Source organism: Nicotiana tomentosiformis, chromosome 10, assembly GCF_000390325.3.
Source record: "Nicotiana tomentosiformis chromosome 10, ASM39032v3, whole genome shotgun sequence".
NCBI lineage: Eukaryota > Viridiplantae > Streptophyta > Magnoliopsida > Solanales > Solanaceae > Nicotiana > Nicotiana tomentosiformis.
Genome location: NC_090821.1, coordinates 7,477,622 through 7,549,710, shown reverse-complemented (window position 1 = coordinate 7,549,710; position 72,089 = coordinate 7,477,622). Strand labels below are relative to the sequence as shown.

The following is a 72,089-nucleotide window of genomic DNA, read 5'->3' as shown; positions in this document are numbered from 1 at the left end:
ATAAATTTTATTTGTGATAAGCAATAAGCTCAAAAAGATCAAAGAAAGCCTAAAATCATTTTTCAAACCGAGCATCACCTCAAATTTCGCTTCAACTCACATACCGGGCAAGTTCTAGACACAAGTACAATACATGGACAACACAAAACCTCACCACACATGGCACATGACTCACTAAAGACGATCACATTCCGACTCTCAAGCAATGCAAGTATTCACGGAGCCACGAGATATTAAGTATTAAACACAAGGTGAACCTAAGTCATGTAAACGAGACATAGGCGCCACAAAACATGCTATCCAATTTAACAAGGCATCATCAATAAATTCAAATCATACAGAAGATACTACACATGCCAAAGCATAAATATGTTACTATCAAACAAGTCAAGGGCGCCTAGGTTCATCATTCTTGCTCCTTTTATTCCCTAAATTCCTAATCTACTCGGAAAGAAAAAAGCTACCCGGTTCAAACTACATCCCATGGAAAAGAACCGAGGCACAAAGAAAAACCACAGGGGATTATTACTACCTAAGGAAAGCTAAAAGACATATTTTTGGATTTTTGTTTAGACTTTAATCCCTCAAGAAAACTGTCTAGGAGATCAATCGTCGGGAAAAGTCCAATTTTTCTACTTTTTCTTTTTTTTCCACAAAAGCTACTACACTTAAGAATGAGTACTACAACTAAGCTAAAATAGCACAGAAACTCATCCAAACGATCTCCTCACCCCACACTTAAAATTTTGCAATGTCCTCAATGCACACTATAAATAATAAGAGGGTAAACGAGACTCCCTGGTAGGCCAAAGGCCGAAGCAATAGCGGCTCATGAGGTACTCAGACTTTTCCCAGGCATCGTCCTTTGTGTGGGAACCCCACACTTAGTCCTCACCATCTAGCTCGCTTTTGCACTCTTCTAATGGCTTTGCTTCCTATGCTCATAATCCTACAAAACAAAAATAAATACTACAAAATAATAAAAATAAAATAAAATAAAATGTAAACAAAAATAAAAGAAAGCAGTAAAGCTGGGTTGCCTCCCAACAAGCGCCTGATTTAACGTAGCGGCACGACGTGAACCACTTTTTGCCTCCACCTCGCACTTATGAATTGAGACCCTAACATGGCATCCAGTTTGCGGCTATGCTCCAGTGGTGGGGCTACAAAGATAACCAGGCCAAGTAATAAATTTTTCACTCTACACTTCTCGGCCTTTAGATGAGGAATGTAATTTTTTCTTTTTGGCACAACAAATTCAAAAATATAGGCACTCTCATCCTCACTCTTTGACCCCCTCATTGGCTCAGATGGCTCGATTGCTATCTTACTATCTAAACACAATGTGGAAAAATGATTGGAATGAGGTCTAATACGCCTTAACTCATGAATTGTACTACTATTTACATCCCCATATATACACACACTCAAGTCTCCCAAAGTAATGTTATCTATTCCCTCATATGACTCTAGAGCATTCTTCTCAACATTGGATTCCTCAAGAAAAACATGGTCTAATGATTGGTATTCTCGTTTTAGCTTCTCAATTTGGTCTAGAAGATTTTTTTCAGCTTCACACAACTCATCATTAAATTGTTGGCCATTACACGCATCAACCTTTTCATTCAAATTTGCATCCAAGTTATGCACAGCCAAGCCAAAATTATCAATTTTATGTGCAAGATCATCTCTCTCCTTAGACCAATCATTCATCGACGTTGTCAGAAGACAACGTCATTCCGCATATTCCCTTAATCGAGAATATTCATCCCAATACCAACCCTTACTCCCATATTCAAATTCAGCTTTCCAAGAGTTCAGGTCATGACAAGCCCAAAATGACGGGCCATATAAGTCTTCCGTCAACCAAGAGTCTTCATCAATAACCTTACCTCTATATATTTCATCCCCAGATGTCATGGTGAAAGAACTAGAAACACACTAAGAGAAAAATCAAATAGTTATAAAAATAAAATATTTACAAAAAGAGAAGAAAAAAAAACTTGTAAAGATAAAAGTAAAAGCCTAATGTAGAAAAATAGTTAATTTCTAAGTCCCCGGCAACGGCGCCAAAAACTTGTTGCGACCAAACACACTCACGCAAGTATACGCGGTCGTCAAGTAATAAAGTGACTAAAAGTCGGATGTCGAACCCACGAGGACTTATGATTAACTATTAACTAAATTAGACTATCCTAATTATCTAAACAAGAATTAAATCTAAAAATATTTTATTCTAAACTAATTAAATAAGAAAAATATAAATAATAAACTTTGAACAGAGAAAGAGCAGATTTTAATGATATCAATGTAATGAAAATGATCTAGGGTTATGGGCTATCTAACAATCCTATTGTATTCTTCAATTGAATTGACCGACTAATTTATCTAGCTTATTGGTTGACAGGGTTAATGCTCATAAGAATCTGTCGAGTTCTTACTCGCCTATTCAAGCTAACCTAACGCCTATATGTCTATGGAGTTAGAATCAACAAGAACGCATTTATAATTCCTGTAAATCAACCAAGCAAGGCAATTAGGTATATGTCTATCCTAACTACGAATCCGTTCCCCGATGCCCGAGTTCAAGAACTTGCCCTACTCAATCCTATATGCAATATAGAATTCCCACTTTCGAGTTCAATTCTAGATTCGTAGATAGTATTCAATTGGTGATCAAGCAATTAAATAATTAAGCGCAAGATTGAATAAATAAACTAATATGATAAATCAAGAAGTCAAAATCAATATCCGAATAACAATAGTCATGAAAGAACCACAACCCTAGAACGTGAAGTTTAGCTCCACATAGACATGGTAGCCAAACAACAAATCATATAAAGAAACATAAAAATTACTAAGTTTGGTGGGAGAAAGAAGAAACTTGATGAATTCCGGCCTCCACAGCTTTGTCGTGGCTTTTTCCCTCTTCCCAATATGTTAGATGACCTAAAAGAGGCGTTTTTGGCTTATATATTGCGTACCAAAGTCGTGGGCCAAAGTTCTCCTAAACCTAGTCCAAATCGGCTTCAGGGGTTGATGCTAAGGTGGATGCGACGCATCCACCTCGTCCTCCATTTCTTAACTTTGCATGTGAGGGTGGACGCGATGCATCCACCTTCTCTTCTACTTCCCAGTTTTGCATGCGAGGGTGGACGCGACGCATCCACCCTTCTCTTCTACTTCCCAGTCTCGGATGCTATGGCGGACGCTATGGGCCGACTTCACTGCTAAGGGTGCACGAAATCTGATTTTTTTCTAGATTGGATGCGACGCATCCAACCCCTCTTCCTCTAGCTAGAGCACCTTTTCTTCATATTTTTGCACTCCAAACACCCTAATTCACCACACACAACTCAATTAGTCATAAAACCAATAATTAAACCATGTTGGGCATTTTAAAGATCAAATAGCATCAAAAAGCGGTTAAAATATGGGTAAAGTAACATCAACACATATCGAAATATGCCAAACATCAGCGCGGCTCCGAAGCCGATCCCTAAGAAATTCTGCATGCCCGAGATTGCTAAGTATAACGGAACGACCGACCCAAATAAGCATGCAACTTCTTACACATGTGCCATCAAAGGGAATGACTTGGAGGATGATGAGATCGAGTCTGTCCTATTGAAGTTCGGAGAGACCCTGTCAAAAGGGGCTATGATATGGCATCACAACTTACCTCCTAATTCTATTGATTCATTTCCTATGCTTGCAGATTCTTTCATAAAAGCACACGCCGGAGCCATCAAGGTCGAAACCAGGAAACCAGACCTTTTCAAAGTAAAACAGAAGGATAACGAGATGCTCATAGAGTTTATGTCTTGGTTTCAAATGGAACGAATAAACCTGCCACCTGTCGCTGATGATTGGGCCGTTCATGCTTTCACCCAAGGGATCAATGTTTGAAGATCAGTGGCTTCACATCAGTTGAAACAAAACCTGATAGAATATCCGGCTGTTACTTGGGCCGACATGCATAATCGGTATCAATCGAAGATCAGAGTGGAAGAGGATCAACTCGAGGCCCCTTCGGAGTTTGTTTATACCGTCAGAAACATCGAAAAAGTCAAGAGAGACATCGATCGTGAACCGAGACCAAACAGGGATCCGTACCAGTCGTATAATAGAGACCGAAAAAGCAGTGGGTCCGGGCGGAACTCTATAAGAAACGAAAGGATAAGTGATCGAGGTCAGAACAACCGGGGACTCATGAGCAAAAACAGCTTCGACAGGCCCATCGGGCCTAAAGAAGCACCGAGGTTATCGGAATACAACTTTAATGTCGATGCTGCCGCCATTGTATCAGCTATCGGATGCATCAAAGATACCAAATGGCCTCGACCTCTACAATCCGATCCAACCCAAAGGGATCCTAACCAGATGTGTAAATATCACGGCACTCACGGCCACAAAATGGAGGATTGCCGACAGTTGAGAGAGGAAGTAGCCGACTATTCAACAATGGGCATCTTCGAGAATTCCTGAGCGACCGAGGCAAGAATCATTTCAGGAATAGGGATTCTAACAAACAAACCGAACAAGAAGAACCTCAATATGTCATTAATATGATCATTAGTGGGGTCGATGTCCCTTAGGAGCCGATGTTGAAATGCACCAAAGTGTCCATCACAAGGGAGAAATGAACTCGAGATTACATGCCGGATGGAACCTTGTCTTTCAATGACAAGGACACGGAAGGGATCGTGCAGCCCCACAATGATGCACTGGTAATATCTGTACTCGTAAATAAAATTCAGGTTAAACGTGTATTAATTGATCCAGGTCGCTCGGCTAACATCATCCGATTGAGGGTCGTGGAGCAGCTCGGTCTACAAGATCAAATCGTGCCTGCAGTCCGAGTTCTAAACATATTCAACATGGCATGTGAAACCGCTAAGGTTGAGATAACGTTACCGGTGAACACCGCAGGGACCATCTAGGAAGCTAAGTTTTATGTGATCGAAGGAGACATGAGGTACAACGCTTTGCTTAGTAGGCCATGGATCCACAACATGAGGGTAGTACCCTCAACTCTGCATCAAGTGTTAAAATTCCTAACACCAGGCGAAATTAAAACAATCTTCGAAGAACAACCAACCGCAAAGGAGATATTTGCGGTCGAAGAGGCGATTCCGATATCTGCACTTGCAACGACAAAGGAGTCGAGTTCGTTCACAAAGCCAGAAACTAAATAGCAAATACCGACACCAGCTCCGACCTAACCGGAGAAACAGGGGACTGATGAAGATGATTATTATGATTACGGGGTACCCAGGTCCTTTATAGCCCCCGATGATTCCGATGCCATAAATCAACGATGGAGGAGCTGGAACAGGTCATATTGGTCGAGCACCTACCCGATCGAAAGGTATACCTGGGCACGGGGTTAAATCCGGAGCTCAGGAAAAAACTCATTCAGTTTCTTATAGCTAACATAGATTGTTTCGCTTGGTCCCACCTTGACATAACAGGGATCCCGCCAGATATAACCACTCGTAGATAAGCCTGGACCTGAAATCCCATCCGGTAAAGCAGAAGAGGAGACCCAGTCTGAGATCAAACATGCTTTCATCAAGGACGAGGTATCTAAACTCCTTAAAATAGGTTCCATTCGGGAGGTTAAATACCCGTATTGGTTAGCGAACGTAGTGGTAGTCCCTAAAAAAGAGGAATAAATTAAGAATGTGTGTAGATTATTAGGATGTGAATAAGGCATGTCCCAAGGACTCTTTCCCTTTGCCTAACATCGATCGCATGATCGACGCCACGGCCGACCACGAGATCCTCAGTTTTCTCGATGCCTACTCCGGGTACAACCAAATACGGATGAACTCGGGTGACCAAAAAAAAACCTCCTTCATTACTAAATACGACACCCACTGCTATAACGTGATGCCATTCGGGTTAAAAAATGTCGGTGCCACTTACCAACGCCTAGTAAATCAGATGTTCGTAAAACAAATAGAAAAATCAATGGAGGTTTGTATTGATGATATGTTGGTTAAGTCCCTGCGAGCAGAAGACCATTTGAAACATTTGCAGGAAACCTTCAGCATATCGAAGATATACAATATGAAGCTGAACCCGGAGAAATGTGCGTTTGGAGTTGGGTCAGGTAAATTCCTCGAATTCATGGTATCCAACCAGGGAATCGAGATCAACCCCGACAAGATCAAAGCAATCGAAGATATCACGGTTGTGGACAACGTGAAGGCCGTGCAAAGATTAACCGGGCGCATAGCCGCCCTTGGGCGATTCATCTCGAGGTCCTCCGACAAGAGCCACCGGTTCTTCACACTATTGAAGACGAAGAATAACTTCTCATGGACCCCAGAGTGCCAACGAGCCTTGGAGGAACTCTAGCGGCATCTATCGAGCCCACCGCTTCTCCACACTGATAAGTGGGGATTTTGACTATTTATTAGCGCCTTTTAGCTTTCGTTTTAGTCCAAAAATTGTGTTCCCAAAAACTAATAAAATGTGCTTAATTGCAGGAATATTGGAAGATGAACTCCCGATATGAAATCCAACTCAAGAAGGAGTAATCTGAACTTAAAGACACAAAAGGCACATAAACTTAGAAGTGTAGACCGCTGAATTTCATCTGCGGCCGCATGTTATAAAGGAAATTCCATGAGAGATTGGTGCAAAGTGCGGTTCGCACATGAAATGTGCGGCCGCAAAAGCTGAGCCAGAAGAAAAGTTTAGAGAAGATGCATTCCAAGTCTCCCAGAAGTGCGGACCACACAACAATTGTGTGGCCGCAGAAAAAGAGCTATGCAGCCGCAGATACAACTGTGCGGACCGTAGAAGAGCAAGGTGCGGCTGCAGTTACAATTGTGCGGACCGAAGAAGGATTGCATTGCGGCCGCGGTTCAGAATTATGCGGCCGCAGTGTCCAATCCTGTCAAGCAGAAGAAAAGTGTGAACCGTACATGGAATTGTGCGGCCGTAGAACCTCCGAAAGGGCATTTTTTCCCCGAAATATCCAGCCATGTATAAATAGACAAGTTTCATATTTTTAGGTCAACTTTTGACATCAGCTACTACAGTAGTCGTTTCCTTTTACTCTTTTTAGTAGTTTATCATATTTTGAGCTATTTGAACATAGATTTTATCATTTTAATTAGCAATATGAGTTTAATTATCATTTCTTTTTCTTTTTCTTCCATTTCAAGCATGGGTAGCTAGATTTTCACTAGGGTTGTCACTAGGGTTGTGACCCAACCCTAGTGTGTAAACTTAATGGGTGTTTAATTTAATGCTTGTTTATGATTGGGTGCTTATTATTTATCCTTGTTCTTGCTTTTAATTTTGGAATTAATGGTTGCAAACATTAGTTCATGCCTATTTGACTTGGTCTCTACTTGAGAAAGAGAGACTTAGTATAGGAAAACTTGGCTAACAAAAAATTGGGTTAATCGAGAGATTGACAATCCCAATTAAAGGGTGTAACCTAGAGATAGTAACAACCCGACTTGAGCTTTTTGTCAACCGTTTTGTTCAATACCTATTTGGACTTGAGAAAGCCAAATTGGGCAAAATCATTCTCTGACCGAGAGGTATTGAGTGGGTAATTGACTGTTGATAGCTATAATATACCCCGATCAATAAATCAAGCATTAAGATTTATATCCCATTAGGAAAACACCTAGGTGATGGTTATAGTCCTAGGCTTTTTATAACATTTCAAAAACAACAAAAATAATTTCCCAGTTTTATTTCTTAAATTGCAATCGTAGTTTAATTTAGACTTTAAAACAATCCAATTTTGTGGAAGTGCAAATTTAGATATACAAACTCACGCGCTACGATATATACTACTAACTCCCATACATATAGCTCCCTGCGAAATTCGACCCCGACTCTTGTTGTGTATTATTATTGCATCGACCGTTTTCATAACCTCGAATTGAGGTGTGAACTTGGACGAGATCAATTTTTGGCACTGTTGCCGGGGAGCTAAAAAACAGTGTTAGCTATATATTTAGGTGTGTTTTGGAGATATCTTCTTTTACTTCCTTGTTACTAACGTGTTGAGAAATTGTAGGTGCAATTATGGCAAACAATAAGCTCGAAAACTTACCTTTGGGGATGTGGACGTTGAGGATGATTAAATGGATGTGGTCTCTCTTGAACCTCAAGCCAATAGACGAGGCCGACCGCTACACACCGGGTGTTGCCGAATGAAGGGTATGCAAGTGCTATAGTCCCTCCCCATATTAGGGCGAGAAACTTCCAAACAACTAACGCGATGCTCACTTTGCTCGAGCAACGAGGGTTCTTCACCGGTGCACCAGGTCAAAATGCATATAAACACTTGAAGGGGTTCGTCGATACGTGTTGGGGGAGCAAACAAACTAATGTCTCCGAGGATGCTTTGAGGCTAAGGCTTTTTTCCTTCTCTCTACGGGGAAAGCTTTAGATTGGTTGGAACGTTTGCCAAATCATTCCATTCATACATGTGATGAACTAGCGGAGAAATTTATTTCTAAGTACTTCTCTCTCGGGCACATGGCTATTCTTCGGGATGAAATTCTAGCATTCAACTAAGAGCCCAATGAACCACTACACGAGATATGGGAAAGGTATAGAACAATGGTGAAAGAGTGCCCTAACAACGATATGACGGAGAACATGATTCAACAAACTTTATATCGGGGGATAAATACCACCAACTAATGTGTAGTGAATCAACTTGCCGGTGGGAACTTCATGACTACGCCTTATACGGAGGCGTGTGATATCTTGGATGAGATGGCAGATACTTTCGGCGTGGAAATCTCGAGCTAATGTTCCACAAGGTGACCCCAATGTGATTCACCTTCACAAAGAGTTGCATGATCATGGATAAGTCATAGCCTAGTTTACTACCACCATGAACCAATTGGCAAAGGCTCAACTTTAACAAGTGCAAAACCCGAGGCAAGTCAATGTAATGAAGGGAGTAAATATGATGGTGAACAATCGAAGAACAAGAAGTCCATAAGTGCAACAAAGAGTGGACAATTTTGTGCAAGATGATAGTGAATTTTATCAAGATGTTTCTTATAATGACCAAGAGGAAGAGGTATAATATGTGAACAACTTTCAGGGGCAAAAAATAACTTCCAAGGCCCTAGTCAACAACAATGGAGACCTTCAAATAATCAAGGCAATTGGAATTCTAACAACCAAGGTAATTAGAATAGTGGAAACAATCAAGGCAATTAGAGTGGAAGAAATAATCAAAGTAATTGGCATAACAACAATAACCAAGGAAATTGGGGAGGCAACAATCAAGATGGGTAGAATAACAATCAAGAAAATCAGGGGTCGGGTATTCAAAGGTCCCCGATGTATCAACAACCGAGCAAACCACCTCCTTATCCTTCCCATGGTCCTAGTTCATCCAAAAATAAAATGGGCCATATTGAGATCATGTTCAAACAAATGATGGAGAAGAATGCCGATTCTGATGCCCAACTTGCTTCACACAACATATCGATCCGCAATCTAGAAGTGCAAGTGGGTCAAATATCTCAAGCTTTAAATGCTCATCCTAATGGGGCACTACCAAGTGACACGGTGGTGAACCCGAAGGGTGGGAACAATACAGGGCATGCCATGGCCATTACTACAAGAAGTAGAAGAGGTGAGAATGCACCCACCTCAAGTAAAAGGCAACTTGTGGATGATGAGCAAGTGGTAGAAGAAGAGGAGATCCCAACCAATATAGTGCAAGCTAATGATGAAGTGCGGATTTATATTGATGACACAGTGGAAGAGACTCAAGAGGAAGTGAACCCGTCTCGGGAGCATGTGATTGACATACCGGAACCGGTAGTGCAAAAGGCTAACGCACCATTGCCTAAGCCACGTCCTCCATATCCTCAAAGGCTCTCCAAGTAAAATGGCGAGAATAAATTCAAAAATTTCATTGATATGATGAAGAGTATCTCGATAAATGTGCCATTAGTTTAAGTCTTGGAGAAAATGCCCGGATACACAATGTTTATAAAGGATTTGGTGACAACGAAGCGGTCGATGAATTTTGAAACTATCAAAGTCACTCACCAAGTGAGTATAATTGTGCATTCGATGGCTCCTAAGTTGGAAGATCCCGGTCCTTTCACAATCCCTTGCACCATTGGAAGTGCCGAGTTTGCCAAAGCTCTTTGTGATCTTGGGGCGAGTATCAATTTGATGCTCTATTTGGTTTTCAAGACCTTGAGAATTGGGCAACCAAGACCCACATCTATGCGATTATAAATGGCCAATCATACAATGAATAGACCGTTGGGGGTGATTAAAGATGTATTGGTTCGTGTCGATAAGTTCATTATCCCGGCGCATTTTGTTATTTTTGATTATGAAGTGGACTATGAGGTACCGATTATTCTTGAAAGACCTTTCCTTGCTATGGGGAATGCTCTTGTTGATGTGGAAGCCGGAGAACTCACTTTCTGGGTGGGTGATAAAAAGGTGGTGTTCCATGTGTGCAAATCTATGAGGCAACCAAATAGCAATGAAGTGTGTTCATTCGTGGACTTGGTGACCGATTTGATTATTGATGATACAAGTTCCACGATTAATGTAAGTTATATGTTGGAGGCCGTCTTGCTTAATTTTGATGATGACAAGATGGATGGCTTCATGGAATGTGTTAATTCTTTGCAAGGAATGGGGTCGTACAACTATGTACCCCAAAAACTTTCCTTGGATCTTGAGAATAGGAAAACTCCTCCTACAAAGCCTTCAATTGAAGAGCCTCCGATCTTGGAGTTGAAGCCGTTGCCTCCACATCTCAGGTATGAATTCCTTGGCCCTTGTTCTACTTTACCGGTTATTCTTTCCTCTTGCTTGACTAATGTGCAGGTTGACTCTACATTGGCGGTGCTCCACAAGAGGAAGAAAGCTATTGGGTGGACTTTGGTGAATATTCGGGGAATAAGCCCCACATTTTGCATGCACAAGATTAAGTTGGAGAAAGATGCCAAACCCTCCATTGAACACCAAAGGAGACTCAATGAAGCCATGCAAGACGTGGTCAAAAAGGAGATTATCAAATAGTCGGATGCCGGGGTGGTCTACCCTATTTTTGACAGTTCGTGGACTTCTCCGGTGCAATGTGTCACAAAAAAGGGGGGCATAACAGTGGTCACCAATGATAAGAACGAGTTGATTCCCACAAGATCGGTGACCGAGTGGAGAGTGTGTATGGACTATCGGAAGCTAAACAAAATCACGAGGAAAGACCATTTTCCACTTCCCTTCCTTGACCAAATACTTGATAGGTTGGCCGGACGTGCTTTCTATTACTTTCTAGATGGATATTCGGGCTACAACCAAATCCTTATAGCCCCGGGAGATCAATAGAAAACAACTTTCACTTGTCTCTATGGCACTTTCGCTTTCAAGCAGATGCCATTTGGCTTATGCAATGCACCAGCGACTTTTCAACGGTGTATGATAGCGATCTTTACGTATATGGTAGAAGACTACATTGAAGTCTTCATGGATGATTTCTCGGTAGTCGGGGATTCCATTGACGATTGCTTGGCAAATTTGGATAAAGTATTGGCAAGGTGTGAAGAAACGAACTTAGTGCTAAATGCCATTTCATGGCCAAGGAAGGCATTGTCCTTGGCCACAAAATTTCAAAGAATGGCATAGAGGTCAACAAGGCGAAGATAGAGATGATTTCTAAACTTTCACCTCCAACTTCAGTGAAAGGCGTGAGAAGTTTCTTGGATCACGCGAGGTTCTACCGATGCTTCATAAAGGATTTTTCTAAAGTGGTGAACCCATTGTGAAAGCTCTTAGAGAAAGATGCTAAATTTCACTTCAATGATGATTGCATGAGAGCCTTTGAATTGCTAAAGTTCAAGTTGACAACTACTCCCATTATCACCGCTCCTAATTGGAGTATTCCTTTTGAGCTCATGTGTGATGCTAGTAATGTAGCGGTTGGAGAAGTTTTGGGGCAACATATCAACAAGATCTTTCATCCGGTCTACTATGCTAGTAAGACCATGAACGATGCCTAAGTTAATTACACCGTTACTAAAAAGGAGATCCTTGCCATTGTGTTTGCAATTGAGAAGTTCTGCCCATACTTGATGGGTGCAAAGGTTATTGTTCATACGGATCATGCAGCACTTTGCTATCTTATGAGCAAGAAAGATTCAAAAGATAGGTTGATGAGATGGGTGCTATTGTTGTAAGAGTTTGATATTGACATCCAAGATCAAAAAGGGAGTGAAAATCAAGTGGCGGACCACTTGTCTCGTTTGGCGGAGGAAGGGAGGCCGTATGATGGCCATGAAATCAATGAGTTTTTCCCCGACGAGCAACTCTTGGCTATTTTAATGAAGGAGGTTCCATGGTTCGCGGATCTAGCAAACTTCCTTGTGTGTGGAATCATCCCGGATGAGCTCTCTTCAAATCAAAGGAAGAATCTCAAACGAGATTGTCAAGATTATTATTGGGACGAGCCATACCTTTTCCGGATTTGCACGGATGGGGTAATTAGAAGATGTGTACCGGATGAAGAGCAAAACATTATTCTTGAGGCTTGCCATTCTTTGCCTTATGGTGGTCACCATGACGGAGCAAGAACGACGGCTAAAGTGCTAAGTTGCGGTTTCTATTGGCCCACTCTCTACAAAGATGCAAGTGATATGGTGAAAAGATGTGATGAATGCCAACGGGTTGGTGGAATCTTGAAGAAGAATGAAATGCCTCTCAGTACCATTTTGGAGATTGATATTTCTAATGTGTGGGGTATTGACTTCATGGGTCCTTTTGTGAGTTCTTGTGGAAACACCTATATCTTGGTCGCGGTTGATTATGTGTCTAAATGGGTGGAGGTCATTTCTCTACCCAACAATGAAGCGAGAAGTGTGGTGGCATTATTGAAGAAGAATATTTTCACAAGATTTGGTACCCCGTAGGCTATCATAACCGATGGGGGGTCGCATTTTTGCAACAAGTCTTTTGACACTTTGCTCAGCAAGTATGGTGTCACTCATAAAGTTACGACTCCCTATCATCCACAAGCTAGCGGTCAAGTGGGAGTCTCCAACCGGGAGATAAAGAGCATCTTGTCCAAAATGGTGAATGCTAACCGGACGGATTGGTCAAAGAAGCTTGATGATGCACTATGGGCTTATCGGACTGCTTTCAAAAATCCTATCGGGATGTCTCCATACCGGTTGGTGTTTGGAAAAGCTTGTCATCTTCCGGTAGAACTTGAGCACAAAGCCATGTGGGATTTAAAGAAGTTAAATCTTGATTGGGATGCAACCGCTAACTTGCGGGTTGTACATTTGAATGAATTGGATGAGTTCCGGTACCATGCCTATGCAAGTTCGTCCTTGTACAAAGAGAATATGAAGTACATTCATGACAAATACATCCAAAACAAGGAGTTCAAGGTGGGCGATCTTGTGTTATTGTTCAACTCACGATTGAAGATGTTTCCCGAAAAGCTGAAATCTAAATGGAGTGGTCCCTTTGAAATTATGTGTGTGACACCTTTTGGTGCATTGGACTTGAATAACGAAAATGGTGAGGTATTCTGAGTCAATGGTCACCGGGTGAAGAATTATTTGGGTCAAGCTGATGATGGCCACGTGGTGGCAGTTATTCATTTGAAGTGATGGTCATATGCGTCGTGCCGCGACGTTAAATTAGACGTTTCTTAGGAGGCAACTAATGTTTTCTTTTTTTTTTCTTTTCTTCTTTTGTAGATAGGTGTTATTTGTGCTAACTGGAGTTGAAGTGTGTTGCAAGAATGAGCGTGCTTTATAGGAACTGTGCTCAAAAAATTGGTTGAGTGTGAAAAAAGTGCGGACCGCACAATTACAAGTGCGGCCGCAGGCTGCCAACTTCGACGGCACAATTTCAGTGCAGACCGCATAACTTGGAAATGTAAAATGCAAACTCTCTGAAGTTTGATCTGTCAGAGAAATGGCCAATCTGCGGCCGCACATCAAATTCTATGGTCCGCAGCCAAAATCTGCGGTCGCACCCCAAATTGTGCAGACTGCAAATCATCAAGGGCATTTGAGCCCCAGGTAACAGAGTGCGGACCGCAGAAGGAATTCTGCGGCCGCACTCCTCATTTGTTCCTCAAGCCAGCCTGTCAGTATAAATAGTAGCCTTAAGGCTACTGTATATGTTTTTCCCTCTCTGAGCACTCTAAACTCTAACACTTTGAAATCATCTGTTCAATCATCTGCCGCACTCTATCCACATATGTTATCACTTAGTTGCACTTCTTCATATCTGAAAATGGTAAGATCTCGAGGCCTTGGAGATACGTCAAAGGAGAGGGGTGAACTTTCCAAAGGCCGATGCAAAAGTACTTTACCCCTTTCCCTCCAAATATAATCGCAAAGAAGGCTACAGTCGGTCTGAGGAAGAAATCCAGAGCCTTCCGAATCTAGTTCATATGCCCCATCCCGGGAAGCATCGAAGGGCAACTCAGTGCAAGAGCAGCCTGGTGTCCAATCACAACCACAGGGAAGGTATCAACTCTGGGACGAGCCTTCCACCTCACATAGCACCTCCGAGGGTTCGGAGGGTGCCAGTCAGGCTTTAGAGCCCTCTTCTACACCTGTCCCTGAGGCAGCAGCGGCTACTGTTGACGATATTTTGGATAATGGCTGAGGGGGTGATACGACAATTGTCAGCCTTGAGGGGTCGAAAAAGAAAGAGGTCTGGGAGGACTGTTTTGTAAGTCTAGCTGCCTTCACCAGCTTCCGTGGGTGGTGGCCTGTGGGATCACTCACTCTTGAGAGACAATTCCAACTCAAAGATCTTGACAAGTATAATCCAGCAGTATTGAGATAGTTCTGAGAGCGGAAGGGGTCGATGTGGTTTACCCAGACTATTGTGGACGCTAAGGAGTATCTGGTCAGGGAGTTCTACGCCAATGTGGCGCACATAAAGAAAGGGACCAAAGTGACAAAAGTGAGGAATCCGAAGGTAAGATTTGACCAACACACACTGAACACCTATTTGGGTTTTGAGGATGTTGAGCCGACACAGTACTTGGAGAAGCTGGCGATGGGCGATGCAGCTCGCCCATGGCTAGCTGAGATTCTTGCAACCCCGGGGCCACCTTTACCATGGATCGCAGCAGGGGTTCCTATTCAGTGGAACACCCTAAACTTTGAGGCGAAGGGATAGCAGACCTTCGTATGCAACAGACTAGACCCGTGCCAAAATAAAACCAACATACCTATTCCACGGGTAGTTCTAGTTGCCTCTATTATGGCTGGGTACCCGATCAATGTGGGTGTTGTGATATAGGCCAACATGTCAGTGGTCGCTAAGCAAGTTGATACCTCATACCCGTATCCCAACACCATCACTGAGTACCTTACGGATGCACGGGTAGAGCCTAGAGATTTTGACATGAAGGTTAGGTCTAAGAAGCCCTTCTCATTGTATTCTCTGATGGATGCACACCACCCGAAGAGAAAGGGTCAGGCGACTACTACCGTAGGCCAGTCTAACAAGCCATCGGTGGTAGCTGTAGAGACAGCCAGTATGCCATCCACTTTAGCAGAGCCTTTAGCCAGTGCAGCTGCCATGCCTCCACCTTCAGCCTCAGTGCCTTCCACCTCGGCTTTAAAGCCGATGCCTATGCCCTCTGCACCACTCTCTGTACTGCGAGTCTCCCAGACATTGGCGAGCCTCAACAACTGGATGCAGATAGCTACTGCAAAGATGTCTGACATATCTGGTCATGTTGTAGCATAATCATTTATTCCGGCACTCCAGATTCCCCCCCCATAATTGAAGAAACCTTAAAGAAGCTTCTGGAAAATCATAACAATATTATGGCTATTCTGGTACAGCATGGGGTAGTGATTGAAGAGTTGGGCAAAGAGGTAAAGAAAATGAGAAAGCGACAGACATCTAAGAAGTCAGTAGACGAGCTTTGGAGCCAGTTTACATAGCTTGCAGCAACCGGAGACATTCCATTTGATATGTTGCTAGACCCTCACCACCCAGGACCAGCTCTTACAGCACCTACAGTACCAGCTGGCCAGTATGAGGAGCCAGGCACTGCTGCTGACACTGCTGAGGCAGTCCGTCAGATGTTCACCAACCTAGCCACTCTCGAACTTGAGGATGATGAGATCCAATTGGATGAGGCTAAGGTCGGTGCCACTGTTGGGGACACAGAGATGGCCACAAAGCCATAGGGAGTTTTCTTCACTCTCACCCTTCTTTTACTCTTATGTTGTTAAGTATTAGGGACAATGCTTATTTTTATTCGGGGGGGGGGGGGGTGGAGTTTCTTTGACACATTTTGATGATTCTGTATTTTGATAACTATGAGACATTTGGCCTGCAATTAACTTATTATTATTTTCGTCCTCTTTCTCATTATGTATATATTCCCTCTTATCTCTCATTATGTATATTCGTTTAGCTTTCAATAATTCTTTTGTTTTATAGCTTCTTTATCTTTATGTTTGTTTTCTTTTTGATTTAACAACTTTTTTTTATGTCTTAGTGGATAATAAGCCTTTGGTTTTTTTAAATGACACAGTTCTTTCCAAAGGTGGTTTTTGTGTGAACCGGGTGGCTCTTCCCAACGATGGATGGCGTGACAACCTTCTTAAGGGATTGAGTCCTTTTTTGGTGTTTAGGTAATAATAGTAATAGTAATGAATAAAAAAGACCTAATTGAGTCATACTCGAAGAGTCAAACATGCTTCACTTGGTACCAACACACTTAACTGCATGCCTATGGTTAAAAACAAGGATTTTGGAAAGAAATAGCTCTAGTTAGTGACCTTGTGACTCTTGTGTTGACTTAAGCTAGCATCGAGTGGTTTAACCGAACCATAATGATTTTTAATCTTGAATATGATCGTTGTGGGCCCTCGACTCTATCCTTTTTAACAATCCAGCTGCGTGAGAGGTGAGATGTTGTTGTTGCAAGTCCAAGTACCCGTGTGAATGGTCTAGAACTTGCCTCTAATGTGTTTCTAGGCAAAACTTTAAGTTTTGCTTGGCTTGAGAAGTGATTGTAGGCTCTCTTTGACCCGCTTGAAGTTTTCCATGGCCCACCAATGTTGTTATCCCTACTCAACCCATTTGAGCCTGAAACCTTTCTCATTTGATAATCATGTTACAAGCCTTTATCTGTTTTGTTGTGACCCTCTCTTGGCACTTGAATTTTCCTTAACACTCTTGTGAAACAATTGGCTAAAAATGTAAGTTTGGGGAGAGACGAGGAACTTGAAAGAGGTATCAAGGCACAAAAAGAGAAAAGAAATGATGAGAAAAAAAGGCAAGAAAAAGGATGAACAAGAAGAAAAATGCAAAAAGAAAGTGAATAAGGTGAAGAGTTAAAGGGATTCAAAGAAAAGTAATGAGAAAAAGCATGGAGAAATCAAAGAAGGAGAAAATGAATATCATGATCAAGAAAGAGTGACGTTAAGTCTCTCTAGTTCCCCCTAAGGAAAAGAAAATGCCTCAAAGAATTGGCAAAGCATGAGCTAAGAAAAGAAAATGGAGTGCTTAAGGAAAGATGAACCCGTTCTATCATAGCATATCCAACCTTAGTCCAAAAGCCTTTGTTGCATTCCGAAAAAGCCCTACGTGATTTCAAGCGAGTGAGTTTACATTAGTGGTGATCTACATGAGGAGAAAACCTATGGTACTTAAAGCCGTACTTGAGACATTCTTTTGAGAGAGATGAGTGAACCTTTCGCAAATCTTTGGATTGAGTGCTAAATTCTTAAGTGAGATAGGCAAACGGAGAGTAGAGGAAGAGGAATTTGGGATCCACAATGACCTACATAAAAGTGCGAGCTTCCTTGATGAATAAAGTCAACTCTTGATGCTCAAGTGTCACATTAGAGCTATTTGTGCTTAAAAGTTTAACTTGTTGCATTTTTGATAATTCATAAGTGGTGTGGGTAATTGATGGTCCCAATTGATGTGTGAGTGACTCACTTTGAATTGCTGGAATGGCTCTTAACTTGTGGAGGTGGGAACCACTTTATTTGCTTGAGGACAAGAAAAAGCTTATGTTTGGGGAAGTTGATAAGTGAGGATTTTGACTACTTATTAGCGCCTTTTAGCTTTCGTTTTGGTCCAAAAGCGTTTAATTGTGTTCCCAAAAACTAATGAAATATGCTTAATTGCAGGAATATTGGAAGATGAACTCCCGATATGAAATCCAACTCAAGAAGGAGTAATCTGAACTTAAAGACATAAAAGGCACAGAAACTCAGAAGTGCGGACCGTAGAATTCCATCTGCGGTCGCAGGTTATAAAGGAAATTCCATCAGCGATTGGTGCAAAGTGCGGCCCGCACATGAATTATACGGTCGCAAAAGCTGAGCCAGAAGCAAAGTTCAGAGAAGATGCATTCTAAGTCTCCCAGAAGTGCGGACCGCACAACAATTGTGCTGCCGCAGATACAATTGTACGGACCGCAAAAGAGCAAGGTACGGCCGCAGTTACAATTCTGCGGACCACAGAAGGAGTGCATTGCGACCGCGATTCATAATTATGCAGTTGCAGTGTCCAATCCTGTCAAGCTGAAGAGAAGTGCAAACCGCACATGGAATTGAGCGGCCGCAAAACCTCCGAAAGGGCATTTTTGTCCGAAATTTCCTGCCCTGTATAAATAGACAAGTTTTACATTTTTAGGTCAACTTTTGACATCAGCTGCTACAGTAGCCGTTTGCTTTTACTCTTTCTAGTAGTTTATCATATTTTGAGCTATTTGAACATATATTTTATTATTTTAATTCGCAATATGAGTTTAATTATCATTTCTTCTTCTTTTTCTTCCATTTCAAGAATGAGTAGCTAGATTTTTACTAGAGTTGTGACCCAACCCTAGTGTGTAAACTTAATGGGTGTTTAATTTAATGCTTGTTTATGGTTGGGTGTTTATGCTTTAGCCTTGTTCTTGCTTTTAATTGTGAAATTAATGATTGCAAACATTAGTTCATGCCTATTTGACTTGGTCTTTACTTGAGAAAGAGAGACTTAGTATAGGAAAACTTGGCTAACAAGAAATTGGATCAATCAAGAGATTGACAATCCCAATTAAAGGGTTGAACCTAGAGATAGTAACAAACCGACTTGAAGTAGTACTTGGCAGTATCGGAGATAGCGGTAAGTGGAGTCTTGGTCCGGGAAGAGCAAGGTACGCAATTTCCAATTTACTTTGTTAGCAGGACCCTAGGTGAGGCCGAGAAACTAGGTATCCTCACCTAGAAAATCTAGCGCTCGCTTTGCTAAATGCCTCTAGAAAGCTAAAATCATACTTCCAGTGTCACCCCATATGTGTCGTGACTACTTACCCATAGAGGAATGTTATGCATAAGCCCGAGCTCTCGGTCCGGTTGGACAAATGGGCCGTGGAAATCAGTGGGTACGATATTGAATATCGACCCTGGACCTCTATTAAGTCTCAAATTCTGGCAGATCCTGAGATCGAAAAAGAGTTATTATTCAACTAAGGAACCTCCTTGGGGACCTGGAACCTCTTTTCGGACAGTGCCTCTAATGTAAAAGGGTCCAGACTTAGCATCGTATTGAAGCCACCAACAGGCAATATAGTTAGACAATCTATTAGGACTGTGAAATTGACTAACAATGAGGCCGAGTATGAGGCCATGATTGCAGGTCTCGAACTAGCCAAAAGCTTGGGGTCAGAGGTAATTGAAGCTAAGTGAGACTCCCTCCTTGTGGTAAACCAAGTTAATGGGACGTTCGAGGTCAGAGAAGAACGAATGCAAAGGTACCTGGATAAATTGCAGGTAACACTACATCGATTCAAAGAATGGACTTTACAACACGTACCTAGGGATTAAAACAGTGAGGTCGATGCCCTCGCTAACCTAGGGTTATCGGTCGAGGACGACGCGTTCAACCCGGGCAGTAGTACGATCGGTAGTGGAAGAAGGTCATGTCGAGATTAACTCAATGAGCTTAACTTGGGACTGGAGAAATAAATATATAGAATACCTGAAGACCGAAAAACTATCATCGGATCCAAAGGAATCGAAGGCCCTACGTACAAAGGAAGCCAGGTTTAGCCTGTCCGAAGATGGAACCCTGTTTAGAAGAACATTCGATGGTCCACATGCGATATGTCTAGGACCAGGGGACACCGAGTACGTTTTGAGGGAAATCCACAAAGGCACATATGTAAATCATTCAGGCGTCGAATCATTGGTTCGAAAAGTGATCAGAGCCGGCTACTACTGGATTGATATGGAAAATAATGCGAATGAGTTCGTACGAAAATGTGATGAATGTCAAAGACACGCTCCAATGATTCATTAGCCTGGGGAGCTGCAGCATTCGGTTTTGTCGCCATGGTCGTTCATGAAGTGGGAAATGGATATCATTGGCCCCCTTCTGTGGGCACCCGGTAAGGCTCAATTTATATTGTTTATGACTGACTATTTTTCTAAATGGGTAGAAGTCCTTGCATATGAAAAGGTCAGGGAGGAGGAAGTCATCGATTTAATTTGGGACCATATCATATGCCGGTTCGGAATGCCGGCCGAGATCGTATGTGACGACGGGAAACAATTCATCAGCAACAATGTTAGCAAGTTTCTCAAAGATCATAAGATCAAAAGGATCCTATCAACACCCTACCACTCTAGTGGGAACAGACAAGCAGAATCGACCAACAAAACCATACTTCAAAACCTCAAGAAGAGACTGACCGTCGCCAAAGGAAAATTGAAGGAAATCCTGCCCGAAATCTTATGGGCATACTGTATGACCTCTAAGTCCAGTACCGGGGCCACTCCATTCTTATTGGTTTACGGTGCCGAAGCTCTAATATCAGTCAAAGTCGTAGAACCAAGTCTCAGGTTTCGATACACAACCAAGGAATCAAATAACGAGGATATGAACACTAGCCTAGATCTATTAGATGAAAGGCGCGAAGCAGCCCTTGTCCGGTTGGCTGCCCAAAAATAGCGGATCAAGAGATATTACAATCGAAGGGCCAACCTACGACACTTCAATATCGGGGACTTATTGTTAAGGAAGGTCACACTAAACACCCGGAACCCAAACGAAGGAAAGCTGGGGCCGAACTGGGAAGGACCTTATCAAATTATTGAGATCACCAGTAAAGGATCATACAAGCTCGGAACAATGAACGGTAAGCAACTACCAAACAACTGGAAGCAATACTACTGTTACGGTACGATCCCATTAATTTTCTTTTATTTATTTACATTACAAACTAACACTTGCAGGCAATTATCAAAGAACGATACAATCTTTAGGCCTGAAAGCACGCGCTGTACTCTTTTTCCCTTGAACCGGTTTTGTGCCAAATAGATTTTCCGGCAAGGTTTTTAACGAGGCAACAGTAAATTATGCTAACTTAGAATTGAAGGCCGATTACAAACCGGTATCAAAAATCATGACAAGAATATTCGAGGCCTCTCTACGCTCAGCCTCGAACACTGGGGGGCATCAACCTCGGATAACGACTTTAACAAGGAAGGAAACTCTATGATTGAATGGTCTCGGCTAGACTGATAGGATTTACTGTAAGGGCCAAACAGTCAAATAATCCATGCCTGCATAGACTGCTCGAGCCCTAGCACAAAACTTGTACATATGTGTAACTATTACGCACAAGAATAAAAAGAAGTTCTACCTTGTGGATAAATATCTTGTCCATTAAGAATTTCTCTTTTTTCTTTTTTCTCTTAAGGAATTTCCTACATCCGATCCCTTAAAGGTATCGAGCCTAAGGTCCACCTTTATCCGAGTTCAAATGATCACTCCCAATCGGGGACTGCCGTCCAAAAACAAACTCGGATGGCTCGGGCTGAGAAAGCCTGAGGGCACAAGACCTATTAGGCAATGCCCGAACCTTAAAGGCTACGGCTATTCCCATTCAGAAACTGTTATCTTAGGCAAGCCCGGATAACTCGACGTAACAAGCCCACTGGGAAACACCCGAACTAAGGCTACGTCCATATTAAAATGGCTCAAAGACGACCGAGACCCGTAACAAAAAATAAGGCCTTCAAAATTTCATAACCGGTTCTAAAGGCTACCTTCGGCAAACTATAATCTAAAAAATCATAAGTACTTTGGGGAAAATTGTTTTTGGTCATACTGAACCCCCACGATGCCTTAAACAAAATAATGTCTAAGGCAAGGCCTGTTCGAACCTCCGAACATGACTGAACTTTTTTATGCTAAGGCATTTCGATTTTTGCAAAACATATTGAATAAAGCAAAAGAAAGCGAAATTCTCAAACTGTCGAAGGGAAAAACAAAGCCTTGTATATTATATACAATCTTTACAAAGGCCATTTGGCCCTAACAAAAATACAAAAGTACACAAGTACAAAAAAACAAAAAAGCAATTTTTTTTACAAAAGGCGTCTAAATAGCCTGGTCTTCTCCACCCCCGTGTCCATCGGAGCCCTCAGAGTCTTTTTCTTCTTCTTCTTCTTCTTCGGGGTAGGCCAACTTCTTGGCCTCGGCCTCGAGCCTCTTAGCGGCTTCGATCTCAGCCGATAGATCAAAACCTCGAGCATGAATCTCCTCGAGGGACTCTCTTCACGACTGCCGCTTCTCATAATCAACAATTTCCTTCAAGCTGTCCTAGGCCACCTCGGCATCGGCCTTATATTGGATACCATCTTGTCGGCGTCGGATTTAACCACCGCGGCCGCTGACCTGGCTATTTCTTGTTCCTTGGCCCTAACTTTTTGATCAGAGGTAGACGAACTAAGCCGAGACTGGAGCTCTTCAACCTTTATGGCCTACACCTCGACCTTTTCCTTTGCTGCTCGAAGCTGGACCTCGGCCGAAGTCAGTTGCGCCCGAGCAGCCTCTTTTTCTAAGGCCAGACGATCCATCATGCCCCTCCATTCGTCGATCCCGGCCTTGACAACATCCATCTAAGCTCGCAGTTGATCGATCTGATCGATTTTTTATTGGACCTGCAGATTCCGAATGTTAGTCACCGAGCTTAGCTCTTCGTCACTAACCACAAATATTTTTATCTGCTCGACCAAGTCGGCATGCTCCTTTCGAGCCACCTCCAGCTCAGCTCGGAGGCTCTTAACCTCCCCCTCGCATTGCTGACTGAGAAATTTGTACATATCTCTCTTCTCAGTAAGCTCTTTGGCTTCGACCTCGAGGAGACTCAACTCTTCTCGATATCAGAGGAAGGTCTCATGGTGAAGCACTGACGCCTATAGATACAAGGAAAAATATTAAGATCATTAAGTAACCAAAGCTGGAAAATGAAAAGGTTTGGTAACACTTTACCCGATTCAATGTCTGTTGTGCTTCGTTGAGCAAGCATGAAGATTCCACCTCGTTCATCCTTGACTGGTCTTCTTTAGTCACTAGGCACTGGAGGTAACTAGCTACCCCAACAGGCATGGAAAGGACCTGAGTGTCCTTCGGAATAGAGATAGTGATCGACCACTTCCGACCGAGATCGACACTCGGGGAAGGGAATCGGTTGACCAATCTTGGGCTCGAGCTAGATCCACCTGTCCCCAAGGGCGGACTTCTTCTTGGTACTTCCAAATCACCCAAACCGGTGACATCCTCCATGGTAATAGAGTCCACACCATGAAAAAAGCTTTGGAGAGGATCGTTCGCTCCTTGGACCCCCTCATTTGAACGCTCCTTCGCTGCTTGAGCTTCACCGAACATTGAGTCCGTGAACGAAGGCGATCCTGTTATATCGATGACACCGGGTGGAGCAAAATCGACATCTTGAGGGTTCTCAACCCTCACTGATGCGTCGATCTCTTGAGTTTGGGAAGGGTTGGCCTCTATCGTCCCCCCTTCGATTGATGCCCGTTCTTCAGGGACCGATGGCTCCCGGGCCACTAAAATTTCCTCCTCTTCAGACTCGTCCCTGAGTTGGTAGAGGTATTCTGAATCAAGTATTGGAGAGTTGGAGGTTTCTTTTGGCTTGTGGATAAGCCTCTTCTTTGGTTTCTTTTTCTCCGAGCTCGGAGCCCTTTTTCTCTTGTTATCTTCACCCTGTTTCAGAGCAGGGGACTCAATGGGAAAATCATCACTACCGGATGAGGCCTCATTTGGACATCCTTGGGTAAACCTGCAAAGGGAAATAAAACAAGTAAGGACTTAATCATGCAAAGGGGAAACCAAATATCACTTATGAAAGATATCTCACTGTGCGAACGGGCCTCCCATCGGCCCTTTGAAAGCTCGCGCCACTAGCGCTCGGAATAAGGCCTTTGCGATACGATGCCCTCGACCCACTCCTTGAGTCGAGGAACTGCGTTCGGGATCTGAGCAACAACTGCACCATCACAGAACACTGATAAGAAGGAAGAAAAATGGTGATAAATAAAACCTTGGAAGCAAAATTATATACTTACGTTTCATGTTCCACTTATCAGGGAACGACATGTGCTCGGCCGGGATCAAGTCCGAGGTCCTCACTCGGACAAAATGACCTAGCCAACCTCGATACCTATCTTCATCGATACTCAAGAACGCGGTCTTACTGGCCCGGCGGGCGAGCTTGATCAGTCCTCCCCGGTAGAGTCGGGGACTGTATAAGCACATAAGGTGATCGATCGTGAAAGGGCACCCTTCGATCTTTCTTACAAAGAAACGGAGGAGGATTACGATCCTCTAAAAATAAGGGTGAATTTGACCGAGGGTTACCTCGTATCTTTTGCAGAAATCGACGATTACTGGGTCCAAAGGGCCCAACATAAAGGGATAAGTGTAAACACTTAAGAATTCCTCGACGTGGGTGGGGATAGCTTTGTTAGGTTCGGGAACCACCACATGTTTGTCAGCCCAGTTGCAATCCTTCTTGACTTCGGAGAGAATATCCTCGGTGATCGAGCAAATGTACCTCGAGACCTCCTCACACCGGCCTGGTACGGAGGAGGGCTTTTCGACTTTAAAATCAGTATTTACCAGGCATCCCCCCAGGATGAACATTTTTAGAGGAGGTTCCGGTGCTGGTTTCTCGACAGCAGTGCGTGAAGCGGTCTCTTCGATAGCCGGCCGCGAGGTAGAATGAGTTTATTTTTGGGGAACAGTTTTGAAAGTTTTTGCCATTTATTTATAGAGAGTAAATAAGGAAAAAGAGGAAGTTAAAAGAGTACACTCAGTGGTTTGAGAAAAAGTCGAATGAGAGTTCTTATAAAAAATCTCAAAGTAACCATAATATAAGTACTTGGAAGTATTGAAATTTATTAGGAACGAGGGCAGACGGTTTGAATGTAAAGTTTGGATGAACAAATAAGGGGGTATTTATAGTTTTCCAATGACGATTCACATCTAGGAGTAGCCGACCAGCAACTGAGAAGCGTTTAATGCCATTAAGACTTGACTGACGAGACGTTTTGACGGTTTTGTCGTTTCTGTCGGGTGATATCGAAGAAAGAATCGGAAGCTCATGTCGTTTCTCGTCGTCTACTCTCCGAAAAATGAGGGGACTATCTGTGCACGGTTGAAATCGAGCTCGCCTACGACATGACAAGTTAGAAATATGACAACCAAATACTGAAGATCGACCCCGAGTCCTACCGAGCTAGAACCCGGGGTCATAACGCCCGCCCTCAAGAATATTGAGTCCGTAATCCCAGAGTCGACCTTCAACAATCAATTTCCTCAACCTCTCAAGGGTTATCTGGCATAGCTACATACTTTACCAAACTCAAATGTTTTTGGGATGAATTGTCCACAATATTTTTGGGTAGACCATGTACTTATGGAGCTATGCATGAGATCATTGAAGCACAGAAGCTTATTCAGTTTCTCTCAGGACTCAATGAAACCTATTCCACTATCAATAGTAACATACTCATGATGAGTCCTGCATCAAATGTAGAGAATGTCTATTCCATCTTAATTAGAGATGAGAAACAAAGAGAGGTTTATTCTTCTTCACAAGCTTTCTCACCTGAATCCACATCCTTCATAGCAAACTCACATTCTACTCCCGCTACTAACCAGTCCACCAATAATATAAGAAATTTCAGTCAAAGGGTGAATTTTTTAGCCCAGAAAGTCCAACTTATCCTGCAAATATTGCAAGAAGCCTGGACATACTGTGGACAAATGCTACAAGCTCCATGGTTTTCCACCAGACTTCAAATTCACCAAGGGAAAAAGGACTGCAGCCTGTGCTCAAGTTGATTCTGCAGACCAGCCTTCATCTACTCCTGATTTTTCTCAACATGAAGATTTGCCACATGGGTTTTCTAAAGAGCAATATGCTCATCTTATGTCATTGTTTCAACAAATGTAGATGAGTTCGTCAGCTCAACAGTCCACTTCTCCAGATCCTCCAGTCTATGCCAATTTTGCAGGTTGGCATAATAACCCTATTAGTAGACTATATGGATATCTTGTGTATCATGCCACTCATGAAAATTTCAGTTCTTGGATATTGGATTTAGGGGCAACTAATCATATGACACCTCACAAACACCTTCTTTATAATATACAACCATTACTCTCTCATTCTCTTGTCACCTTGCTAAATGATTACAAAGTAAAAGTAAATTTATTTGGTTCTCTTTCTTTATCTCCAAACATTACTTTAACTAATATTTTGTTGGTTCCCTCTTTTCATTACAACTTAGTTTCTATACATCAACATCTCACTCAACTCAAATGCTATGCACTTCTTACTGAGATTTTATGTTGGTTACAAGGCCCTTCTCTGAAGAGGCCATTGGAAATTGGTAAGGTTGAGCATGGCTATACATTCTGAGGCTGCCAATCAGTACTGCTGCTGCAGTTGATGTTTCCTCAACCAATGTTTCCCAAAGTGTTTCTATTTCACCATTCCCAAAGTGTTTCTATTTCACCATCTGGTTCACCTTTTAATTTTTCTACTCCTCAACATGTATCTGTTTCTAATGTTTTACCTACTAATTGTACTACTACCTCTGGCATCAAAGAATGGGACATATGCCTTTTGTGAAAATGATTTCAGTTCCTCACTTGTCTAGTAAGGTTTCTTCTAAACAGTCTTTCACTTGTCCAATCTGTCCAATGGCTAGACAACATAGACTTCCCTTTCCTCACAGCTCCACACAACCCACAAAACCCTTTTAGCTTGTCCACATTGACATCTGGGGACCTTACCATACAGTCACCTACAATGGTTTCAGGTATATCCTGACCATTGTAGATGATTATAGTAGAGTCACCTGGACCCAACTCCTCTCATGCAAAGGCAATGCCTTTTCTATTATCAAAGATTTTATTACAATGGTTTCAAATCAATTCCACACTTCAGTTCAAACTATAAGAATTGATAATGCCTTTGAACTGGGATCTGCCCATTCTCATGCTACCTATCTCACATCTCTTGAAATTTCTCACCAAACTTGTCAAATTGAGCTAAATTGAGAGAGATAATTGATCATTTCTACACATGCAATCATGAATTCTGATATTGATTCAATTGTCAACCAAGTACAGTAGAGTTACAAAGAAGAGGAAGAAGAAGACGAGAGAGAGAGAGAACTTGAGATTAGAATATTCTAGAATATCAATTCTATATCTCACTAACTGATTCTGTTATTCTAACATATTCTTATACACCGACCTTCTCCTCTCTTTTGTCTATTTGCGTATTGCCCCCTTTCACTTACTACTATCTCTTATTTAGTCCCTATTGTTGTAATACTCCCCCTCAAGCTAGTAAGTGGAAGACATCTTCTACTCCTAGCTTGGATAATAGAGACTGATGTTGTGCTGCACTCAAGCCTTTTGTCATCAGGTCTGCTAGTTGTATTTTTTTAGGTATGTACTGAGTTGCGATTAGTCTATTCTTGAGCTTCTCCCTGACGAAGTGGCAATCTATTTCAATATATTTAGTCCGCTCGTGAAATATAAGATTTGCAGCTACTTGCATAGTTGCCTTGCTATCACAATGTAAGTTGGCTGGTACTTCCACTTTGTTTCCCAATTCCTCCAATAGTCCAACATCCAAATGACTTCTGCCACCATACTCTACTTCTGCCGAGCTTTTACTAATTGTTTGTTGCTTCTTGGACTTCTATGACAACAGAGAATTCCCAAGCTTCACAGCATACCCTGTCATAGATCTTCTTGTGTTGGGACATGCTGCCCAGTCTGAGTCACAGAAGGCTGTGAGTGTTGATTCATGTCCTCTTCTCAGTAGTATCCCCAATCCAGGTACTGATTTGATGTATTTTACAACCCTCAGGGTTGTATCTAGGTAAGACTTCTTGGGTTGCTTCATGAATTGGCTCAACACCCGTACTGCAAAACAAATGTCTGGCCTTGTGATTATGAGGTAAATTAGCTTCCCAATAAGTCTTTGATAGGCTCCTACATCTTCAAGTTGAGGATCATCAGTTCTTCTAACATGACTGTCATAATCAAATGTTGTTAGTTTCTGATTCAACTCAATTGGAGTTGCTACTGGTTTGCAACCACTCATGCCTGCATTAGTGATTAACTCTAATGTATATTTTCTCTGATTCAGCAACACTCCTTTCTTTGATCTCATGACTTCATTTCTGAGAAAATATCTTAGTTCCCCTAGGTCTTTCACCTTAAAGGAATTATGCAGAGTGTCCTTTCTTTGTTCAATGAGGGACTGCTTACTTCCAGTTATTAAAAGATCATTAACATAACCAGGACTATCACAATGTCTTCTTCATGCCTCTTGGTAAACAAGGAATGATCATGGGCACTCTGAGTGTATCCAGCTTGTAGGAGTGCATTTGTGAGTTTGATGTTCCATTTCTTTGATGCCTGTTTCAATCCATAAAGGGATTTCAACAATCTACACACCTTGTACTCACACTGTTTGTGAAATCCCTGAGGAAGATCCATGTAAACCTCTTCAAATAAATTACCTTGTAGGAAGGTATTGTTAACATCCATTTGAAACAAGGGCCAATCTTTGGAGGCTGCAACACTAATCACAGTCCTCACAGTGACCATTTTGGCCACTGGAGAGAAAGTTTCATGATAATCTAATCCTTCTTGTTGTATATAACCCTTGGCAACCAACCTTGCCTTGAACTTGTCCACTTCTCCATTGGCCTTATGCTTGATTTTGTAGACCCATTTTGAACCAATGGGATATTTCCCAGCAGGGAGGTTACTATCTCCCATGTATTATTTTCCTATAGAGCTTGAATCTCTTATTCCATTACAGTAACCCAATGCTGATCCTTAACAACATCCTTGAAGGATTTTGTTTCAGTCTGGGCTGAGAATACTCCCAGGTAGGACTGATATGCTGGTGACAGATGATGATATGCAAGGTGGGAAGATAATGGATGTTTGCAGCTACTTGATGGTCTGGTATGGATTATATAATCCTTGTGCCAAGCAGGAGGAGCTGAATTTCTTTGAGGTCTAGCAGATCTTGCAGGTTGAGCTAGTTGTGTCTCTGTGGCAGCAGAAGGTTCAGTTGGTTGAGTCTCTGGTTCAGCTGGTTGAGTCTCTGGTTCAGCTGGGACATTTGTAGGTGAGACTGCAGGAATTGTTGGCTCAAGCACTTCACCAACAACTTCTATTTCCCCTTCAAACTGATGAACTTCTGGTTCAACATCACAAGGAGAGGGGCTCGGAGAAATTTTAAGGCTCTTGCCATTTCCAAATAGTGCATGTGCTTTCTTTTCATTATGCCATTTTGTTGTGGAGTGTAAGCACAACTACTTTGATGTATAATACCAAGTGAAGCTAGCAGTTCATTGCACTTAGAATTGAAAAATTCTGAACTATTATCAGATCTCAAAACCTTCACAGTAGCAGCAAATTGATTCTTTATTATGGAAAGAAAATTCTACAACACAACTATCACTTCACATTTGAAATGTATCAGATAAACCCAAGTGTACCTACTAAAATCATCCACAATAGTGACAAAGTACTGCTTCCTATCATATGTGGGCACCTTATGGGGTCCCCATACATCCAGATGAATTAACTGGAAAATAGATGTTGATTTAGTAGTACTTATAGGAAATTATAATCTACATTGCTTTGCCAAGGGACATACATCACAATCACTAATTTCATTACTGCTAACTTTTTCTTTATAGTTGGAATGTGCTGAACAGTCCTTACAGCTGCATGTCCCAACCTCAGATGCCAAAGAGTATATTCTGTTCCCTTTTTCTTAACCACACCAGCTAACATTGACATTGCTGCCTGCTTATTCAGCAAGTACAAACCTTCTGATTCTTTACCAATCCCAGTACCTTCCCACCTTCCCACTGAAGAGTTCCTAAAACAGACAGAAATCAGGGTAGAAATTGACCCAACATCTGAGATCCTTAGTAAGCTTTGACACTGGTAGTAGATTGAACTTAAAATCAGGTACATGTAACACATTCTTTACCCACTGATCTGCTAAAATTTCTGCATTTCCAGTATGTGCTATCTTTGCTCTTATTCCAGTTGGTAACTGCACTCCATTATTACTCTGACCTTCCATACTCTTAACATTACTTAGGACATCTTTATTGTGAGTAATGTGATGCGTAGCACCTGAATCTATTATCCAATCTATCATTGAAGCACTGAAAAATAAGGAAATTATACCTGCCATGTTGGATGAGAATTGTCCAGCTGGTGGTTTGTTTAGTAGTCCTACTAGTGGATTGTATTGGTCCTTTGTCAGCACATGTCCTTAAAATTGATTCACAGTTGATCCCAGCTCTTCAGTGCTTCTATAAGAACTGATAATGCCTTTGAACTGGGATCTGCCAATTCTCATGCTACCTATCTCACATTTCTTGGAATTTCTCATCAAACTTCTTGCCCTCACACTCGAAAACAGAATGGCATAGTAGAAAGGAAACACAAGCACCTATTAGAAACTGCTAGAGCTCTTCTATTTCAATCTAAGTTGCCTACCAAGTATAGGGGGAGTGTGTTCTTACTGCAACCTATCTAGTAAACAAATTTCCATCCACAGTTCTCTCTAACAAAACTCCCTATGAAGTCTTACTTGGTCATCCTCCTACTTATAGCCATCTCAAATCTTTTGGTTGTTTAGCCAATGCTACTGTTCCTCCTCCTTCTAGAGACAAGTTTAAATCCAGAGTCATCCCCTCTGTATTTCTAGGTTATTCTTTTGGCAAGAAAGCTTACAAATTGTTACACCTGGGAAACAAATCTGTCTTCTACTCTAGGGATGTGACTTTTGTTGAACACATCTTTCCCTCCACCTCTTCTCCTTCTGGTTTCTTCCCTTCTTCAAACACTCCCTTTTCTGATCATATTTCTTCCACTCTTGTACCTACTCCTTCCTCTTCTATTCCTTCTGATTCACCTTTCAATCTTGCTTCTTCAATATTAGCTCATTCTCCTGCTTTTGCTTCTCCTTCTCTTCCTGATTCACTTTTCATTCCTGTTCCTTCACCTCCTCCCTTGAGGAGATCTTCTAGACCTACTGTCACTCCTACTCACCTTAGGGACTATATTTGTTCTGCTGTCCCGCCTGCTCACTCATCTATTTCTTCTTCCTTCTCATCTTCACCTACATCCTTGTCTGAACCTGCCTTTTATCATCAGGCTGTTTCTAATCCTGCTTGGCAGGAAGTCATGATAAAAGAATTTCAGGCATTAGAGGCTAATCAGACTTGGGACATAGTCCCTTTACCTTCTGGTAAAAAGGTCATTCCTTGCAAATGGGTATATAAAATCAAGCAACACTCAGATGGTAGCATTGAAAGGTATAAAGCTAGGTTGGTCATAAGGGGGGACACTCAACAGGTTGGCATTGACTACTTTGAGACCTTTTCTCCTGTAGTCAAGTTCACTACTATTAAGTGTTTGCTTGCTTTGGCTGCCAAGCATTCTTGGAATATCTATAAACTTGATGTCAACAATGCATTTTTGCATGGGGATCTCTCTGAAGAGGTATATATGAAGATTCCTCTTGGTCTTACAGTCTCTCCCTTATCTTCTAATCCTCCACTTGTGTGTAAGCTGAAGAAGTCATTGTATGGCCTTAAATATGCATCCAGGCAATGGTTTGCCAAGTTATCTCTTGCTCTTATCTCTAGGGGTTACTCATCCAGCCTCAATGACTATTCCTTATTCACCAAATTCTCTGGCACTTCCACTGTCCTTATTGCTGTATAAGTGGATGACATTTTATTGGCTGGGAATGATGATTCTGAGATGACTTCTCTCAAAGCATTTTTGGATCAACAATTCAAGATCAAGGATTTGGGGACTGTGTATTATTTCCTAGGTCTTAAAGTGTCTCACCTGCCTCATGGTCTACTTGTCAATCAACACAAATACCTTAAAGAGCTTCTATCAGAATTTCATTATTCTTCTGCTTCACCTGTGATGACACCCTTTGAATTGTCTATTAAGCTCACCTCCACTTCTGGGGATGTTTTGGTTGATCCTTCTCCATACAGAAGGCTCATAGGCAAGCTAATTATTTTGCAGTATACTAGGCCTGACATATCCTTCTCAGTTCAGCACCTCAGTCAGTTCCTTAATGCTCCCAGAACTGCTCACATGCATGCTGCTCTTCATGTTCTTAGATACTTGGTCAAAGACCCTGCCAGAGGCATTCTTTTTAACAGAAATAAGAATTTCTCACTTCAGGCATTCTCAGATTCTGTTTGGGCAGGCTGCCCATCTTCTAGAAAATCTATTAGTGGCTACTTTTTCCCTCTTGGGGGCATCCCTATTTGTTGGAAATCTAAGAAATAACCCACAGTCTCATTGTCATCTGCAGAGGCTGAGTACAGGGCTTTTGCGGAAGACTATGGCTGAAGCTTGGCTAGTGAGACTTTTTGTCTGACTTGGGTCTCACCATTTCTATCCCTATTCCTCTTCATTATGATAATAAATCTCCTACCAGCATTGCCAAGAACCCTGTATCTCATGAGAGGACCAAGCATATTAAGCTTGATTGTCATTTTGTTAGGGAAAAACTTTTTTGTGGCCTCATTTCTTTGCACTATATTCCTACTCAATCTCAACTTACTGACATTTTCACTAAATCACTCACTAGTATTCAACATCAACATCTTCTCTGCAAGCTGGGTGTTTTGTCACCCTCCAGCTTGGGGGGGGGAGGGGGAGGGTGTTGGAGTAGATGGACCAAATATCTCAGGCCCAATAGAAACAGCTTCAGGCCCACCCGGCTGATACAAAAACACATGCCTTGTAAACTTATTGTATAGATAGCCATTTTTTATTACATAGCCATTACTTAATATTTGCTAAGTATAAATAGATAATTGTAACGACCCGACCGGTCGTTTTGAGTATAATAATCCCGTTCCCCTATTTTTTGCTTAATTTATGCTTTATAGATATTTTATGACTTACCGGATTAGTGGGTTCGGGGCCGGAAGGAATTCAGAGTGAAATGAGACACTTAGTCTCATAATTAAAAATTTAAGTGAGAAAAGTGAACCGGATATGGACCTATATGTAAACGACCTCAGATTTGAATTTTGATGATTCCAATAGCTCTGTATAGTGATTTTGGGCTTTGGAACGTATCCGGAATATTATTTGGAGGTCCGTAGTGGAATTAGGCTTGAAATGCCGAAAGTTGAATTTTTGAGAAGTTTGACCGAGGGATTGACTTTTTGATATCGGGGTCGAAATCTGATTCTGAAAATTTGAATACCTCTGTTATGTCATTGTGTGCAAAATTTGAGGTCAATCGGACGTAAATTGGTAGGTTCCGGAGTCGTTTGTAGAAGCTAGAAATTTCAAAGTTCATTAGGCTTGAATTGGGGTGTAATTCATGGTTTTAGCATTGTTTGAGGTGATTTGAGGGTTCGACTAACTCCGTATGATGGTTTAGGACTTGTTGGTATATTTAGTTGAGGCTCCGAGGGGCTCGGGTGAGTTTTGGATGGTTAACGAATCATTTTTGGCCTTGGTGAGATTGCTGATATCTCCTGTTGCGTTTTTCTGATTTTCTCTTTCGCATTCGCGAGTGGGCCCTCGCGTTCGTGAAGAGTGTTTTCTGAGTGTGAGGTTTTGTTCTTCGCATCCGCGAAGGGGAGGACGCGAATGCGAAGGTATGTATGTATGTGCATTGCGAACGCGTGAGAGGTGTCGCGTTCGCGAAAAGGAGTGAGGCTATTGGGGACCCCCGGGTCCTTGTTCTATGCGTTTGTAAGGTGATGGTCGCATTCGCAAAAAGGAGTGAGGCAATTGGGGACCCCAGGGTCCTTGTTCTATGTGTTCACGAGGTGGCGGTCGCGTTCGCGTTCGCGAAGGTCAGAGCTGGTAAAGCTTCGCGTTCGCGAAGCCGTGGTCACGTTTGCGAAGGGTAAGATTTGCAAAGCTTCGCGTTCGCGAAGCCACAGTCGCATTCGCGAAGGGTTAAATTTGTGGGCAGTAGAGTTGTGCTTCGCGAACGCGAGGGACCTGTCGCGTTCGCAAAGAAGAGAGGTCTGGACAGAGAGTTTAAGTTCTGAAAATGGGACTTCGTGCCATTTTCAGTTTTTGACGAATTTGAGCTCGGGAAGAGGCGGTTTTCGGGAGTTTTTTAAGGAAAACAATGGGGTAGGTGTTCTTAACTCAATATTTGTTAAATTACCCGAATCCATGGTTGTTTTTATCATTTAAATTGGTGAATTATGTTGGAAAAGTTTGAAAACCCTCTTAGTTTAAATTGAAGATTTGAGAGTCGAGTTGGGGTCGGATTTTGATAAAATTGGTATGGTTAGATTCGTGGTTGAATGGGCTTTCGGATTTTTTTAACTTTTGTCGAGTTCCGAAATATGGGCCCCACAGGTGATTTTTTTAAGCTAAAATTAGGATTTTTATGGGAAATTAGCATTTTCTTATGGAGTTAATTTCAATAAATTTTATTGACTGAAACGAATTATTTGTGACTAGATTCGAGGCATTCAGAGGCCGATTTGCGAGGCAAAGGCTTAGCAGAGTAAAGAATTTCAAGCTCTGAGGCAAGTAACAGTTTTAAATCTGGTCCTGAGGTTATGAAACCCCGGAAATTTTTGTCATATGATTATTTTGGAGGTGACGCACATGCTAGGTGATGGGTGTGTGGGCGTGCACCGAGGGAATTGTGACTTGGTCCGTCCCGTGAAACTGTAAAGTTGAATAATTTGTTGTTAGCTATATGCTCTCTATGTGTTGAAGAAATTTGACTACAAATCATGTTAGAAATCATGGTTAGGCTATGTGATAGTACTGTTGGGACCTACAGAGGGCACGTACTTATTGAATTAATTGCTAATTATTATATTGTGCTCAGTCATGAATTTACTTGCGTATCATACCTCAATCTTTCTTGATATTTGTCGATGCATTGTGTTATCTTTGTTTGGGCTGATCTTTGTGATTTCTGAGAGCCCGAGAGACTAGAAAGGTTGAGGACTGAGTAAGGCCGAGGGCCTGTCGGTGAGTTAAGGATATTATGGCACGTGAGTTGTCCGTGCAGGATATTATAGCACGTGAGTTATCCGTACATCACGTGAGTTGTCCGTGCAGATTATGACGCTTGGGTTGTAGGAGCCCCTCCGGAGTCTGTATACCCTTAGTGAGCGCGAGTACCTATTGAGTGTGAGTGCTGAGGGCTGAGAGCCGAGTGATGAGTTGAGTGACTGTTGCCTGGGAGGCTGTACTTGCTTTGTATTTGTTATTGCACTTGATTGCTATCTGTCATTGTACTGAAATTTCTGAAAGATTTTATATCCGGACTACATGAAATTGAACTGTATAAAAATTGATTTGACTTAAACTACCGGAATTGAAAGCATGTCTATTCTTTGCTGGAATTACTAAAAGTGAACTGTAACTGTGTAGCTCGTCATTATCTTCAGTTCCTTAGTTATTATTGTTACTTGCTGAGTTGGTTGTACTCATACTACAACCCTGCACTTCGTGTGCAGATCAAGGTATTCCCGGACATAGCGGGTGTTGATCATTTTGCACAGTTGATTTTCAGGAGATTCAGACGTAGCTACCGTGTTTTGCAGACCTTGTTTCTCTTTCCCTATCTCCTTGTTTATTGTATTTTGGTCTTAGACTATTATAGACCTTATGTTCCAGATTTGTACCCATATTAGATGCTCATGTACTCAGTGAAACCAGGTTTTGGGGAGTGTTCGTGTCAATATTTATGAGATTTTGTATTGTATTAAATTATTGTATTTTCAAACTTAAGAGAAATTGTGGTTTATCGAGATTTTTGGCTAGCCTAGTATCGAGATAGGCGCCATCACGACAGGTTGGGATTTTCGGTCGTGACAAGCTGGTATCAGAGCCTAGGTTACATAGGTCTTACGAGTCATGAGCAGGTTTAGTAGAGTCTTGCGGATCGGTACGGAGACATCTGTACTTATCTTCGAGGGGCTGCGGAACCTTTGGGAAAATTTCACTTTCTTGTATTCTATCGTGCAAATTTGTTGATTCTAGAAACTAAATTTCTGCTATTCTATTCTCTCACAGATGGTGAGGACACGTACTACTCGATTAGACGGTCAGCCACCAGTGCCACTAGTTAGGGCCTCGAGAGGTCGAGGCCGGGGCCGAGGTAGAGGTCGAGGTGTAGCTTGTACCACAGTTGGACCAGCACATGTAGTACCACTAGTTGCTCCAGCTCAGGAGTAGATTCCGGATATAGCTGAGCCGACAGGATCAGCTTAGGCACCAGCTATGCCCATTGAGATTCTAGGCCTTTAGGAGACTTTGGCCAAGATATTGGCAGCTTGCACTGGTCTTGCTCAGGTAGTTTCGGCTCAGGCCGCACCTACCGCTTCTCAGGCCGGGGGAGGTACTCATACCCCCATTTCCCGTACTCTAGACCAGGTAGTACAGGGACTTCAGACACCGGGGGCACTACCAGCCCAGCCGGTTGCAGCTGCTCAAGCCCCGGTAGTTCCTATTATGGCAGATGATGAGCAGAGGAGACTTGAGAGATTTGAGAGGCTTCGACCTCCACCATTTAGCGGTACTGAGTCAGAGGATGCCCAGGGTTTTCTGGATAAGTGTCAGTGGATGCTTCGGACAACGGGTATTCTAGAGACCACTGGGGTCTCATTCACTACTTTTTAGTTTTCTTAGGCTGCCTTCATATGGTGAGAGTCTTACGAGAGGTGTAGGCCGATCGGTAAAGCACCCCTTACCCGGTAGAAGTTCTCCGGTCTATTCCTGGAGAAGTTCATGCCTCAGTCCTGCAGAGAGGAGCTCTGTAGGCTGTTTGAGCAGCTTTGTCAGGGTAATATGTCCGTGACACAATATGAGATGAGATTTTCAGAATTTGCCCATCATGCTATCTGGTTGATTCCCATAGACAGGGAAAGGATCAGGAGATTCATAGATGGCCTCACTTTTCAGCTCCAATTACTCATGACTAGAGAGAGAGTGTCCAATGCTACTTTCGATGAGGTTTTCGACATTGCTCGTTAGATTGAGATGGTTCGTAGCCAGGAGCAGGTTGAGAAGGAGGCTAAGAGGCCTCGTGGTTCAGTGATTTCAACGGTGCTCCTTCAGGGGGTCAGTTTTACCGCGGTAGGGGCCGTTCTTACAGACACGCTCAGGCGGGTCGTCCAGCTCATCGTGGTGTATCAGCTAGCCACGGTTCTTACAGTGCTTACTCAGGCCAGTCTCCATTCAGTGCACTACCAGTGCAGAGTTCTCACTGCCTCGTCTGCTCAGGCTTCTACAGGTAATTCTTCGAGTTATTAGGAGCAGCAGTTCCGTCAGAGGAAGGGTTGTTTCGAGTGCAGAGAATTGGGTCATTTCAAGAGAGATTGTCCTAGGCTATTGAGTGGGGTTCCACAATAGAGTTCTCGATGAACGGCACCAGCTCCAGCAGTTATATCACCCGCCCAGCCAGCTCGGGGTGGGGCTCAGGCTGCTAGGGGTCGCCCAAGAGGGGGAGTCCGATCAGGTGGTGGGCATGCTCGATTCTATGCTTTTCCTTCCAGGCCAGATGCTGTTGCCTTAGATGTAGTGATCACATGTATTGTTTCAGTGTGCCACAGGGATGCTTTTATATTATTTGACCTTGGTTCCACTTATTCATATATATCATCGTATTTTGCTCATTATCTGGATATGGCCTGTAAGTCCTTAGTTTTACCTGTTTGTGTATCTACACCGGTGGGCGATATTATTACTGTGGACCGTGTGTATCGGTCGTGTGTGGTGACTATTAGGAAATTGGAGACTAAACTATTTACTTGGTATGGTTGATTTCGATGTAATCCTGGGTATGGATTGGTTGTCTCCATGTTATGCTATTCTAGACTGTCACACAAAAATAGTGACATTGACGATGCCAGGGTTGCCAAAGGTTGAATGGAGAGGTTCTCTAGATTTTGTTCCTAGCAGGGTAATTTTTTATTTGAAGGCCCAACATATGGTTGAAAAGGGATGTCTGTCATATTTGGCTTTTGTGAGAGATGTTGATATTGATACTCCTATTATTGATTCATTACCGGTCATGCGAGATTTTTCGGATGTATTTCCTGCAGACATGCCGGATATGCCACCCGACAGGGATATTGATTTCGGTATTGACTTGGTACAGGGAACTCAGCCTATTTCTATTCCTCCGTATCATATGGCACCAGCTGAGTTAAAAGAATTAAAAGAGCAACTTCAGGAACTCTTTGAAAAGGGGTTTATTAGGCCTAGTGAGTCACTTGGGGTGCACCGGTTCTGTTTGTGAAAAAGAAAGATGGTACTATGCGGATGTGCATTGACTATAGGCAGTTGAACAAAGTGACGATCAAGAATAAATATCCTTTGCCGTATATTGATGACTTATTTGACCAGCTTCAGGGAGCGATGGTGTTCTCAAAAATTGATTTGAGATCTAGGTATCACCAGTTAAAAATTCGGGATTCAGATATTCTGAAGACGACATTCAGAACTCGGTATGGCCACTATGAATTTCTTGTGATGTCTTCTGGGCTAACCAATGCCCCAGCAACATTTATACATTTGATGAATAGTGTATTTTAGCCATATCTTGATTTATTTGTTGTAGTATTTATTGATGATATTCTGGTGTACTCATGTAGCCATGGGGAGCATACACAACACTTAGATATTGTATTACAGAGGCAGAGAGATGAGAAACTTTATGCCAAATTCTCTAAGTGTGAGTTCTGCCTTAGTTCGGTGGCATTCTTGGGACATATAGTGTCCAATAAAGGAATTAAGGTGGATCAGAAGAAAATATAGGCAGTTCAGAATTGGCCCAGACCATCCTCAGTTACTGAGATTCGGAGTTTTCTCGGCTTGGCCGGTTATTATCGTCGTTTTGTGGAGGGTTTCTCGTCTATTGCATCACCTATGACTAAATTGACCCTGAAAGGTGCTCCGTTCAGGTGGTCGGATGAATATGAAGAGAGCTTTCAGAAGCTCAAGACAACTTTAACTACAGCCCCAGTATTGGTGTTGCTTACAGGTTCAGAGTCTCATACTGTGTATTGTGACGCGTCGCGTATTGGTCTCGGCGCAGTGCTGATGCTAGACGGTAGGGTGATTGCCTATGCGTCCAGACAGTTAAAGGTACATGAGAAGAATTATCCAGTCCACGATCTTGAGTTAGCAACTATTATTCATGCCTTGAAAATTTTGCGGCATTACTTGTATGGTGTCCAGTGTGAGGTATATACCGATCATCGGAGCCTACAACATTTGTTTAAACTGAAGGATCTTAACTTGCGGCAGTGAAGGTGGTTGGAGTTGCTTAAGGATTATGATATCACCATTCTCTATCATCCCGAAAAGGCCAATGTGGTGGCCGATGCCTTGAGTCATAAGGCGTAGAGTTTGGGCAGCTTAGCATACTTACCGGTAGCAGAGAGGCCTTTAGCCTTGGATGTTCAGGCCTTGGCTTATTAGTTTGTTAGATTGCATGTTTCCGAGCCGAATCGAGTTTTGGCCTGTGTGGTTTCTCGGTCTTCTTTATATGATCGCATCAGATAGCGCCAGTATGATGATCCATATCTGCTTGTCCTTAAGGACACGGTTCAGCACGGTGATGCCAAGGAAGTCACTATTGGAGACGACGGTGTATTACGGATGCAGGGCATGCTATGTGTGCCTAATGTAGATGGTTTGTGTGAGCTGATTCTCCAGGAAGCTCACAGTTCGCGGTACTCTATTCATCCATGCGCCGCGAAGATGTATCAGGATTTGAGACAACACTATTGGTGGAGGAGGATGAAGAAAGATATAGCTGGGTTGTATATCGCTGTTTAAATTGTCAACAGGTAAAGTATGAGCATCAGAGACCGGGCGGATTACTACAGAGACTTGAAATTTCGGAGTGGAAGTGGGAGCGTATTACCATGGATTTCGTAGTTGGACTCCCATGGACTTTGAGAAATTTTAATGTTGTTTGGGTGATAGTAGATCGGTTGACCAAATCTGCGCATTTTATTCCAGTCGGTACTAATTATTCTTCAGAGCGGTTGGCTGGGATTTATATTCGCGAGATTGTTCGCCTACATGGTGTGCCGGTGTCTATTATTTCAGATTAGGGTACGCAGTTTGCCTCAAAGTTTTGGAGGGCAGTGCAACGAGAATTGGGCACACAGGTTCAGTTGAGTACAACATTTCACCCTCAGACGGACGGACAGTCCGAGCGCACTATTCAGATATTGGAGGATATGCTACGCGCTTGTGTCATTGATTTTGGGGTTTCTTGGGATCAATTTCTGCCACTCGCGGAGTTTGCTTACAATAATAGCTACCAGTCAAGCATTCAGATGGCTCCATATGAAGTTTTATATGGGAGATGGTGCCAATATCCGGTGGGTTGGTTTGAGCTGGGTGAGGTTAGGCTATTGGGTACTGACTTGGTTGAGGATGCTTTAGAGAAGGTCAAAGTGATTCTGGAACGGCTTCGCACGGCACAGTCTAGGTAGAAGTGTTATGCCGACAGGAAGGTTTGTGATGTTGTTCACATGGTGGGGGAGAAGGTTATGCTCAAGATTTCACCCATGAAGGGTGTGTTGAGGTTCGGAAAGAAGGGCAAGTTGAACCCTCGGTATATTGGGCCTTTCGAGATACTTAAGAAAATTGGAGAGGTGGCTTATGAACTTGCTTTGCCACCTAGTTTATCAGGTGTTCATCCAGTGTTCCATGTATTCATGCTCCGAAAGTATGTCGGGGATTCGTCTCATATTATGGATTTCAGTATAGTACAACTGGACGGTAATTTGACTTATGACGTGGAACCGGTGGCTATTTTAGACCGGCAGGTTAGAAAGATGAGGTCAAAGAGCATAACATCAGTGAAGGTGCAGTGGAGAGGCCAGCCAGCCGGAGAAGCTACTTGGGAGATTGAGCAGGAGATGCGGAGAAAATATCTACACTTATTTGAGACTCCAGGTATTGTTCTGAACCCGTTTGAGGACGAACGTTTGTTTAAGAGGAGAAGAATGTAACGACCCAGACGGTCATTTTGAGTATTATAATCCCGTTCTTCCATTTACTACTCAATTAATGCTTTGTAGTTATTTTATGACTTACCGGGTTAGTGGGTTCGGGTCCGGAAGGAATTCGGAGTGAAATGAGACACTTAGTCTCATAATTAAAAATTTAAGTGAGAAAAGTGGACCATATATGGACCTATGTGTAAACGACTTCGGATTTGAATTTTGATAATTTCAATAGCTCCGTATGGTGATTTTGGGCTTCGGAGCGTACCCGGAATATTATTTGGAGGTCCGTAGAGGAATTAGGCTTGAAATGCCGAAAGTTGAATTTTTGGGAAGTTTGACCGGGGGGTTGACTTTTTGATATCGGGGTCGAAATCCGATTCTGAAAATTTGAATACCTCTGTTATGTCATTTATGACTTGTGTGCAAAATATGAGTCAATCGGACGTGAATTGATAGGTTTCGGAGTCGTTTGTAGAAGCTACAAATTTCAAAGTTTATTAGGCTTGAATTGGGGTGTAATTCATGGTTTTAGCGTTGTTTGAGGTGATTTGAGGGTTCGACAAAGTTCGTATGATGTTTTAGGACTTGTTGGTATATTTGGTTGAGGTCCGGAGGGGATCGTGTGAGTTTTGGATGGTTAACGGATCATTTTTGGCCTTGGTGAGATTGCTGATATCTGCTAGTGCATTTTTCTTAGTTTCTCTTTCGCGTTCGCGAGTGGGCCCTCGCGTTCACGAAGAGTGTTTTCTGAGTGTGAGGTTTTTTTCTTCGCGTACGCGAAAGGGAGAACGCAAACATGAAGGTATGTCTGTGTGTGCATCGCGAACGCGTGAGAGGTGTCGCATTCGCGAAGAGGAGTGAGGCTATTGGGGACCCCCGGGTCCTTGTTCTACGCATTCACGAGGTGGCGGTCGCATTCGCGAAGGTCTGAGCTGGTATAGCTTTGCATTCGCGAAGCCATGGTCGCGTTTGCGAAGGGTAAGATTTGTAAAGCTTCGCGTTCGCGAAGCCACGGTCACGTTCGCGAAAGGTTAAATTTGTGGGCAGTCGAGTTGTGCTTCGCGAACGTGAGGGACCTGTCACGTTCGCGAAGAAGAGAGGTCTGGACAGAGAGTTTAAGTTCTGAAAATAGGACTTCGTCCCATTTTCAGTTTTTGACGGATTTGAGCTCGGGAAGAGGCAATTTTCGGGAGTTTTTTAAGGAAAATAACGGGGTAAGTGTTCTTAACTCAATATTGGTTAAATTACCCGAATCCATGATTGTTTTTATCATTTAAATTGGTGAATTAAGTTGGAAAAGTTTGAAAACCCTCTTAGTTTAAATTGAGGATTTGAGGGTCGAGTTGGGGTCGGATTTTGATAAAATTGGTATGGTTAGACTCGTGGTTGAATGGGCTTTCGGATTTTTTAACTTTTATGAAGTTCCGAGATGTGGGCCCCACAGACAAATTTTGAGCTAAAATTCAAATTTTTATGAAAAATTAGCATTTTCTTATGGAGTTAATTCCAATATATTTTATTGACTGAAACGAATTATTTGTGACTAGATTCAAAGCATTCAGAGGCCGATTTGCGAGGCAAAGGCATAGCAAAGTAAAAAATTTCACGTTCTGAGGTAAGTAACAGATTTAAATCTGGTCCTGAGGGTATGAAACTCCGGAATTTTGTGTCATGTGATTATTTTAGAGGTGACGCACATGCTAGGTGAAGGGCGTGTGGGCGTGCACCGAGGAAATTGTGACTTGGTCCGTCCCGTGAAACTGTAAAGTTGAATAATGTTTTGTTAGCTATATGCTCTCTATGTGTTAAAGAAATTTGACTACAAATCATGTTAGAAATCATGCTTAGGCTATGTGATAGTACTGTTGGGACCCACAGAGGGCACATACTTATTGAATTAATTGCTAATTTCTATCTTGTGCTCAGTCATGATTTTACTTGCGTATCATACCTTAGTCTTGTCGATGCATTATGTTATCTTTGTTTGGGCTGATCTTTGTGATTTCTGAGAGCCCGAGAGACTAGAAAGGTTGAGGACTAAGTAAGGACGATGGCCTGTCGGTGAGGTAAGGATATTATGGAATGTGAGTTATCCGTGCAGGATATTATAGCACGTGAGTTGTCCGTACTGCACGTGAGTTGTCCGTGCAGATTATGGCGCTTGGGCTGTAAGAGCCCCTCCGGAGTCTGTACATCCTCAGTGAGCGCGGGTACCCATTGAGTGTGAGTGTTGAGGGCTGAGAGCCGAGTGATGAGTTGAATGACTATTGCCTGAGAGGCTGTACTTGCTTTGCATTTGTTATTGCACTTGATTGCTATTTGTCATTATTGTGAAATTTCTAAAAGATTTTATATCCGGATTACATGAAATTGAACTGTATAAAAATTAATTTGACTTAAACTACCGGAATTAAAAGCATGTCTATTCTTTGCTGGAATTACTGAAAGTGAATTGTAACTGTGTAGCTCGTCATTATCTTCAATTCCTTAGTTATTATTGTTACTTGCTGAGTTGGTTGTACTCATACTACAACCATGCACTTCATGTACAGATCCAGGTGTTCCCGAACATAGCGAGTGTTGATCATTTTGCGCAGTTGATTTTCAGGAGATTCAGAAGTAGCTTCCATGTTTCGCAGACCTTGTCTCTCTTTCCTTATCTCCTTGTTTACTGTATTTTAGTCTTAGACTATTATAGACCTTATTTTCCAGATTTGTATCAATATTAGATGCTCATGTACTCAGTGACACCATATTTTGGGGAGTGTTCGTGTCAATATTTATGGAATTTTGTATTGTATTAAATTATTATATTTTTAAACTTAAGAAAAATTATGGTTTATCGAGATTATTGGCTTGCCTAGTATCGAGATAGGCGCCATCACGACATGTTGAGATTTTGGGTCGTGACAATAATGATAGGCTAATTTGTGCAGTGGATTATTACTTTTCTTAATACATCGATATTTTTCATTTTTTGGCTTCTTCTCTCGTTTACATCGTCTAGGGTTTTCCACATAATGGAAACTAAAATTCTCTTCGATTACTCTCAAATTCACAGACTTTGCCAAACACATGTTTTTTACACATGCAATTGTAATAGTTGATAATTCATAAACTGCTCTGTATACGGTCGAAATAGATTTTGGCCTTCATACGTTCGATCGAGTTCGAGTGTTAAAAATCCGGAATGAGATTTTGGGAGTGAGCTCTGAGGTCGGTACTAACGAACCTCGAGCCCGAAGGACACTCGAGGAGGCGGCTCGATAATCCTATCGAGCCTGTGACTGAATCGATCTGCAAGGCACTGATTCGAGGTCAGAAATACGTGACGTCCATCTCGATGGTCGAACTCGATCCGAGACCGAAGGGCCCGACCCAGTAACGAGTTCGAGCTAGTATCGAGCTCACAGACAAGAGCCTTTGCAACCGCACCAAGAGAGAGAATCTTGGCGGGAATCAAAGAAGAGACAAGTCATCATGAGCCTTCCACTATATGTTTTATTTTATTATTTTTTGTAATAACCCTCTTCTATAAAAGGGGGAATCCTTGTAAGCCAAAGCAAAAAAAAAAAGAAGAAAAGGAAGATCACTTCTTATATTGATAGTTATCCCCTTATGTTTGTTTTACTTATTCATTCCTTTTTGCTTATTATTTTCATTCTCACAGCCAACAATACACATATTTTCATTTTTTTACGCGATTTATATCGAATTGTATCGCATATCCTTAGAACCATACACAAATCTAACGTTATCCGATTTTTCCGGTAAACATGTTCTTTAGGGATAGTCTCAAGCTAACTATGTCATGCATACTCTCCAAAATAATTGTCGTACCCGTGTCGGATCCTCTAAAAATCCGACACACACCATTAGCATTTTTGAAAAGTCCGAGCAATATAGGTCTCAAGCCAAGATTAGCTAAGAAATTGTCAGACTTAAACCTTTATCCTAGCTAGATTAATAGATTAGGAACAAAGGAGATTCTGGAAAAATTTATGCTGTTTGTCAGTTTTACTCCTTCCCTGGGAAATTATTTCCAGTGATTGAGTCCCTTTATTTTTGTTTATTTGTATAGCTGTTATTTTTTCCAAGTGACAACAAGAAAATTTTTATTACCAACAAAATTAGTTGCGACAGTTAAAAAGATGCCATGAAACTCTCAAAATCTATAAAAGTAGTGATAATTATCGAGTTTTCCAAATTCTCTTGTTCTCGTTTAAGATTATGTATAATAATTACTACATAAGAGTTAATTTTAGTTTTGGACCAAAAGTAGTCTGCTTTTACAAAATGGTAAGACTAATTTTGTCTATAATTAGTACTATATATATAAAATCTGCCCCAAGACTTAAGAGAAAAGACCAAAATAGTCCATTAATTATAAGGACAAGTTTAACTTAGTCCATTAATCCTTATAGTTATGGTATGTGAAATTAATATTCCTACCATTTGCTTCTAGATCAATTTGCGTCTGTATAATTTGGATGGACAGAGGAGGGGTCTGATGATCAATTTACAGATGAATGATCACAGCAATTAATTAAAAATTAAGTCTCAATATTACACACACTGTACACACTAGTAGTTTAATAAATAATACTACTACTTTTTTCATAAAATCCAAGATCTACAACTAGAGTTCATATGTCCTCTTTATGAAATCCATGATCTAATTCCGATGCTTTAATTTAAGTAGATGATGTACTAAAAAAAGACTTGTTGCTAGATTTTGTTGCTTTGTTAAAAAGCTGCAATTTACATAATATTATCATATTCAGAGTCATCTAAATCTGAATAATTACATGTGACATTTCAATCAATTTATTGGTTTATTGTAAAAAGAAAAGAAAAACACTTCTATATTGATTAGCTCTTAATTAGATCTCTATGTAAATTACTAATTGTACTTCTATTTCTTTATGCATCAGATTCCATCTTACTCTTTGCATAATCAAATATGACCTTTTTATAAGACTTCGATATTAGTTGTTACGTAAATCTCAATATAATGTTTTAGCTAATATAAAACAAACTAGGATCATTATTGGCGGGGCCGGCCCTTAGGTGTATGACCCAAGCAAGTAAAGCAGTTGCTTAGGACCCTTATTTATAGGGGTCCCAAATTTTTTTAATATTTAAAGTATTTGTTCATTTATTTTAATAATATTAAGTATTTAAAAAAAAAAATGCAAGTTTGACGTTGGAGAACAATTGGAAAAGGAATCTATTTTGGGAATTCATGCCCCATGCGTGAACATCCCACTATGTTGTCTAATTTATCTACTATTATTATTATAAAATGGGCCAACATTCTTTATTTTTTATTATCTTTCTCTGCACATTCCAAATTTTCAATCTCATTCCGTTACTACCTCAAAATAAAATAGCAGAACACAACTACATAAGTGTCATCTGTTTGATTTGCTCTAAAATATTTTGGCCTTACATCAAGAATTTTGAAGTAGCAAAAGCTTATCAAATTATCTATTTGTTGTCTTGTTGAATCAGGTTTGATCGTTCTATATTTTATTATTTGCATCTACTTTTTAATTTTTTTGGATATATTTTCTTTGTAAGTATATATTGTCTTTTTAGTTATTTATTAGAGTTTTAATATGTCAACTAGAAAATATGAATCCGGATGTTCGAAACGTCAAAAAAGAAAAAGAATTGAAACTCTAGTACAATCCCAAAAAGGAGCACTTGATAAATTTTTAGCGAATAGTAAAAATTCTAAATCAGAAAATGTGAAAGATTTTATGATAGATGAACAAATCACTAATATAATTGAGATAGACAATAATAAAATTCAAGAAGAAGAGGAAGGAGGAGAAGTTGTCGAGAAACCTAACATATATCCTCAAGAAAAATAAGAAGTTCTAAATAAGTTGGATAATTATACTCTCAGGAACATATATGATCCTAGTCAATGGACTAGTATAGATACAAAGTTGAGAGATCTATTAGTAGAAAATGGGCCAATTAAAATTACTAACATAGATTTTCCAAAGGATAAATTCTTTAGACATTTTTCTACTACAAATTATATTCAAAAATTGGCTAATGAAGAAAGACATGAAAGAAGATGGTTAGTTTATTTTAAAGATTTAGATAAGGTATTTTATTTTTGTTGTAAGTTGTTTAATACGACTTCTAGCTTTTGTAGCAGTAAATTAGCCAGTGATGGTAGTAATGATTGGAGAAATATAAGTGCTAAGCTCAAAGCTCATGAAACATCAAAAGATCATATTATTAATATGGGTGTATGGATTGATTTAGAAATGAGATTGCACAAAAGTAAAACAATTGATAAAGATGTTCAAGAACAAATCAATAGAGATAGAGAGCACTGGAAAAATGTATTATCAAGAATTATTGTTGTGATAAAAACTCTTGAAAAAAATAATTTGGCATTTAGGGAAAAAAATGAAAAAATCTATCAAGAAAGTAACGGAATATTTTTGAGTCTAGTTGAAATGATTGCAGAATTTGATCCAATGATGCAGAAAACATCATACGAACTTAGTCGAAACCTCGAATCACATCAAACAACGCTAAAACCATGAATCACACCTCAATTCAAGCCTAATAAATTTTGAACTTTCAAATTATATATCTTGTGCCGAAATACTTCTAATCAATCCGGAATGACTTCAAATTTTGCACACAGGTCATAAATGACATAACGAATCTATTTCAATTTCTAGAATCAAATTCTGACTTCGATATCAAAAAGTCACCCCGGTCAAACTTCCCAAAAATTTAACTTTCGGCATTTCAAGCTTAATTTCACTACGGACATCCAAATAATTTTTTGGACACGCTTTTAAGTCCAAAATCACTATACGGAGCTATTAATATCATCAAAATTTGAATTTGAGGTCGTTTACACATAAGTCAAATCTTCGGTAAATTATTTTTCCATTTAAGCTTCAAAAATAAGAATTTTTCTTTTAATTAAATTCTGAATCTTCGGAAAATCAAACTCGACCACACTCGCGGGTCATAATACATATTATGAAACTGCTCGAGACTTTAAGTCACTGAACGGGGAGTAAATTCTTAAAATATCAAGTCAGGTCGTTATACCGTCGAATGATATCCATCGTTGGGCCAAGTCGAAATTGATTTATACAAATAAACTACGAAACTATCTACATACAACAAAGTATCCCCCACCCACACTTAAAAAGATGGCATGTCCCCATGTCATACAAAGTAAAGTAATGTGAGGTAAAGGAACTTCCCTGGTGGATCAGTCTTGATCGAAGACAGTGCCAGGGTCGAGATGACATGCTCTCCCTAGCGCACGCAACCAACCCATGATTTTCTTTTTTGACTTCGCATTTTAGGTGGCCAAAGCATCAACTCTTGTCCCCAATTCCATGACGAAAGTGCACAGTCCTACCATGTCTTGTTTTAGGGCTTTAATTCACGTTCTCTGTCTGGCATGGGATGGTTCTTCAGCCACTGCAGCTTGTTCCTATGGGGGTGAGGCAGGTTCAACCTCCTCCTGCCCTTCGTCTCCCTCTTCCGACGCATTAGAATCGTCACTCTAAGTTGCCCCTGGTGCCACCGGGTCTTTCCCGATGGTCACTTTGTCTGCCCGAAACTTTGCTTCTTTCTTTACCATGTCATCCGCATTTGGGTTCTCAGGCACCCTTGCTGCCCGGCACAATCTAGTGATCAAAGAGGGGAAAAAGAACTCATACCTCTTCTGTGTTAAACGGACGAACATCTCAAACTGAATAACCTTGGCCACATCGAAGTGGTGGCCATTCATGAAGCACCATATCAAGGCAGCTCTCGGACCATTTACCTCTATGGTGTTGTGGGATGGCAGCAAGCGACTGTTGATGATGTACAACCAGCATTTTCCTTCAAAAGTGAGTGAGGAAGAGTGTAGCTTCGATCCCTGCACAACCCACACTACCTCTTTGTCTGGTGCACAGATAGTTCTGAAAAACCTGTTCCATGTGATGGGTTCTATCCTGTAAGTATCATAGAAATCCTCCTCCCCATTGAATTCAGGCAATCGATACACTCTTCTGATAGCTTCTATCGAGGCATCCACCCTCGTGTGTTGCACAATGCATATTCTATCCTCATGTTCGGGGTAGTTGGCATAGAACTCCCGAACAAGCATCAAGTTACCCTCCTTCGGCTCTTCGAAAACTCTGTACATTCTATGCCTGATCAACTCCCGATACATATTAGGGCACTCATCCTGGATGGACGCCCTATCAATACCCCTTTCCGGTACAGGTCTTTTAGTGGCCTTCAAACTGAAACGGTCTTGGGCAGCTCTGGAAACAAACCTGGTACGATCAAATTGAGTTGCACTGGTCGGTGCCCGTCCCCTAGATGAGCCTCCATGACCACTTGATGAGGGCCCGGTAGCACGTCTCTTCCTTGAAGGTTGCATGTTACCTACACAATAAATACTATTATCAGTGGAGGGAGGAATATGTGTCCCAATGGCGGTTACTTAGACTTCACTCGCACAATTGGTCACAATTTATATTCAACACTCATTAAGGAAAATCAACAAACAGGTAGTGTGCATATGTTCCCCCAAGTCACCCAAAGACCCAATCAGACTACCATTCCTCACAAACCCAACAATGGCTTCCTCCAAATCAACTAATTCAAATAGCCTCCATATACCACATATAAATCACAATCCAAATCCCAGACAAAAGTACCTATGATTTTACTACCCTATACAGAAAAGGAACAAAAAGAAAAATACTAAGAAAGAGGAATAAAATCATGTACTTACTTGGAGATCTTGAGAAGAACGGAGGTTGGAGATCGGTTGAATGGAGAAGAGAAAGAAAGAGAAGAGTCTTGTGTTTAAAGGAAAATATGGGGGAAGGGAGGGGTTTGGGTTCTTGAAGTTAGGAAGGGAAGAAGAGAAGTGGGGGAAGTGAGGGGTTTGGGTTCTTGAAGTTAGGAAGAGAAGAAGAGAAGTGGGGGAAGTGAGGATTTGGGTTAAGGAAAAGAAAGGGGTTTATGTGTGTGGTGGGGGACTAAAAATAAAAAAACATACCTGGACACGCCCGCGCATCCGCGTCCTAATCCGCGGTCCAATCCGTGGCCGCGGATTCTGGGCAAAGGGGATCCCAAAATCCGCGGTCCGATCCGCGTCCGCAGACGGGGGGCAGAATGCAGGCCAAAATCCTCGGCCATATCCGCGGTCCAATCCGCGGTCGTGGATCTCCGTCTCCAGCCAATTTTTGTGTTTGCCGCATTTTTACCTATTCTTGGGTTAATTTCGACCCCCGAATTCTTCCGATGTGCATAATATTTTTTTTCCCTGCACACTAGTAGATCGGTCAAAGTCATTCAAAATCAATTACAATAACCAAAGTAAGAAAAATAATGGGTTGCCTCCAAAAAAGCGCCTAAGTTAACGTCGCGGCACAACGATTTACATCAAACCATAGGTTGCCTCCCAAGAAGCGCCTGATTTAACATCGCGGCATGATGCATGCTTTCATTATCACTCCTTGTTCGGGTACTGGGGCTCTTCCAAAGTTATCACCACTCTATCCCCTTTCTCTTCGACCATTCCAAGGTAATGTTTCAACCTTTGCTCATTTACCGTGAACTTGTTTGTCCCATCTTCAGATTCAATCTCTACAGCTCCACTTGAGAACACTTGCACCACTCTAAAGGGTCCTGACCATCGGGATTTCAACTTACCCGGAAACAATCTCAATCTCGAGTTGTATAACAACACTAGATCTCCGGGCTTGAAGTTCTGATCTAAGATGTGCTTATAATGGATCATTTTCATCTTTTCTTTGTATAATCTAGCATTCTCAAATGCATGGAACCTGAATTCCTCGAGCACATGTAACTCGGTGACTCTACTGGTGCCTGCAATGTCTATATCCAGATTCAACTGCCACAATGCCCAAAGTGCTTTATGTTCGAGCTCTACCGGAATGTGGCATGCCTTTCCAAACACCAACTCGTATGGTGACATATCAATTGGAGTTTTAAATGCTGTGCGATACGCCTATAATGCATCATCCAGCTTCTTCGCCCAATCAGTCCTTGTTGCATTCACTGTCTTTGTTAGGACACTTTTAATTTCTCTATTGGACACTTCAACTTGCCCGCTCATCTGTGGGTGGTACGGTGTGGCTACTTTATGGAGAACTCCATACTTTTCCAACAGACGTGCGAACACTCTATTGCAAAAATGGGTTCCACCATCACAGATTATAGCTCTCGGGGTGCCAAAACGTGTGAAGATATTTTTCTTTAGGAAACTTGTTACCCCTTTTGCATCATTGGTTGGGAGAGCCACCGCTTCGACCCACTTGGAGACATAGTCAACTGCTACCAATATATATTTGTTACCATACGAGCTGACGAATGACCCCATAAAGTCGAACCCCCACATGTCAAAAACCTCCACCTCTTGAATTGTGGTCATCGGCATCTCGTGACGACAAGATATATTGCCTGTCCTTTGGCATTCATCGCAACTTTTGACCCAAGCATGGGCATCCTTGAACAGGGTAGGCCAATACAATCCCGATTCCAACACTTTTGCTATTGTCCGGATTCCTCCAAAGTGTCCACCATATGGTGAAGCATGGCAAGCTTGCAAAACAGAAGGTTGATCTTTCTCGAGGATACACCTCCGGATCATGTTATCTACACTTATTTTAAACAATAGAGGTTCGTCCCAATAATAGGCTAAACAATCGCGGAAGAACGTTTTCTTTTGAATTGAGGAGAGTTCATAAGGTACAATACCGCTTGCTAAATAGTTAGCAATATCAGCACACCATGGCATCATCTCCATTGTCACAGCAAGTAACTGTTCATCCGAGAAAGTCTCTGTTATGTCTTCAACCTCCATTCTCTTTTCAGCTCTTTCCAATCTTGAGAGGTGGTCTGCCACTTGATTGTCCGTCCCCTTTCTGTCACGAATTTCCAGATCGAATTCTTGTAGCAAAAGAACCCAGCGAATCAAGCGTGGCTTTGACTCCTTCTTTGCTATCAAGTACCTAATTGCTGCATGATCATTATAAACAATAACTTTTGAACCAATTATGTACGACCTGAATTTGTCGAAGGCAAACACTACAACCAGCATTTCCTTTTCTGTTACAGTGTAATTGAGCTGTGCACCGCTGAGCGTCCTGCTTGCATAGTAAATTGGGTGCATCATCTTATCATTTCGCTGTCCCAAGACTGCTCCTATAGCAGAATCACTTGCGTCGCACATGAGCTCGAATGGTTGCTCCCAGTTAGGTGCAATAATGATGGGTGTAGTTATCAGTCTCTTCTTTAGCTCCTCAAATGCCAGCCTGCAATCATTAGAAAACACAAGGGGCTAGTCCTTTTCAAGAAGTTTACATAAAGGGTTTGCAATCTTGGAAAAAGCTTTTATGAATCGCCTGTAGAACCCGGCGTGCCCAAGGAAACTTCTCATTGCCTTGACCTAAGTGGGCAGTGGTAATTTCTCAATCACATCAACTTTAGCATGGTCGACCTAAATTCCCTTACTGGACACTCGATGCCCCAAAACTATTCCTTCTTGTACAATAAAATGGCACTATTTCCAATTCAGCACCAAATTTGTCTCCACACATCTTTTGAGCACTCTTCTTAAATTGTGAAGACAATCTTTGAATGAATACCCCACCACGGAGAAATCATCCATAAACACCTCCATAATATCCTCCACTATGTCAGTGAAAATGGCTAACATGCACTGCTGGAATATAGCCGGTGCATTGCAAAGTCCAAAGGGCATTCTCCGAAAGACAAAGATGCCATATGGACAAGTGAAGGATGTTTTCTCTCTGTCTTCCGGGGCTATTGAGATCTGGTTATACCCCGAGTATCCATCCAAGAAATAGAAGTGGGACCTCCCAGCTAACCTGTCCAATATTTGGTCAATGAAAGGCAATGGGAAATGGTCCTTTCGAGTGGCTGTATTCAGTTTCCGATAGTCCATGAAAATCTACCACCCAGTGACTGTACGAGTCGAGATCAACTCGTTATTCTCATTTTGTACGACCGTCATTCCTCCCCTTTTCGGCACATATTGGACAGGACTGACCCAGTTACTGTCAGAGATGGGGAAGATGATACCTGCATCCAGCCACTTGATCACTTCCTTCTTTACTACTTCCTTCATATTCGGGTTCAGCTGTCGTTGATGTTCCCTGGAAGGTTTGTTCCCCTCTTCCAAAAGAATCTTGTGCATGCAAAAGGCTGGGCTGATACCTTTTATGTCTGCCATGGTCCAACCAATGACAGTCTTACATTCTTGCAATACCTGCAATAGTTGCTCTACCAGCATAGCTTGCAAACCAGATGATATAATAATAGAAAAAATAGAATTAGGGCCCAAGAAAGCGTACCTGAGGTGGGCTGGAAGCGGTTTCAAGTCCATTATGGTGGCTCCTCTATTGATGGTTTTGCAGGTGGTGTTGCTCTCTCTTCTAAGCATAGGGGCTCAAACTGAGGTTCCCTTTTCCAGAATCCTTGACCTTCAATATCCATGACCCACTCTGCCAACCCTTCACCGTCCATCTCTTCCAAATTCATCAAGCAGGCTTCTAGTGGATCCTTGACATTAAGGGTCTCATCCTCTTCTTGCAGTATCACATCTACGGCCTCCACTAGTGAGCAGTTTGCAAATTCACTGGGTCTCTTCATGGATTGTTGAACGTTGGATATTATTTCTTCATTGTTCAACCTCATTTTCAACTCTCCAGTTTCACAATCAATTAATGCTCTCCTAGTGGCTAAGAATGGCCTTCCCAGAATTAGGGGTATCTCTTCATCCACCTGACAGTCAAGAATAACAAAGTCTGCAGGAAATACAAATTTCCCCACTTGCACAAGCACATCATCAAGAATTCTTGTCTGTCTTTTGACTATGCGATAAGCCAGTTGCAGTAATATTGAGGTCGGTCTAGCTTTGCCAATGCCTAGTTTTGTATAGATTGCCAAGGGCATCAAGTTTATGCTGGCTCCCAAGTCACACAATGCTTTAGCAAAAGCATAACTCCCAATAGTGCATGGAATAGTGAAGCTACCTGGATCAGACACCTTTTGGGACATAAGTCTTGTCACTACCGCACTGCAGGTCTGTGTCAGAGTTACAGTGGACAGGTCCTGGAAGTCAAATTTCCGCGACATCAGGTCCTTCATCATTTTTTCATACCTTGGCATTTCACTCAAAGCATCCATCAGTGGAATATTCAATTGAATCTGTCGAAGCATTTCCATGAATTTCCTGTATTGATCATCTTTCTTTTGTTTTGCCAATCTCTGAGGGAATGGTGCAGAAGTCAACCTCTGTCCACTACTTGATGTCTTTTCTTTGTTGGAAGCTTCTAGCACAAGAGGTGCCACCTGTTCTGAGACTTGTTCACCGTCCTTCTCCTTACCCTTGTCAACCTGTGCTTGTTCATTTACAACCTCGGTGAGCTCTGCTGACTCATATGCCTCTAATGTAACTGGAGAAGTTGGCGTAGTCTCTCTCCTAAATTGAGCAACTTCTTGCTCTCTGTCTAAATTTCTTCCATTCCCGAGACTCACTACCATTAGCTGATTTGGGTTCTATTCCTTTGGGTTAATATTTGTATCTGCAAGCAATGTTCCTTGTGGGCGATTGTTCAAGGCTATAGACAACTGTCCCAATTGAGTTTCAATGCCTTTGATTGCCGAATCATGTACTGCTAACTTTTTTTGCATCTTACCATTTGTCCCAATGAATTGTTGCAGCATGCCCCTGATTTCTGTCATGTTACTGTCCTGCTGTTGATGAGGTGGTTGGTAGGCCAATTGTTGCTGGTGCTGCTGATTATAGCCCTGTTGCCTTTGAAGGCACGACTTGGCCTTGTGGTTGTGCGCCTCCAGAATTGGGGTTGTGTTGTGGCAGGTTGGGTCTGTACTGCTGGTTTGGTGTTGGTCCCCATTGTTTCCCACCTTTCCTCTGACCTCCAAAATTATTGACATAATTCATGTCTTCTCTGAATTCCTGGTTGTCATTCTCTCCACTCCACGAGCACACATATGATTGGTTTATGTAAGGAGTGCAAAATCCTCCATTCGTTGTATCAATAATGTGCACTTGCTTTGTACCCATCTCATCAATTTTCTTTGTCAGTATGCTCATTTGAGTCATGAGAGTGTCTACGTTTTCTGCATGGGAATTGTTTGGGTCAAGAGCAACAGAATGCACTATTGGTGTAAGTGTCGTACCTCTAGCCATCCAGCATGAATTTTGAACCATCTTGTCAAGAAGAATCTTGCACTCTATGAATGTCTTGCTAAAAAATGCACCCCAGCTGAAGCATCTACATTGGCCTTCAAACTATCTGCTAAACCCATGTAGAATCTTTGTCCCAGCATCTGATTTGGAATGTCATGGTGTGGACAGTTCACTAGCATACCCTTGAACCTCTCTCAGGTTTCTTGCAAGGACTTAGTTGGTTTCTGCCTGAAATGCAATATCTCATCAATCTGCCTTGCAGTCTTATTGGGAGGATAAAACCTGTTTAAGAACTGTTTGACTAATTCTTTCCAAGTGGCAATGGAGTTTATTGGGAGCGAATTCAGCCAAGTTTGAGCCTCTCCAGTCACAGAGAATGGAAACAATAATAGCTTGATGGCTTCAGGAGTCACATTCGGCTGTCTTTGGGTCACACATATTGATAGGAAATTCTTCAGATGTTGTTGTGGGTCAACAGTCCCTTATTTTGCAACAAATGCAGCATGTTCTTGGTGATCTGGAATGTCTCCGCTTGTATCTGAGGTACAGCAATGGCGGTGGCTAAATTATTAGCAGTTGGTTGTGCTCAATCATAAAGAGCATCTTCTTGCACAAGAGGTGCTACCACTCCATTGTTTGGGTCAACCTGATTATTCCGATTGTTTTCGTTGACATCGTCCACGTTGTCCATTTCAATTTCGAGTGTGTTTTTTTGTTGTAACTGTTTGTTCTTCTTGTTGGCTCGATTTAATGCCCTGAATGCTTTCTTGGGGTCTGAGAGTCCTTCAAAAAGTTCACCAGTCCTCGAAGAACTTCTAGGCATACACCTGAGTCACAGGAGAATTCAAGCGTGAGAATTTCAATGGAAAAAATTTAAACACCATAAGAAATTGATCTAAACTAAGAATCCTAGCAATTCTTCTAAGTTGTAATAAATAACACCGTTAGTTTCCCAGCAACAACGCCAAAATTTGATCACGTCTAACTATGCCTTGTAAAAAGAACTAAGCGGTCGCTGCAAATATAACCCGATTCAAGTCCGGAGTCGAATCCCACAGGGAACTAACCTATTTACTATATCTTTAAACAATGCTAATGATAAGCTCAGACAACTTCCGGATGCAAGAGTTTTATGAATAATCAGTAGAATTTATTTAGCTAAGGAAAAATGACAATAAAATTAGCAATAATCAAGACTAAAATTGAATTCAAGGGTAAAAGGATCTAGGGCTATTGATTTCCCCAATTGCTGGATTAATTCTCAACTCTTTAGCTATAATCTCGCCGTAAAACTCTATGAGGATTATGAGTTCCGGGCTACCGTAATTACCTCTCGATCAATTACGATTATTTACTAGAAGCATTCTCTCGTACTACTCTAGTTAACAATTTATGCAACTCAGAATTATCCCACCAAAGTTTCGTTATTTCTAACCCCACTTTTAAATTCAAGTAATTAATCTCTTAACTTCCCCAAAAGTGGTGTTGTTCAACAACAATCTAACCAAGTGTTATTTCTCAAGCAACACAAGGTAACTATACACGATTAATCGAGGGCCCTTCCAATTAACCACAATACAATACGTAGTTGAACAATCATAGAACAAACTCGGCTCAATTATAACAAAATAGAGTCAAGACTTCATCAAACAATTGGTTCCATCAACCCTAAATAATAGATTTAGCTACTCATACTAATGGAAAATAAATCACTAAAATAATTCATAATCTACAAATAGAAGTATGAAGAAGAAGATGAAAACTCTTAGAAAATTATCCGTCTTCTCTCTCTCGTTCTTGCCTCTAAAATCTTCTAAAAACAGCTCTATCCCACTTCTGGGCGAGTTTAGGTTTCATATAGGTTTAGGTTAGTCGCCTAGAAAGTTACATAATTAACCCTGCGTGTTTGGCTTTCGTCCGCCCGTCCGCGGCCGCGGATTTGGACTGCCTCACTGCCTTGAGTTCGCGGACCAATTCGTGGCCCACTCCATGGACGCGCACCAGGAGGGGTCGTCTCGCTTGCTTTTCTCACACTCCATGTTGACTCCAAAATACTTGTTAGCTCCCTCCTAGCCCAGAGTAGCTCCTGCAAAGCATCAAATTCTTTGCATTTTGTTATCTTTTAGCATTCAAATATTAATTAAGTGCGGCTAAATTAGAGTGTAAGTAGTATCTAAATTACATAAATATAGCCTACTATCACTAGCCTAACTCTTAAATCATTATCACAAACGCGTTGGGAAAGTCGTATTGAAAGTATTAAAGAAATACGATTTCAAACTCCACAAATAAGAAATGCTTTATTGAAATTAGTAGATGTTAGTGAGGATCCAAAAACTAAAAGCGAAGCTAGTTGTTTAGTAACTTATGAGTTTGAAAATTTTGAGTTTTTACTAGGTATGACTATTTGGTATGATATACTATTTGCAGTTAATTCAGTTAGCAAACATTTACAATCAAAAGATATGCATATTGATGTTGCCATAGATTAACTTAGGAGTTTGATTTCTTTTTTTAAAAAATATAGAGAAGAAGGATTTGCAACTGTCATGATTTCTGCTAAGCAAATTGCATATGAGTTGAATATAGAACCTGAATTTTGTAATAAACGTGTAATATATAGAAAGAAACAATTTGATGAGAGTGTTGATAATAAAATTACAAAATCTCTTAAAGAATCTTTTAGAGTTGATTACTTCTTATACCTAGTAGACCAAGCTATTTTTTCACTTTAAAGTAGATTTAAACAATTTGAAGCATATGAAAATATTTTTGGTTTCCTATTTAGTGGCAAAAAGTTGAGATCTCTAGATGATGAGAACTTAAAGAAAAATTGTCTTAACCTTGAATGTTCTTTGAAACATAATAGTAACTCTGATATTGATGGTTTAGACTTATTTTATGAATTAAAAGTTTTAAGAAAAATAATACATGTAGAAGATGATACTCTAATCGATATACTTAATCATATAAAAAGACTTGATTCTTTTCCAAATACTTATATTGCTTATAGAATAATGTTAACAATTCCTGTAACAGTTGCCTCAGCGGAAAGAAGTTTTTCAAAATTAAAATTAATAAAATCTTACTTAAGATCAACAATGTCTCAAGATAGATTAAATGGATTAGCTATATTATCAATTGAAAAAGAATTATTAGAAGAAATCGATTACAAACAAATTATTAATAATTTCGCATCTCAAAAAGCTAGAAAAATAAATTTCAAATAAAATTATGAGTTTTCTTCTACAACAAAAAGATTAGGGCCCCTTATTGAAGTTTGGCTTTAGGCCACAAATATCATTGAGCCGCCCCTGATTATTGGCATAGTACGTAGCATGTAATGCTCCCTATTGAAGGATAGGATAACACGCTTATGTTTTCATCTAGCCATACATTGTTGTAATTTGAAGTTTGAAATTCTCTGACGACTTTAAAACCCGATCCTTTTGAATATTTTTCACTATACGAAATAATTGGAGACTTTTATCTAAATATTTTGACTCCCGTAAGGTGAAAACAATAGTATTTTAAGGTGACAATTTGATCTTATTTATATTTCTTTAGATCTATCCGTATTTGTCAGGGTCATCTTTATTTTATTAAAATTTATAATTTGTGTAAGAATAAGTATGGGATTTTGAGAATTTTTATTTTCAATGAATTCTTAATTGAATAGTAGAATAAAACGGTACACATCGATTCAAAATTAATAGTATTCATGATTTATATTACTGAGTTCTATTAGTTGTAATTTGTACATTGATTTGTAGTAGTTGTTGTTTCACACTGTTTGTTTTCGTTCTTATAAGTAAGTGTCACGACCACAAATTCCCTGCGTAGGATATCGTGATGACACCTACTCTCTAAGACTAGGTAAGCCTATCAATGCGGAATAAAAATTTAAATCTGAAATAAATAAACTACAATTCAAAAAATAAGTCATAAGTTTCTAAGAATTTATTCTCTATGTCGCTATACATCGGAGTCTAAAATAAATAAGGAAGACAACATAGTAAGATTGAAGGGGACTCCGGAATCTGCGGTCGCTGGCAGATATACCTCGAAGTCTCCTCGTACAGCTAGTTTACTGATGCCTGGTCTGATAAGTTGTACCTGGATTTGCACAAAAAGATATGTAGAAGCGTAGTATGAGTATACCACATCGGTACCTAGTAAGTGCCAAGCCTAACCTCGATAGAGTAGTGATGAGATCAGGTCAGACCCTACTGGAAAATAATAATAGATGGCATGGTAAAATATTTCACAATATAATAAAACAAAATGACAATGGAAATGAATCAAGTAGTAGGTCATCATTTAATTACACAAATAATACCTCGTGGAACAAAACAAAATTTCTTTTCAACTTTAAAAAAAATCACGAACAAATCAAAGGCAACTACGACCATAAATCAACATCAACAAGAGCACTGCCGAGGTACCGCCTCGTAGTCCCAAATCATAAATAAATTCACAATATCTCATATCCTTATCTCACCGCGGGAGCCTTTACATTTTATTTTAAAGAAAATATTTTTTTTTCTGAAATAGCATCCCGCATTTTAGCCATCCTTATCACACTTCATGACTTCTAATAGTTTTCCCTACTAGCCACACGTATCAAGCCACCCTTATCTCACCGCATGCGTTTCAATACCCAGACCTTATACCACCGCATGCGTATCAATATCACAATATATCAGAATTTGCATCTCAAGTGCTCAAATAATTTAACTTGCAAATAAATTAATTCAACAACAATATTTTTCACAATAAAGAGCTCACGGCTCATGCCAAAATAAATCATCAATAATAGTTTTTCACAAATGAGAGCACACAGCTCCATCACAATGAGTACGAAAATCTTACAAAAATATTCAGGAATAAATAATTCAGTAAAATAATATTTTAAAATCTTTAATACGTTGCTTCAATACCAAATTTAAAATGTCAAATACTTCATATTAATAATATATATTTTAAAGAGAATCAACCTTCAAATAATATACAGAATAAAAGAAATCAAGTTCCAACTAAATAGGTAAAATAATTAGTAGGAAAATGCCATGCAAATTTAAAGTATATAAATCAAATCAATGATGGAGAATATAACAAGATTTAATAATTTAATTAATATGCAACAGTGATCTACACAATTTAAAAATATAATCCTTCACATTTATTTCGTGTACACACTCGTCACCTCGTGTACACGACTTTCATCATATTACAATTAATACCAATCCTAGGAAAAATTTCCCTCACACAAAGTTAGACAAGTCACTTACCTCGACTTGCTCCAATTTAACTAAGTAGTATGATTTTTTCTCAATTTTCCGACTCCGATCAATTCGTATCTAGTCATAATTAATTCGATACAGTCAACATAAATTATAGGAATCAATTTCATAAGAAAATACTACATTTTCAATTTAACCACGTCTCGGAATCCGGCGAAACTCACAAAATCCGATAACCCATTCAATTATGAGTCCAACCATACCAGTTTCACTCCAATCCGACTCCGAATCGACACCGAAATCGTAAAAATTTGTTTTATGAGATTTTTAAATTTTTTTCAAATTTCCATCTCAATACGCTAATTAAATAGTATAAACAATGATATATTCGTGTATATTGACCAAATCCGAGTTAGAATCACTTACCCAAATGTTTCTCCTTGAAAATCTGCCAAAAATCGATTATGCTCAAGCTCAAGTTCGTCAAAAATGGCAAATGGGACGAAGTCCCCTGTTTTTATAACTTACAGATCTGTCAGGGAGCCCGATTTGTCAGGGAATCCGATTTTGACAGGGAGTCCGACTTTGACAGGGAGTCCGATTTTGACAGAGAGCCCGATTTTGACAAGGAGTCCGATTTTGACAGGGAGCCCGATTTTGACAAGGCAACTCGATTTTGACAGGGAGTTCGATTAGAACAGGGAACCCAATTTTGACAGGCAGTCTGATTTTGACAGGGAGTCTGATTTTGACAGGGAGCCCGATTTTGACAGGCAGCTCGATTTTGACAGGTAGCCCGATTTTGGACAGGCAGCCCGATTTTTGACAGCATTTCCAGTAGAAAAATTGCAGCAGTTTTTGCAGCAGCTAAGTCCCACTTTTGATCCGTTAACCATCCGAAACTCACCCGAGACCCTCGGGACCTCAACCCAATACACCAACAAGTCATAAAACATCATACGAACTTATTTGAAATCTCAAATCAAATCAAACAATGCTAAAATCATAAATCACACCCCAATTCAAGCTTAATGAAACTCAAGAATTTTTAACTTCTACATTCGATGTCGAAACATATCAAATCAAGTCCAATTGAACTCAAATTTTGCACATAAGTCATAAATGACATAACAGAGCTGTGAAAACATTCAGAACTGGATTCCGACCCCGATATCAAAAAGTCAACTCCTCGGTCAAACTTCCAAACTTAAATTCCTATTTTAGCCATTTCAAACTTAATTTCACTACGGACTTCCAAATAAAATTTCGATCACGCTCCTAAGTCCAAAATACCATACGGAACTGTTGGAATCATAAAAATTCTATTCCGGGGGTCATTTGAACATAATTCGACATCCGATCACTATTTGAACTTAAACTTTTAATTTTTCATTAAAATTCCATATCTCGGGCTAGGTACCTCGGAATTTGATTCCGGGCATACGCCCAAGTCTCAAATTACGATACGGACCTATCGGAACTGTCAAAGCACTGATCCGAGTCCGTTTGCTCAAAATGTTGACCATAGTCAACTCAGTTGAGTTTTAAAGCTCTAATTCACATTTTAAGCCATTTTTCACCTAAAATCTTTCCGGAAAATTTTACGGTCTGTGCACGCAAGTCGATGAATGATAAATAGTGCTTTTCATGTTCTTCTAACACATAATTAATTATTAAATTTAAAGATGACATTTTGGGTCATCACATTCTTCACCTCTAAAACAAACGTTCGTCCTCGAACGGAGTTAGAAAAAGTACCTGAGCTGGTGAATAACTGTGGATAACAACAACGCATATCATGCTCGGTCTCCCAAGTCGCCTCTTCGACCGGATGACCCCTCCACTGAACCTTCACGGAAGTAATGTTCTTTGATCTCAGCTTTCGAACCTGCCTATCTAAAATAGCCACTGGTTCCTCAACATAAGATAGATCCTTGTCCAGCTGAACCGAACTGAAGTCTAACACATGAGACAGATCGCCGCGATATTTTCGAAGCATAGAAACATGGAATATCGGATGAACTGCAGAGAGACTAGATGATAGTGCAAATTTGTAAGCCATCTCTCCAACTCTCTCAAGAATCTCAAAAGGCCCAATATACCTAGGGCTCAACTTTTCCTTCTTCTCGAACCTCATCACACCCTTCATAGGACCAATACCCACTCATCAACCATGAATGCAACATCATGAACCTTACGATCCGCATAACTCTTCTGTCTAGATTGGGCTGTACGAAGCTGATCCTGAATCAACTTAACCTTTTCCAAGGCATCCTGAACCAAGTCTGTACCTAATAGTCTAGCCTCCCCCGGTTCGAACCAACCCACTGGAGATCGGCACCGCCTACCATACAAGGCCTCTTACGGAGCCATCTGAATGCTCGACTGATAACTGTTGTTGTAAGAAAACTCCGCAAGTGGTAAGAACTGATCCCAAGTACCCCTAAAATCTATCACACACGCACGAAACATATCCTCCAGTATCTGAATAGTGCGTTCGGACTGCCCGTCTGTCTGAGGGTGAAATGTTGTACTCAAATCTACCCGAATACCCAACTCACATTGTACTGCCCTCCAGAACCGTGATGAAAAATGCGTACCCCGGTCAGAGATGATAGATACTGGTACGCCGTGAAGTCTGACAATCTCGCGAATATAGATTAGAGCAAACTGCTCGGAAGAATAGGTAGTCATCACAGGAATGAAATGAGCTGACTTGGTCCATCTATCCACAATCACCCAAGCTGCATCGAGCTTCCTTTGAGTCCATGGGAGCCCAACAACGAAATCCATAGTGATCCTCTCCTATTTTTATTTTGGAATCTCTAATATCTGAAGTAATCCACCCGGTCGCTGATGCTCATATTTCACCTGTTGACAATTTAGACACCGAGCTACATACTCCACTATGTCTTTCTTCATCTGCCTTCACCAATAGTGCTGTCTCAAGTCCTGATACATCTTTGCAGCACCCGGATGAATGTAGTACCGCAAACTGTGAGCCTCCTAGAGAATCAACTCACGCAAGCCATCTACATTGGGTACACATAGCTTGCCCTGCATCCGTAGTACACCGTCATCTCCAATAGTGACTTCCTTGGCATCACCGTGCTGAACTGTATCCTTAAGGACAAGCAAATGGGGATCATCATACTGACGCTCCCTGATACGATCATAAAGAGAAGACTGAGAAACCACACAAGCCAAAAATTGGCTCGGCACGGAAACATCCAACCTGACAAACTGGTTGGCTAAGGCTTGAACATCCAAGGCTAAAGGCCTCTCTACTACCGGTAAATATGCTAAGCTACCCAAACTCTCCACCTGACGAATGAAGGCATCGTCCACTACATTGACGTTCCCAGGATGATAGAGAATGGTGATATCATAATCCTTAAGCAACTCCAACCATCTCCGCCGCCGAAAATTAAGATCCTTCTGTTTAAACAGATGTTGTAGACTATGGTGATCGGTGTAGACCTCGCAATGGACACCGTATAAGTAATGCCACCAAATTTTCAAGGCATGAACAATAACTGCTAATTCAAGGTCATGTACAAGATAATTATTCTCATGCACATTTAACTGTCTAGACGCGTAGGCAATCACCCTACTATCTTGCATCAACACTGCGCTGAGACCAATGCGCGATGCGTCATAATACACAGTATAAGACCCTGTACCTATAGGTAATACCATTACTGGGGCTGTAGTTAAAGCTGTCTTGAGCTTTTGGAAGCTCTCCTCACATTCCTCGGTCTACCTGAACGGAGCACCCTTCTGGGTCAATTTGATCATAGATGCAACAATAGAAGAGAAACCATTTACAAATTGGCAATAATACCCTGCCAAACCAAGGAAACGCCGGATTTCCGTAACTAAGGACGGTCTGGACCAACTCTGCACTGCTTCAATCTTTTTCGGATCTACCTTGATTCCCTCGCACGAAACTATATGACCTAAAAATCCCACTGAATCAAGCCAGAATTCACACTTTGAAAATTTTGCATATAACTTCCTTTGTCTCAAAGTCTGAAGCACAGTCCTCAGGTACTGTTCATGATCTTCCCGACTTTGGGAATACACCAGGATGTCGTCAATAAATACAATGACGAAAGAATCAAGATAGGGCTGAAATACACTATTCATTAAGTGCATAAATGCTGCTGGGGTATTAGTTAGGTGAAAACAATCTTCAACTGGCGGTAAGTCGATGATAGCCTGAATGCAAGTCGATCTTAGAGAACACTCTGGCACCCTGAAGCTGATCAAATAGGTCATCAATATGTGGCAATGGATACCTATTCTTCACTGTAACCTTGTTCAGCTGGCGGTAATCAATACACATTCGCATAGAACCATCCTTCTTTTTTACAAATAAGACAGGAGCACCCCAGGGCGATACATTGGGCCAAATGAAATCCTTATCAAGCAACTCCTGTAATTGTTCTTTTAATTATTTCAACTCTGCAGGGGCTATACGATATGGTGGAATAGAAATGGGTTGAGTACCCGGTAATAAATCAATGCCAAAGTCAATATCCCTGTCACTATATTGACCAAGGTAAATGGTGAAAACAATGATATATTCGTGTATATTGACCAAATCCGAGTTAGAATCACTTACCCAAATGTTTCTCCTTGAAAATCTGCCAAAAATCGCTTCTACTCAAGCTCAAGTTCGTCAAAAATGGCAAATGGGACGAAGTCCCCTATTTTTGTAACTTACAGATCTGCTAGGGAGCCCGATTTGTCGAGGAGCCCGATTTTAATAGGGAGTCCGATTTTAACAAGGAGTCCAATTTTGACAGGGAGTCCGACTTATACAGGGAGCCCGATTTAGATAGGGACCCGATTTTGACAGCAAGTCCGATTTTTACAGGGAGTCCGATTTTTATAGGGAGCCCGATTTTGATAGGGAGCCCGATTTTGACAGGGAACCCGATTTTGATAGGGAGTCCGATTTTGACAGGCAGCCCGATTTTGACAGGCAACCCGATTTTTAACAGTATTTCTAGCAGAAAAATTGCAGCAGCTAAGTCCAATTTTTGATCCGTTAACCATCCGAAACTCACCCGAGGCCCTCAGGACCTCAACCCAGTACACCAACAAGTCTTAAAACATCATACGAACTTATTTGAAACCTTAAATCAAATCAAACAATGCTAAAATCACAAATCACACCCCCAATTCAAGCTTAATGAAACTCAAGAATTTCCAACTTCTACATTCGATGTCAAAACATATCAAATCAAGTCTGATTGACCTCCAATTTTCCACACAAGTCATAAATGACATAACGAAGCTGTAAAAATTTTCAGAACTGGATTCCAACCCCGACATCAAAAAGTCAACTCATCGATCAAACTTCCAAACTTAAATTCTTATTTTATCCATTTCAAGCCTAATTTCACTACGGAATTCCAAATAAAATTCCGATCACGCTCCTAAGTCCAAAATTAATATACGGAGCTGTTGGAATCATCAAAATTCTATTCCAGGGTCATTTGCACATAATTCGACATCCGGTCACTGTTTGAACATAAACTTTTAATTTTTCATCAAAATTTCTTATCTCGGGCTAGGGACCTTGGAATTTGATTCAGAGCATACGCCCAAGTCCCAAATCACGATACGGACCTACTGAAACTGTCAAAACACTGATCCAAGTTTGTTTGCTCAAAATATTGACCAAAATCAACACAATTGAGTTTTAAAGCTCTAATTCACATGTTAATCCAGTTTTCACCTAAAACCTTTTCAGAAAATTTTACGGACTGTGCACGCAAGTCGATGAATGATAAATAGTGTTTTTTGAGGTCTTAAAACATAGAATTAATTATTAAATTTAAAGATGACATTTTGGGTCATCATAGTAAGCTTACAGTTCTTATAAAACGCTTATTGTAACTCCGAGAAATGGGATATATCAGATTTAAAATGCAATTTATAAGTTTTATAATGTATTTGATAAATTAGAATTATTTTAATTTGGTGGTACTCTAGAGTCACGAGGGGTAAGAATGGAGTGGGTATTGTGGTGGATAGGGAACTCAGAAAATCTGTGGTAGAGGTTAGGCGGGTGAATAATAGATTAATCACTATTAAGTTAGTGGTTGGAGATTGCACCCTAAATGTAGTTAGTGCTTATGCGCCATAAGCGGGCTTGGATGAGGAGGTTAAAAGGAGCTTTTGGGAAGGATTTGATGAGATAGTGCATAGTATTCCACCTGTAGAGAGGCTATTTATAGGAGGGGATTCCAATGGTCATATCGGGTCAACTGCTGATGGATATGGCGAGGTGCATGGCGATTTCGGCTTTGGGGATAGGAACGGATGAGGAACTTTGCTGTTGGATTTCGCTAAAGCATTTGAGCTGGTGATTGCGAACTCTAGTTTTTCGAAGAGGGAGGAGCATTTGGTTACGTTCCAGAGTACGATGGCTAAGACTCATATTGACTACTTCCTTCTCAGGAGGTGTGATAGAGGGCTGTATAAGGATTGCAAGATTATTCCGGGGGAGATCCTCGCGACGCAGCATAGGCTCTTGGTGATGGATTTTGGTATCATGATAAAGAGGAAGAAGAGGTTTGTTCGAGGACAACCGAGGATCAGGTGGGGAGCCTTAGCTAAGGATAAAGCTTAGGAGTTGGAGGGGAGGTTATCGGCTATGGGAGCCTGGATGAGTAGTGGGGATGTGAGTGCCATGTGGATGACGATGGTAAATTGTATAAGGGAGGTGACGAGAGAGGTATTAGGGGTCTTCAGGAGTTACTCTAGTGGGCACAAAGGTGACTGGTGGTGGAATGAAGTGGTCCAAGGTAATGTGGAAGTGAAAAAGGCTGCATACCTCAAGTTAGTAGGGAGCACAAGCTAGGAAAGCGAGTAGAGAGAGGTATAAGGTAGCTAGGAAGGAGGCAAAGTTGGCAGTCACAGAGGCTAAGACTGTAGCATTGGCCGTCTATATAAGGAATTGGAGGACAAAGACAGGGATAAGAAGTTATTCCGGCTGGACAAGGCGAGAGAGAGTAAGGCTCAGGATTGGACCAAGTGAGGTGCATCAGAGATAAAGACAGTAGAGTATTGATTGGTGAGACTCATATTAAGCGGAGATGGCATACGTACTTTCATAAACTTCTAAATGAAGAAGGGGACATGGATATTGTGCTAGGTAAATAGGGGCATTCTGAGAGTCACCGAGATTTAAGATACTATAGACACATTAAGATTGGGGAGGTCGTGGGGTCTATGCGTAAGATGAGTAAGGGCAGAGCAACTAGGCCAGACAAAATTCCGTAGAATTTTGGAGGTGTGTGGGTACAGCAGGCTTGGAGTGGCTGATTGGGCTATTTAATATTATTTTCAGGACAAAAAGGATGCCTGACTAGTGGAGATGGAGTACAGTGGTACCGCTGTAAAAGAACAAAGGCGATATCCAGAGTTGTAATAACTATAGGGGTATCAAGTTACTAAGTCATACCATGAAAGTTTGGGAGAGGGTGGTGGAAATGAGGGTAAGGAGGAAGATGTCTATATACGAAAACTAGTTCAGATTCATACCGGGTCATTCAACTACAGAAGCTATCCACCTCATTAGGAGGTTGGTGGAACAGTTGTAATAATCTGGCCGGTTATTTTGAGAATTTAAGTGGCATAAGGCCCTGAGCAACTTCATATTATGTGTATTTACTTGCGTGCATGACTGAATTCAGTTACCGGATGATTCAGAGTGATTTGGGACACTTAGTCCCTAAAACGTAAGCTTAAGTCTTAGGATTTTGACCATAGTCGGAACTAAGTGAAGAAAAATCCAGAATGGAGTTTCGTCGGTTCCGTTAGCTCTGTTGGGTGATTTTGGACTTAGGAGCGTGTCCGTAATGTGAATCTGAGGTCTATAGTTGATTTAGGCTTGAAATGGCGAAATCGAATTCTTGGAGATTTGGATAGGAAGTAGACTTTTTGATATCAGGGTCAGAATGCGATTCTGAGAGTTGGAACATCTCCGTTATGTTATTTGGGACTTGCCTGGAAAATTTGACGTCATTCTGAGTTGATTTGATAGGTTTCGGCACGGGTTTTAGAAGTTGAAAGATTTGAAAATTTATAAGTTCAATTCATGGTTCTATTCATAGTTTCGACGTTGTTTGATGTGATTTGGGGTATGGAACTTGTTGGTATGCTTGGACGAGGTCCCGGGAGCCTCGGGTGTGTTTCAGACGAGTTTTAGAGATTTTTCACGGTTTTGAACAGGTCTGGTTTTGGTGTTTTCGCACCTGCTATGCTTGGAGCGTAGGTGAGGCTCCACTTTTGTGAGAGCCTGGTCGCTTCTACGATCCTTGAGGCTTGGGAGCTTGCTCGCTTCTGCGGAAGCTTGCACGCAGGTGCGAAGGCTACTTCTGCGGTCCCTCGATCGCATCTGCGAAAAAGCTCACTTCTGCATTCCCCCCTTTCGCTTCTGTGGTGCCGCTGGTGCAGCTGTAAATCCGGAGATGTGGTTCCAGGACTGACTAGTTGAGTTTGCAGATGCGGACTCTTTCTCACAAATGCGAGTGCGCAGGCGTGTCTCCTAGTCCGCAGATGCGAAAATCCTGGCAGAATCATTAAGTCGAGGGGTTGGCCATTTTCTTCATATTTTGAGTTTTAGACTTCGGTTTTGGGAGATTCCTTATGGGTTTTTCAAGCAAATCGATTGGGTAAGTGTTCTTCAACTAGAATTTATTTATTTCCATGATTCTATCTTTATTTTTATTATTTAATTTGTGTTTTGAGTTGAGGAAAAAGGGTGGTTTGTGAAGAAAATTTTCAAAATAAAAATCACGATTTAAGGGAAGAAATGGTATCGGAATTTGATGATTTTAGTATGATTAGACTCGTGAGTGAATGGGTATTCATATTTTATGATTTTTACCCGATTCCGAGACGTGGGCCCGGGTCGACTTTTAGGGCGGATTTCGGAATTTTTGTTAAAATATTGATTTCACTAATTAGATGAGTATATTATGGTTGTATTCATGATATGCAATTTGCGTCTGGCTAGATTTGGGTCATTCGGAGTCTGATAATCGACTAAAGGGCATTCTTACGGGCTGATTGAGCTTGGTTCAAGGTAAGTATCTTGCCTAACCTTGTGTGGGGGACTTCCCCTTAGGATTTTAGTCTTCTATGTTGATTGTTGTTCGTGTACATGGGGTGACGAGTGCGTGCACAGACTTATTTGTGGAAAGTTGGCCTTTTAGGGTTCTTAGGTCCTTGTATTCATTGAATATACAGTTTTTCTTGTTATGATTATATATCTTAATTACTAGATTCAAATCTACCTGCTTAATTAGAATCAATTGCTTAATGATCCACTATTATTGTTACTTGATTCATATGTGCCTTAATTGAAATTGTTATCTCTTTTATAGCCATGCAATCTTTTCATAACTGCTTATATTTATTTGGAATTAATATTACTTCATCCTATGATTGTTTAGTCTTAATTGAGGTTATGATTATTTTTCCGCTGCTTATCGTTAATTGAATTGTTGAATATCCTTCGTAATTTTCTCAATCTTAAAAGAAGTTTAGATATCCTATCTCTTAGTCGACTTGTTTTATTTGGCATTATTTGATTCGTGTTAGCTTCCCTGTTGTTGAAGTGTATAGTGTGGGATCGTTGCTACACATTAGTTTTTCCTTTGTTGAGCTGTTCTCTTTACGCCTAGCATTCTTTACTGTGGTTATTCCTTATGAATTGGTTCTATCGTTTCTTTGTGAATTAAAGTTCTTGAGTTGATTTACTTGTCGTACTTTGTATTATTGTCATTGTTGTTGTTGTACTTATTGTGGTGATGCACGAGGTTTCTACCATGCGATTGTTATTATTGTGATGCACGAGGTTTCTGCCATGCGATTGTTATTATGGGGTTGTACGAGGTTTCTGCCGTGCTATTATTACCATTGATATTTGCACATGTGGCATGACAAGGCAGGATATGTATATATATATATATATATATATATATATATATATATATATATGTGGGTTGCGCATGTGGCGAGAAAAGGTGGAAACATTATTATGCACGTGTGGTGAGACAAGGCGGGCATTTATGTTACTATTGCATACGTGGCAAGACAAGTTGGGATGTGTCAGGGACTGATTTGTGGCCTGGGGGCATTCTTGTTGTTGATATTTGTGAAGTGGTATATGTACCTGTGTGAGCTTTATCTTATGAGAGCTGTGAGAAAATATTCTACGTGTTGTCCGTACTTTTTCCTTATGCTTATTTGTTGATATGGACTATGGTAGGACACTTGCACAAGCATACACGTAGTTAAGCACTCTTATCGGATAAGGGATGTTCTTGATATTGTTGAGCATAGATGCTCACCCTTATTTACTTTCCTTCTATGTGAGAATGGCTCTATTGGCATGTGAGCCGTCTGTGCGGTTATGAGGTGTTATGAGGGCAAATGATGCCAAGTGTTAGGGTTCAGGTATTGAGATCCGTGAGTTGTGTATTGTCCGAGGTTCGGTACCTCATGGAGTTGTTGGCTAAAACCTGATGTAAAAGCAGTTGTAGTTGCTGAGTTATTACTTGTCCTTGTTGTATTTGTGATTCCAGATTTAGGTTAGGTTCCATTCATTTTTTCTGTGACATTTTCATGATATTTCGCTGAGACCAGTTGTTTCCTTCCTTATTGACATTACTGTAATGTGAGCCATATTGCATAGTCTTTATGTAGACATCATACTTCTGCTGCTCATATACTTGTACCTGTTTAGTTTATTAGACCAGTGGGTGTCTTGACTGTTTCTCGTCACTACTCCACCGAGGTTAGTCTTGATACTTACTGGGCACCATTGTGGTGTGCTCATGCTACTCTTCTGCACATTTGTTTTGTGCAGATCCAGGTAATTGTTCGTTAGTTAGCTGTGTGGACTGTTGCTGCAGAGACTCAAGGTAAACCTGCCGCTGCGTTTGCAGGCTTCGGAGTCACCTTCAAGTTTTTGTTTTGCACTGTTTATTCTTATTTCTGGATAGTTGTATTTCAAAGTTTTCTAGAAAACACTATGTAGAGCTTATGACTTGTACTACCGATTTTGGGAATTGTAAGAGATTTCTATTTAACTTGTTAGATGTTATTTAAATAATGTTGTTTCAATTAATGTTAGGCTTACCTAGTCCCTAA

General features: G+C 41.0%; 3 protein-coding genes across 3 annotated transcripts; 1 reads left to right on the top strand and 2 right to left on the bottom strand.

The window, feature by feature from the left end:
- The first annotated feature begins 32,166 nt into the window (after nucleotides 1-32,166).
- On the top strand, nucleotides 32,167-32,715 carry LOC138899715 (uncharacterized mitochondrial protein AtMg00810-like). The gene has a single exon (XM_070186406.1). It carries the CDS (start codon nucleotides 32,167-32,169, stop codon nucleotides 32,713-32,715), a length of 549 nt encoding a protein of 182 aa, XP_070042507.1.
- An 18,201-nt stretch (nucleotides 32,716-50,916) lies between these two features.
- Nucleotides 50,917-51,405, bottom strand: LOC138899714 (uncharacterized). The gene has a single exon (XM_070186405.1). It carries the CDS (start codon nucleotides 51,403-51,405, stop codon nucleotides 50,917-50,919), a length of 489 nt encoding a protein of 162 aa, XP_070042506.1.
- A 2,432-nt stretch (nucleotides 51,406-53,837) lies between these two features.
- Nucleotides 53,838-54,998, bottom strand: LOC138899713 (uncharacterized). The gene has a single exon (XM_070186403.1). It carries the CDS (start codon nucleotides 54,996-54,998, stop codon nucleotides 53,838-53,840), a length of 1,161 nt encoding a protein of 386 aa, XP_070042504.1.
- Between the last annotated feature and the right edge of the window lie 17,091 nt (nucleotides 54,999-72,089).

What these genes read in the sequence shown, in the direction of transcription:
- LOC138899715 (XM_070186406.1), top strand. Translation starts at nt 32,167, where the DNA reads ATGACTTCTCTCAAAGCATTTTTGGATCAACAATTCAAGATCAAGGAT.
- LOC138899714 (XM_070186405.1), bottom strand. Translation starts at nt 51,405, where the DNA reads ATGTCACCATACGAGTTGGTGTTTGGAAAGGCATGCCACATTCCGGTA.
- LOC138899713 (XM_070186403.1), bottom strand. Translation starts at nt 54,998, where the DNA reads ATGGTAGTGAGTCTCGGGAATGGAAGAAATTTAGACAGAGAGCAAGAA.